The 72,089-nt window shown below is 44.4% G+C and overlaps 1 protein-coding gene across 2 annotated transcripts; it reads right to left on the bottom strand.

The window, feature by feature from the left end:
• Window positions 1-15,264: 15,264 nt before the first annotated feature.
• Window positions 15,265-66,874, bottom strand: LOC147460960 (chloroplastic import inner membrane translocase subunit HP30-1-like). Of its 2 annotated transcripts, XM_086508625.1 has the most exons (6): window positions 66,488-66,870; window positions 66,151-66,269; window positions 65,941-66,067; window positions 65,708-65,853; window positions 65,334-65,396; window positions 15,265-15,827 (listed from the first exon to the last, which is right to left on the bottom strand). In XM_086508625.1, the coding sequence occupies exons 1-6, from the start codon at window positions 66,770-66,772 to the stop codon at window positions 15,800-15,802; spliced, it is 768 nt and encodes a 255-aa protein (XP_086364751.1). In that variant the 5' UTR covers window positions 66,773-66,870; the 3' UTR covers window positions 15,265-15,799. The 2 variants fall into 2 exon arrangements, with proteins under 2 accessions (XP_086364751.1, XP_086364752.1); XM_086508626.1 differs by lacking the exon at window positions 15,265-15,827 and having other exon boundaries at window positions 65,330-65,396; window positions 66,488-66,874.
• Between the last annotated feature and the right edge of the window lie 5,215 nt (window positions 66,875-72,089).

Genomic DNA, 72,089 nt, shown 5'->3' with positions numbered 1-72,089 from the left:
CGTTGTTGATGTTCGATAGCATGAGGTTTTCATTGAGCTGGGTTATTCTCAAATGTGGAGATACCTTTGGTAATACAGGTAGCTGGAGCATCCCTTACGAGCCCTTGCCATAGGACATGTATAGAGTGGTATAGGTGCTTTTGATGCCGAGTTGTCGGTCTATGGTCAGTTTGACAGTTTATGCACCTCAGTTGGTCTCTATACAGTGTGCTTTTGAGAGGTATTGCCCTCTTTTATGCTTTGTGAGTGACATTTTTGGTCATCTTGTCCCGTATTTTGGTTGACATAGTCCCAAATACAAAGGAGACTCTGCCAAAATTTTCCCTGAATCTTTTGGTTGTCACCATGTCTACTAGCAAAGACCGTGACATTTATGACATAAAGAAGTTTGATGGCACTAATTTTCATCTTTGGAAGAACCATATGCATGATGTGCTTGTCCAGCCAAAAGAAGAAAAAGTTTCTTATTGCCTATGCAGCTAGAACTGAAGTTATACACATGACTTAGTTTCAGTAAGAAGAGCTTGATGAGCTATGCAAGTCTACGATTAGACTGCACCTTGGTGAGTCGGTGTACTTTTCAGTGTTAGAATGTGAGACTGCTCATGCTTTATGGCAAAACATATGTGACACTTACAAAAAGGATACGGCTAGCAATAAGGTTTTCCTAATGCAAAAACTTTCTTTGATCTCTGTATAGAAATTTACTCATAAGTTCCTACTCTCACTCTCTTGCATTTGATCTTGTCAATTATGGTTGGACCTTCTATAAAAGAAGAGTATTATATCAAGAATTTTGATGGCACAAAATTTACAATATGGAAGTAGCATATGCTAGATTTATTGCTCAATAAGGGCCTTGTAGTGCGACCTTGAAAGAGCATAAAGAGGTTATTTACACATTTTGATTAGTGGGAGGAGCTTCATGCTCGTGTGATAGTGACCATTCGCCTGCACCTTGGTATCTTTTTTACCAATATGGATAAGACCACTGCAAAGGAATTGTGGGAGTCATTATGCTCATCTTGGGATGACAAGAGTGCTTTGAATAAATTTTTTCTAATGAAAAAGCTCATGTGTTTGAACATGAAAGAGGACAGCAGCGAATGAGTTTTGTTTTCGTAGCTTACATCTAACGGAATCAATTTTGATATGAAATGAGAACCCTTTTCTTGCTATGTTCTTTGCCTTCGTTGTGGAGCACATTTAACGCTGCCATTAGTAACTCCGTCTCAAAGGGAAAGCTTGGTTTTTGTGATGTTATTAGTACTTTAGTCATGAAAGAGATTAGATGTTAGGTCTCTAGACACTGGTGGGCATGATGATGCATATATGGTTGGTGATGGTTGTCTCAGGCAAAGAGGTCACAATCGTAGTTGTGGTCGATCATAAGATCACAAGAATTCTCATTGTATTTTTTAAAGTGAAAAGAGTAAATCCAGTGTCAAGTCTGACCCTCCAAATAGTAGTGTGGAAATCAAGGAGCTCAATGTCGTTGAGTCTCCACCACTTGAGGTTGTTCTTGATGTACCGCAGCCATCATCAAACGTCTTGATATTCATTTGTTGATTTGAGTCTAAATGCATTAATATTATCTCTTGATGAGTATTATGCACAAAAATGGATCATTGATTGTGATGCTAGTTTCCATGTTACTCCCCATAGGGAATGGTTCTCAAGTTATGATTCTATTATGCATGGTTCAATCAAGCTTGGGGACCCATATCAGCTTGACATTTGTGGCATTTGCGATGTGAAGTTATGCATGAGTAACGACACTAAATTTATGCTTCGAGGTGTGAGCCATGTGCCAAACTTGACTACAAGCTTAGGTTAGCTTGATGATTTGGGATATACTCTAGTTTTTGGTAATGGTTATTGGATGATTCATAAAGGAAATTTTATCAATTTGAAAGGCCAAAAATCTGGCTCATTGTACTCTTTGTATGTCTCTTTTGTAAAAGAGAATTCCATTTATGTTGTTAAAGCTGCTTTCTACTAATTTGTGGCCTAGCCGGCTTGGTCATATAAATCAGAAAGGAATGAAACAACTTCAGCGTTTAGGCTACTTACCTATCTTAAACTATTCTAATCTTAGTTTCTGCAAGAATTGCATTTATGGAAAATAGACTAGGGTTGTGACTTTTTCGTTGAAGTAAGATTTAGGGAATCCTCTAGACTTGGTATGTAGTGATCTATGTGGGCCTATGCCGCATACATCTATAGGGGGCACTATATTTCCTAACATTCATAGTAGATGACTCTACATGGAAGTTGTGGGCCTTGTTGTGTCATGGAGACCATGTCTCTAGGATTTTACTTCATCTTTCACCATAGAGATAGAGTACGTTGCAATTTTTTCTGCTAGCAAGGAAGCTGTATGGTTAGCTCGTCTGGTGGAATACCTTGGCATTTATCAGACTCCAGTGCTGCATTGTGATAGTCAGAGTGTTATTGCATTAGCAAATAATCTCGTGTTTCACTCCAAGTCAAAACACATAGAGGTTAGGTATCATGTGATACGGGACATACATGCTAGCAAGCACATCAAGATGTTCAAGGTTCATACGGAGGACAACCCTAAAAATGCTCTCAAGAAGAGCTTAGCCTCAGAGCGGTTTACACATTGCATTGAGATGATGGGTGTAGGGTGAAGCCACTAGAATTCTTCATGATTGTACAAGTTGTACATACATAGACCACTTGGGCCACAATGGCCTTCAAATGGGAGATTTTGGGGGTAACTCGCCAAATGCCCACTATGTTAATTAATCCATCACTAACCTTATTCTTTATGCCTAATAGAATAAGGAGTGACTGTAGCAACTGACATGCATGCATTATGGACAGCAGGATTATAAGTACACTCTACACTAAAATTCCACTTTATATTCATATCAGCATCAGAATCTCCACTTCACAGAAGACTCTACAATAGCTGCACTTGTATTGGACCATGTAGTTGATCCAACCTCTTTCTTCTTAGCCTCTTTTGCCTTCAATTTTGGACACTACTTGATCAAGTGATCATTAGCTTTACAATAATGGCAACACATCTTATTTTTGTCTTTATCATCACCAAAATTCCCAGCCAAAGTGCTGCCAGCAGATGCATTAGGAACATAAGATTTTTCACTCATAGAAGAATGATGAGAAGTGGCTACATTGTTGTTAACATCTTTTCTTTAAGCTGCAATAAAAGCCTATTCAACTGCACACTGTTTAGCCCTTTTTATTTGGAAAGTGACTCTTGCAACATCAATGTGTATAATGCATCAAACTTGAAAACTTCAAGATTTCCTTGGGTCATAAGTCTCCAAGTACCAGCAAAAGTCTGGTAAGAATATGGCAAAACATCAAGAACAAACTGCACAAGAGAGCTGTCAGAAATGACTTTGTCTACAGAAATAAGTTGCTCATTTATATCCTTGACACCAGCAAGGAAAGTGTCCATTTCATCTTCCTCATGCATAATCTTTGACTTCAGCTCTTTACGCAGTAGCAATGCAATTTTTGCCTCATTACGACTTGCATAAAGACCAGCCAGAATAACCCAAGCATGTTTTACGGAGTTGTTGAATGAATATGAGGAGTAATAGTGTGCCTCACAGAAAATGGATTAGTCATCCATCTTGGAATGATGTTGTAGGGTAAAAGGGATCCTCTACCTACTAAAAAACATTGACTAATGACTAACGCTTTATCTCTTCTACCTCATAGTCAAGGACGACTATGATTCTCAAGAGAGAGGTAATGTCATTAAAAAATCTAATATGGAACCAGCCCAATTGATTTTCTTGTATAAACTGATCATTTAATGTGGGAGAATAAACGAGAACAAGGGTTAGAATATAGACATGTGCTTACAGATCTATCTCAACACGGGGCCAATAGTAAAGTTGCCCAAATGAGAGATGGCATGTCAAAGAGCAAGGCTAACCAAGGGAGCTTACAAGACCTTAGGGTTAGCTTCATTGAAGACCTCCAAAGGTTAGTGTTAAAAAGTCCTTTGACGTTAGGTAAGCTAGGACTGAGGTTGAGGTGGGCACCTGGCTCAAGCTTGAGGTGCTTGTCGTGCTTGATGACTAAGGTGCTTGAGGTGCTTGTCGTGCTTGCTAACTAAGATGCTTGATGTGCTTGTCGTGATTGCCGACTAGGAAGCTTGAGGTGCTTGTGGGAACACTACCCAAGGTTGAGGTGCTTTGTCATGCTTGCTGACTAAGGTGCTTGAGGGTGAGGTGTTCAAAACGTCAAACCCAATCCCTACTCAAGAGGGGGTGATCCCTAAAGCTAGGTGGATGAGAGAGAACACACACACTCACACACAAATAAAGCCCAAGCCTCAAGAGGCAGCAAGGACACATGTCAAGCGCCTACCCATGTTGCCCTCACAGTGTGACTAAGGCCTATTAGTTGTCCTCCCAAGGGGTCCAATGATAAATTAGCTAATTTGATTAATTATTTTTCATTTATCAAGTCATCTCTCTCAAAGGGGAAAGGGGAACACTTGTCCCAAGACTACCCTTGTTGCTTGTTATGCATCCTGCATTTGATTATCCAGGCTTGTAGGGGTCCAATGAGCTTCAAGCATGAGCTACAAGGGGGGATCAACCAAACCAAGCAGGGGGGTTTCTTGGGTGGTATACTCTCCCCCACTCTCTCTCTCTCTCTCTCTCTCTCTCTCTCTCTCTCTCTCTCTCTCTCATTGTGTGAAGTGCAAGGGGTAACAGCTCCATCTCCTTCTCCAAGCTAGTAGAGAAGAGGAGACCCTACACCAACACTCTTGGCTATGGTATTCAAATCCAACCAAAAGCCATGCTTCAATGCTTACGCTTGACATCTTCTCCATCTCCATTACTATGCTATTATGTATGCTATCAAGAAGAGTGATGATAAGTGAGGAACTATTTCTTTCTCCTATGGTTTCTTCTTCCTCTTCCGTACCCTCATTCCCCGCTAGCTCTCTCCACCTTCGGAGATGTGGGACTGAGGCTTGGGATAGCTTTTTTTTTTTTGCAAAGTTTATGTTATGCTCATGATGCATGAAGCTTTCCATCTTCATTGCATCACCTAGGTCACAAGGAACACAAAGATTGTATTGTACCAAGTCTCTCTTGATGGGAGAATCTATATAGATGCCTATTGGAGGGAGGGACCGGCTCCACATAAATCCGGTCCTCAATTGTTGTCGTGTTCTCTAAACTCTCTCTCTTGCCAAAGTATTGTTCATGCCAGGTTAACTAAGTACTATGTTTATGTTGCTACCATCAATTAAGTTCACCCTCTATGGTCACAAAGTAATCTCACAAAAATGCTCTCTCTAATTTTCCTATTTCGCTACTCTCAAAGGTCATAGGCCATTTCCATTACATTGGTACCATAGCATTTGCTTTCTCTTTTATTGCTTAAGAAGAGAGGTCCTTAAGTATCCTATTAATGGTTGATTTTGTTAATTATATTGGGACTAGGATCTATTATCAATTTTGTTGAGCCCACTATGTGGGATATGGTGCACACCTTGGGAGCTTTGGACTTAATAAGGGGTTTTTTTTAGACTCGCCTACGACTTTACCATTATTGAGCCATAAGAAGTCCAAAAGAAGCTAGTCGTTGGCAATTATGCAATATTACACCCACTCCAATATTCTCTATAATTAACCAATTCGAGCCGTGGGTTAGATACTTAAGTGCTGATTTTCAAAGGCTAAGAGGAGTAGAAACTAACGTTTTGAATCGCCAAATAATACGTTCAGCAAACACTCAAATTCGGTTAACATGGCTGACAAATAACCAAGAGAGAAGAATGAACATTGATAACTTTGATTTGCACATGAAGGTGCTAATGATGATGCCCCCATGTTTGTCAATTATCTTGTCACTAGGTTGCAGCAAGCTATGGGCAACCCTGGTTTGCAAGCCGAAGTTACTCAACAACTTCGTACTTATGGGATTTCCCTTCCTCTTCAAGAGGAGAGAGAGCTTATGAGGCCTCTTGAAGAGACCCCCAAAAGAAGAGGAATACAAAGAGCAAGAAAGTAATGAATCTTTAAGTTCCTCTGAAGATGTGGCTCCACGAAGACGACGGTCTAGAAGATCGCCAACTCCTCCCAAGAGGAAACGTTCACTCCACAGTCCTTCTCCTTGTCATTGGGAAGAGAGGAAACAAAGGAAGAAAAGGGCGAGAAAAAGGTCACCCTCTTCTCCTTCTTCTTCACCTTCCTCCTCTTCCAATGAAATCTATGGCTATTCTCCTAGAGAATACAAGATGAGAGGACATCGCAAATCTTACCCTGCATGGCGAAGTCACAAAAGCTCAAGAAGTTCAAAGAGGGAGGAAAGAGTATCTCTTTTCTCACCTATGATGGCACCTTCGGTGCTACCGACAAAGTATTGACCTTCATCCAGCAATTCGATGTGGCCTTTCGGGACAAGCGCTTCACGGAGTCCTTGAAGCTACACCATGTAGCTATGCACTCCAAAAATCGACTCGTCAATGGTGCGCTAGCCTTTGTGGCAATGGAGAATCCCCAAAGACATGGAAAACTCTACGAGTTTCCATCATGAAGCAATTCCTTGCAAGTGATGCAAAGAAAAAAGTGCTTACCGAATGGCGCAGTTTGAAGATTCTCTCTCATGAGTCTATCCACAAATATGTAGACAAGTTTTGGGATTTACATCTCAAGGATATTGTCTTTCAAAAGATAGACTTTGCCGAGCAAAAACAACAATTTTGTGCAGAATTACCTGAAGAGATGGCTGACTACGTCAACTCTCAACGGCCTGGTTCTATCACCAAAGTAATCCACCACACCATGGTTGCTTCGTGCATCAATTTCCAACAAGGGGCTAGACGGAATGTCAAGCCCATGGAAAACAAAGACACGCGTGACGCAAATGGAAAAAGAAATGCCCAAAATTCTTCTCAAGGCAATTCCAACACAACAATCGGTCCAAGGAGAAGGGAGTTTACAAAGGTAAAAACAAACTCTCTCGTTAAGAGCTTGAAGATTTTTGCAAGTACCATAAATGTTTTAAGTGTGGGGAGCAAGGACATGGCTATCGTTCTTACTCCAAGAGAAATGTTGGCAATGAAACTCCTAGAGCTTCCACTATCAAAGCTCCAAAAGAGGATGCTCATTGCAAAGGATCACCTATGTCCTATGCTTGGGGAAAGGTAAGGGAGCATGATGCCTTCATCTTGTTTGACCCCGGCTCTACTCACAACTTCATATCAATGGAGTTGGCCACCAAGTTGGGCATTCAAGCTTTCGAGATGGGAGATATTGTAACGGTTGACACGGCTTTCAAGGGACACCAAGCCTCCGTTATTCCCTTGATTGGGAACTTGAGGCTTCATGTCCAAAGCTATGTTGACAAAGAAGACTTTTGCATCTCTCCTCTCCAACATGAGGATGCTATCCTAGGGACAGCATGGTTCAACCGCATGGCTGCCAACATGAAGTTCCCTGAAAGGAGAATCTACTTCACCTACCGGGAAGAGAGCATGTATATAGATGCTAGTGAGTCTGGTCGTACTATACAACTTGTAAATCCTCCTGCTTTTGATAAATCAATGAAGAGCTCAGTTTCTGCATATATGATTTTTGTCAAAGAGTCCCTAAAAGGTCCTTATGTTTTATCAAATGTAAATGGTAGGAATCAAGAAGAGTTAGATTTGTCTAATTTTCTAAAAGGATTCCAAGATGTGTTCATCGATGATATCCCTATGAACTTACCTCCAAAAGAAGGGGATCATGACCATCGAATTGAGCTCCTACCAGGAAGCTCACCGCCTAACAAGCCTCCTTATTGAGTTTCCGAAGCTCAACAAGAGGAGATCAGGAGGAAAGTATAAGAATTGGTTGACAAAGGGATGGTGAGGCCTCCTCTCCCTTTATTCTCCAGTCCTTTTCATGCAAAGATGGTACATACCATATGTGTGTGGACTATCGAGCACTAAATCATATCACTATCAATAACAAAATTCTCATGCCTCGGGGAGAAGATATGTTTGATAAGTTGCAAGGCTCTACCTACTTTAATAGGATTGACCGGCATGAAGATATCCTAAAGACCACGTTTCGTACAACGTTTGGTCTTTATGAAAGTTATGCCTTTTGGCTTGTCTAATGCACCAGCCACGTTCGATCGTCTTATGGACAAAATCTTTAGACCCTACCACAAATTCATTGGAGTGTTGTTTGATGAATTCATCGTCTACTCCAAGTCCTTGTAGGAACATAAGCAACATCTCCAAGTGATTTTTCAAACATTGAGGGAGAACAAGCTTTTTCTCAACCAAAAGAAAAGCGAATTTTTCCTTCAAGAGATTCAGTACTTAGGTCATATTATCTCTCAAGATGGTATCCGTATGGATCCATCAAAGTTAGAGGTAATAAAAGCATGGCCTAATCCAAGGAATCTACATTAGCTACGAAGCTTTATTGATATGTGTGCATACTATAGACGCTTCATAGTAAAATTTTCTCAAATAGCAGGACCATTACATGACTTAACAAAAAAGAACGTTAAGTATTCATGGACTGCTAAGGAGCAAAATGCTTTTGACAAGCTCAAAGAGAAGCTTACCTCCCAACCAGTCCTCATGCTTCTGGATCTCTCAAAGCCATTCGAGGTCTAATGTGATGCTTGTGGTGATTTCCTTAGCATGCAGTCTTGCTTCAAGAAGGGCATGCCATAGCATATGAGAGCCGAAGGCTCAATACGGATGAACGGGTCTGGCATTTATGAGAAAGAGACTTTAGTTGTTCTACATTCCCTAGACACATGGAAGCACTATTTATTGGGGACTCCTTTCATTTTACAAACAGACCATCAAAGTCTCAAGTACATCATGACACAAACAAGGCTTTTTGACAAACAAATGAGGTGGGCAAATTTTCATTTGCAATTTAATTTTCATATTGCTCACATTGCTGCTAGGCACAATCAAGTGGCCAATGCACTTTCACGACGATCAAAAGTTAAAGCAGTGTCTATAGCAATTCACAATGATCTATCTTCTATGATAGATGAGTATGCTATTGACCTTGACTTTAGAGACATAATGTCAGCCCTTGCTTTGGGAAAGAAAGAGGAACCATTCACCTTGAAGGATGGTTATCTTGTCCACGGCAATAGGCTATGTGTTACCCACTCCCTTCGTGAGAGAAAGTTACGTATGAATCTCATGCTCCTCCCTATGCGGGGCATAGAGGCATTCAACCTACTCTCTGAGGAGTAGAGATGTGTTCTATTGGCCAACCATGAAAGTGGACATACAAGAGTATGTTTCAAAATGTGTGGTATGCCAAGAGACCAAGTATGATAGAGGGAAGTAAGCTGGATTACTCCAGCCATTGAATATCCCAAATTCACCATAGGAGAGTATATCCATGGATTTTACCTTTGGATTACCCAAGTCTATCCATGGGAATATGAGAATATGGACAATAGTCGACAGGTTTAGCAAGCAAGCACACTTTATTCCTCTCAATAAGACTATTAAGGCACACCAAATGGCAACTCTCTTCATATCACAGATTTTCAAACACCATGGATTGCCAACATCAATCGTGTCAGATAGAGATCCTAGAATGACCGGTAATTTTTAGAAAGGTCTCTTTGAAAATCTAGGAACAAGATTGAATTTTTCTCCGGTCTATCACCCACAAATGGATGGCCAAAGTGAGATAGCCAATCTTACGATACTCGATCTACTAAAGACTTATGTTACCGAAGTAGATCAACGCTCACAATGGAAAGAGTACTTACCTCTTGTCGAGTATGCGTACAATAATATTATACATACTTCTAAAAGAAAATCACCTTGTGAAATCATTGAGGGAAGACGTAAAAGTCCCTTGCTACTTAAAGTACATGGAAAGATCTTTGTTCCTGATGAATATAGCCGTGACCTACAAGAATATTTTCAAAAGATTAAGGAGGGTGTATCCATCTCTCAACAAAGGCAAAAATCTGTTGCTGACAAGCACAGAAGGGCCTTAATACTCAAAGAAAATGATTGAGTCTTACTTATGTTTCCTAAAGCTCGATTAAGGCAAACGATGGGAAAAATTCATATGGGCCATCAAAAGTATTATGCTACTAAATTAGTAAAAAGATACTATGGTCATTTCCAAGTGTTGAAGCCAATCAATGAGATGGCTTATCAACTCAAGTTTCCCAACCATTGGCTCATACACAATGCTTTTCATGTGAGCCTACTTAAGCCCTACAAAGGAGATCCACCAAGTGAACCAATTATTGACGACCCTCCCGAAATCGAAGACTAAGAAGAGGTGCTACGACCCGAAGCTATCCTTCCGCATGAAGACAAGGTACTACAACATGGTAAGACTATCCAATGGTGTCTTATTAAGTTCAAAAATTATCCTTTTGAAGATGCTAGATGGATGCAAGGAATACAGCTTAAGGATAGTATGAACCTTGTCAATGCTTACAATGCTACATTAGAGTAAGCAAATGTACAAATTTCTTTTAAATGACCAATTTTTTTGTCTTTTAAGACTAGTTCTCTCTTTTTATTGTGCACAAATTTAAGTAATATGCATACTTAGAATCATGTTTGTGATGACGACGTCTCTCAAACACCAAGTTAGAATTTGTCACTCTACTTGGGAGAATGATATGGACTAAAGAGCAGACATGCTTACAACAGCTATGTCTCCCAAGCACCAAATGGATTAGTCATCCACCTTGGAATGATGTCATAGGGTAAAAAGGGATCCTCTACCCGCTAAGAAACATTGACGAAGGACTAAGGCTTTATCTCCTCTACCTCATAGTCGAGGAGGACTATGATTTCAAGAGAGAGGTAATGTCATTAAAAAATCTAATATCTAACCAACCCAAATGATTTTCTCATATTAAACTGATCATTTAATGTGGGAGAATAAACGGAAACAAGGGTTAGAATATAGACATGTGCTTAGAGATCTATGTCAACACGGGGCCAATAGTAAAGGGGCCCAAATGAGAGATGTTCTGTCAAAGAGCAAGGCCAACCAATGGAGCTTAAAAGACCTTAGGGTTAGCTTCATTGAAGACCTAAAGGCTGATTGTTAAAAAGTCCTTTGACCTTAGGAAAGCTAGGGCTGGAGCTTGAGGTGGGAACCTGGCCCAAGCTTGAGGTGCTTGTCGTGATTGCCGACTAGTGAGCTTGAGGTGCTTGTGGGAACACTACCCAAGGTTAAGGTGCTTTGCCATGCTTTGCTGACTAAGGTGCTTGAGGGTGAGGTGTTCAAAAAGTCAAACCCAATCCCTACTCAAGAGGGGGCAAGCCCTAAAGCTAGGGGGATGAGAGAGAACACACACACTCACACACAAGGAAAGTCCAAGCCTCAAGAGGCAACAAGGACACATGTCAAGCCCCTATCCATGTTGCCCTCATGGTGTGTCTAAAGCCTTTTGGTTGTCCTCTCCCAAGAGGTCCAATCATAAATTAATTAATTTGATTAATTGTTTTTTCATTTATCAAGTCCTCTCTCTCAAAGGGGAAAGGGGGACACTTGTCCCAAGACTACCCTTGCTGCTTGTTATGCATCCTGCATGTGATTGGCCAGGTTTATAAAGGTTGAATGAGCTTCAAGCATGAGTTACAAGGGGGGGTCGACCAAACCAAGTAGGGGGTTGCTTGGGGGGTATACTCTCCCACACACAGTCACACACACTCTCATTGTGTGAAGTGCAAAGTGCAAGAGCTCCATCTTCTTCTCCAAGCTAGTAGAGAAGAGGAGAGCCTACACCAACACTCTCTGCTATGGAATGCAAATCCAACCAAGAGTCATGCTTCAATTCTTAAGCTTGTCATCTTCTCCATCTCCATTACTATGCTATTATGTATGCTAGCAAGAAGAGTGATGATAAGTGAGGAACTATTTCTTTCTCCTATGGAATGTTTCTTCTTCCTCTTCCCTACCCTCATTGCCCGTTAGCTCTCTCCACCTTCGAAGGTGTTTGAGACCTTGGTACTGAGGCTTGGGATAGTTAATGTTTTTTTTTTCAAACTTTATATTATGTTCGTGATGCATGAAGCTTTCCATCTTCATTGTATCACCTAGGTCACAACTAACACAAAGATTGTATTGTCCAAGTCTCTCTTGGATGGGAAAATCCATAATACAAATGCCTATTGGAGGCGAGACCGCCAGCTCCACATAAATCCGGTCCTCAACTGTTGTCATGTTCTCTAAACTCTCTCTCTCTTGCAAAAGTATTGTTCATGCCAAGTTAACTAAGTACTATGTTTATGTTGCTACCATCAATTAAGTTCACCCTCTATGCTCACAAAGTAGCCTCACAAAAATGATTTCTCTAATTTTCCTAATTTTGCTACTCTCAAAGTTCATAGGCCATTTCCATTACAAAAATGATTCTGCTTTTGACTCAATTTTGTACAATATGATCAAAATGAAATAACATTCTACATATCCTATAGATCAAGACTAAACTAGTTAATGAGGATGAAACACGCCTTCATCGCCAAGGTCGGATTGCAACAACGCTCGACCTTTTTAAGCAAAGATAAAGTTCTCACTTGCATCCATATAGGCAAGACAACAGATTCTGTTAAACTTGGCTACGTATGGCAGGTGTCAAAGAGTCTATCAGCTTTTACCTATGTCCTACTTAACAATTATTAGCCTAGCTACCGTCCTAAAAGTGGATAAGTAATTCAAGTGAAAGTGTATAGAGAGAATTTACCAGCATTCCCTCCTTTTTAGAAAAATTTCAAATACTTATTCAAAGAATTTCTTTTTACTTTAAACGTATTGTATTTGTGTTGAGCCTTTTCCACCAGCCCAACTTTAATGAAAATCCGTGTGAGATCCATGTGTTAACTATTCAAAAGTTTCTTTAGCTTTAAAGAACACCTATGGACTAGCCATCTCAAGAAGCTTGGAACTAACAAATGCACTTCACCATAGATTCCAAGGGATTTATATCCAAATTACACCCTAACCTATTGTCTTAAATCCAAATTAGCAACCATCTAACCCCTTTATGTAAAGCATTAGCAATCTAAGTGCTATCAAAGAATCCCCATTGGCGATGCTCTAAATCTTCATGAGTCAAGGTCGAGTTTAAAGAGTCCATTAAAAAATCTAGATAAGAGGTTCTCTTATGCCATCAAAAGATCCAAGACTATAATATTAGGTAGTATAGCAAATTAGTTTAAAATATACTAGCCATGTAAAACAATCAAGGGACTACCCATAAGAATCCACAAGACTTAAAAGGGAACCAAGTTAGTCCATAATATAAAGAGATCAAAAGTCACAGCCGTCTATCTTCGAAAAGACTCTAGAGATCCAAAAAAAAAAAAGCATAAGTCCCAATTTATACAAGAGAAACTAATGGAATTTGGCATTTATTGATTCAAATCGGGATCTAATCTGGGGAATAATTCTCCCAGGTTAAGTCCAACACATGAAGTGAAATCAAATTGCTGCCATCCTTTAGGTCATCAAAAGTATTAGCATTCTCATGATATCAGTAAAGCAATCAAACCATTAATGCTAGCATTGAAATATTAGTGTTAACAAGAAAAAAAAAGTGGAACTCCATCACCTTTTGTCCCTATCCAATCTCCATCTTTTGTTGAGCTTACTATGAAAAGATATTGATGTGGGCATTTGCAACCTATGAATTTTGGGAGCCCATCTGGACATTGAAGACAATGCAAATCAAGGTTCCCTTTACCCAATTTTCCAATTGTGTCCCTCTAGAAAAAGCATAATGCATGATGAATAAAAGTTCTCACTAGTAGAAAGGCAAAATCTAGTAACTAGTTTTTGTTTTTGGTGAGGTGATAAGGTTTGACAATTTTAGAAAAATAATGAAATCAATGAGTGATCGTTTGATTATGGATCCTCTTCGAGCACTCATTACTCTATCTTCAACAACAAATGGCACCCGCTCACACGTATCTCTGAAACTCTCTTTTGCTTGGGCTTTGGTCAATAAGGTCTAAAGTTCTGGATGTTCTTGTAATTTCTCACCAAAGGGTTGGTTCTCACGAGTGAATACTATAGGACTTTTATGTCCTCCACATGAGCTCATCAGTATTCTTCAATTCAAGCCAAAGCTCGCTAAGGAGTATCTTCACAAGCATGCAATGTATACCAAAACGTCTTCAAAGTGATATTGGAGTTGATCACAATTTGTCAACATCAATAAATCAAAAAACGTGTACAAAATTTTTGCATTGAACGCACAATTTGAAAGCATTGTCATAAGAGATGCTTCCACTTGTATCTAAGCTCTCAAAAGTATTCTTGTGACTTCAACTTGACATAAAAATTGGATATAGACCATAACATCTTTTAGCAATCCTAATGGTTGTCACCGGCCACAAGAAACCACCAACGGTGATCAGCTCGTCATATATAGCAACGAGTTAGGGAGGCCCTCATTGAATGAAGCTTAGCCTTGCAAGCTACTTGGTGAAACAAAAAGATGTTAGAAGCATAAATTTAGCAACCAATGCAACCATGACAAATTGACCATTCCATGCAAGAGTCACTGCATACAACATAAACTTGGTCAATACAAGCTGAGTAGCTCCATAAGTTCATGCTATGCTGAGGGCATTCAGCTAAACATAAGCTAGCACTCAAGATGCACCAGTCCATTCCACTCGTTAGTCCAATTAGTAACCAACATTGGAAAAGATTCTACGATAATTTCATAGCTATGGAATACTTTCCAATGTGGTTCAGTATGGACTTGCATATAACCTATATATTTTGAATCTATTATTCCTGTTATGAGAAAAATTGTTCCAAAAATGGCGAGGATAAGGAGAAGGGGAAAGTCAAGGCCTTGAATATGGAGTTACTGCCTTCAACTTCCTCTTCCAAGTAGTCTCAAGTGGAGGTTTCTCTCACGGAGGCTCTCCACGAATGTTGCTCAACTACTGTCTCACATATTATCTAGGGGTTCTATGGGTTCTTCCAAGGGCTCAATCTCCCCACTACTTTGAACCTAGTCATTGTGTGTTATGACCCAAAACTTTCATAACACACATTAATCAAAATGCCGATGTCTAAGACAACTTACCTGTATCTTGAATATTATGATCCCAATATTTCTCATACTCAAAACACGCAGACTGCCCTTTTTCAGGCAAAGGCCAATGCTTCAAATTAGGAAGAATAGCATAGCAAACTGCTTAGCTATGGTAAACAGAAAAAACACTCACTGCGGCTGAGTATATTCTAGACAAAAACAATGCAAAAGTGACAAAACTTCACCGCATCTAACTTAGTGATACTAGCCACATGCTTTTTATCACTAGCCACATGCTTTTATCATGTTATTGAGCATGGTTTACAATAGTTAATTAAGGAAGTTCATATTTAGCTAGACAGATACATAGCTGACTGACTGGGTCTCTCTCTCTCTCTCTCTCTCTCTCTCTCTCTCTCTCTCTCTCTCTCTCTCTGCATGTAGTATACATTTCTTGATCAAGGAAGCTCATAACTGACCTGAGAGATACAACGGCCAGCTCTCTCAACCCAGCAGCCATGCCTATGAGATGCCGAACCACAAGCTCCGAAATCAAATCCTAAAATTTGCTTCATGTTTGTCTCAATGCTAGCAGCATTTCTGCGGGGGGAGACCACTGATGAAGCCCGCCATTGAGCTACTGCTCAACACAATTATCCACAATGGAGAAGATCACGTGTAAGGCAGCCTTATGATCGAAAAACAGAAAGGAAATCAAATCCGAAGAGCTGAAAAATGTTTCCACTGCTGCCCGCTGGTCCAGAAGCTAGCGCTGATTGTTAAAACCTGGATTCCTGCGAAGCACAATTTCTACATGTATTTTTATATTATCCAAGACAAATGACCAAAAACTGAGAAAAACGCGCCACATAAACAAATTTTGTTACTACCATGAGAGCCAGCAACTGCACTGTTTCAGAAATACATATACGATCAATCTATGACCAAGCCTGCATATCCCACAAAATGAGAGAAACTACCTTACATAGGTCGGGCACAGTTCCTAAAACCCATCTGTAGGAGATATTAGGGCACTAGTAGCTTTGCAAACAGGAGCCTTAAACCCACCCATAGGAGATTTTGGGGCAATAGCAGCTTCACCATGTCGAGTTGTCACTGTCCTGCCATGTTTGCCCTGTTATGCCAGGCCTGTATTGCTGGCACAGAGTATCCGGACCTCCATGTGTAACCAGCAAATCATTGACACATGGTAGAAACACTAGAACAACACCAAACTGAACCCGAACAGAAAACTTGAGCTTGACAAAGAAGAGAGTAGACAAGAGACATAGAGCGGTCGAGTTCCACTGCCAGAAGCATTGGCCCCTCGCATCCCTTGCAATATTTCTTCATTTTATAAGACCAAAGTCATAATTTATAATTGTCAAAGAGCCACGCTCTCGCTTTGAGTTATCCACAAAGTTGAACCACAACGGCAGAGACTATAAGGGCTTGTAGCCCAAGACCTCTATTTAAACTCAAGTCTGAGGGGGTCAAAAACTCTCTAGGTTCTTCCTTCTAGAACCTTGTAGTTCTCCTAGAGTCCTCTAGTTCTTCTAAAACGTTCCAAGCTCTTCTAGATGGTTCTTGGACCTTCTAGAACCTTCTTCACAGTTCTAAAACCAAATCCTTCTAGGTGCTCCTAGAACCTTCTCGATCCTTCTAGATGTTTCCAGAACCTTCTAGATTCTAGATGTTTCTAGAACTGGCATACTTCTAGGACCTTCTAGATTCTTCTAGGTGTTTCTAAAATCCATATTCTTTCTTTCTAGAAGCTTCCAAAATGAACTAGATGTTCGCATTCGTGACATTGACTACAGAGCTCACAACAAAATCTCCATCAAAACAAGATTCCTATCACGTGCACATGGCTCTGTGAGACACGTTGGTGCACCCAAAGTGTGTCGACTATAGAAGATGGCACAAGCAGGTATGTGCAGGTCAACAGGTACATGGCAAAGGGTTGGAGCAGCTACAAAGATCATGGGCAGACAAATAGCAACGGATGTGTATGGCTAATGCAGTTTATAGGCCAAGATGGACTCCAAAAAGGGCTAATTTGGGTGGTAGATGAAAGAGGTTCAAGGTCCAGTTTTCTTTCCTCGAAGTGTAGAGCTCGACGTGCTAAGTCCAAACGGCTCATCAACGGAGCTACAGTGTGCAAGATATGATGCTTTGAAGCTGGAGGTGGTTGCAGATCCGAAACAGATGGGGCATATGGTGCCAGGTAGTCAGAGCCAATTTCAGTGGATAGATGCATAGTGCTTGATTTATGAAGCTTGTCGGTCTGTTAAGATCGGCAATCTGATTCCTGGATACCGCACGATGCTACACATCCCTTAGAGGATCTTGCTGGACTCTGAGCTCAGAGAGCAAGTGGTGGCTCTTTGGGTAGAGGGCTTGGACACGCAGGACTCCCCTGCTAACAGAGTGGCCTCTGGACTTTCTCAGCTTAGTCGGTTCTTTCTTCAGGAGTCTACAGCCCGCCTGGCTGCAGCGAGAGAAAGGGAGCAACGTCTCCGACGAGGCGTTGCTTCCTTGCAGAGGATGCAGGAGCAGCACCCAAACAGTCCCTGGTTGAAGGAGCAATTGCAGCAGGCTCGCCAGGAGCTTGCCAACACAGAGGAGAGGCGTCATGAGTTTGCTTTCCATCGACAGGCATCTCAGTGGACGCAAGTGGGTGACAGAGGGACGGGGGCGTTCTTTGAGATAGTGGGACCCCGGCATGCGCATGCCAGTGTCAGCCAGTTGAGGAGGCTTGATTGGTCAATTGCTTCAGAGCCAGAGGCATGCGTGCAGTTGCTACTAACGTTTACCGTGACCTGTTGTCAACAGAGCCTCAGTCAGAGCGTCAGGATGCATGCAGAGAGCAGGTTTGAGCACATATGCCTTGTCTTGTGACCGAGGAGATGCGCCAGAAGCTTGAGCTACCTCTTCAGCTAGAGGAGCTCCACGCGGCCCGCAAAGCACTTCCCCGTGGTAGTTGTCCAAGTGAGGATGGTTTGACTCCCAATTTTTTCTTACAGTACTGGGACCTGCTTGGCTCAGAGTCTGCATCGCTCTTCAGTACATCTTACACACAGGAGAGATGCCTGCAGCATGAGTGGGGGCCTGATTTACCTCATTTTCAAGGAGGGTGGCTCCTTGGAAGAGATTCGGAAGTGACTGTCCATCACCATCCTTAACTCAACCTACAAAATTCTTGCCAAGGCTTTGAGTTTGACGATTCAGCCACTTCTAGAGAGCATTATACACAGGACCCAGACAAGTTTTGTCAAGGAGCGTAGTATCCTTGACAACATCTTTAATTTTTGGGAGGCATCTGCCCTTGCGCGCCTCCATGGTGAGGATCTGGTGATACTTTTTCTCGATTTTGAGAAGGCTCTTAGACGTCTTGTTGTGCATCAGGTGCACTGATCGACTGAAGGAAGACAATGGCTTTCTCGGTTGGCAGTGCTCCTACGCCTGGTTGGCTGCCAAGTGAGGGCTTTAGATGGATCCTCCCAAGGACTGCAGTTCGATACTTGGGCTGTTAGGTTGGCTTGGACTTGTCTCCTCAGCAGGAGATTGTTCCCCTCCTCCTGTCCATTAGGAGGAAGCTGTTACATTGGAGCTCGGCACGACTTTCTTTGGCAGGGAAAGTTGTAGTGGCCAACCAAGTGTTGTTGGCTACTATGTGGCACATCACTTCTTGTTGGATCTTTTTGAGCTCCTGCATCAGCCAGGTAGAGATGCTGATCAGGAACTTCCTTTGGTCATGGCGCGACACCCCGATAGTCCGGGCCAAAATGGCTTGGCAGGTAATCACTCTACCTTGTTCTCGGGGGGGTTGGAGACCATAGACCCAACATAGTAGAGCAGAGCCCTTCTTGGGAAGTTTGTTGTCAGAGGACTGCTTCTAGGGGAGGAGCCCTGAAAGGAGTTTTTGCTTCAGCAGCTCAGAGCTAGAGTGCCTCAGGCAGGAGGCCCTTGGAGTCCTTCCACCAGATGGATTTTCACAGAGATGCGTAGAGTTGGTTTGAGCAGGAGACTAGAGGATCGTTTTGCTGTGAGCGTACTTCGCTCCTGGGAGCAGCTGCGAAGAGACCTGGAGCAGCACCAGCCTACTTGCACGGAGGAGCGCCTGAGACAGCCCCTTGTTTGGAACCCCATGGTCAGCACTCAGAGAGGCCACTTGGTTGATAGTAGGCCTCACGTTTCTTGAGTCCCATGGCTGAGGGTGCAGCACGCACTCTAGGTGACTAGCTACAGTTCTCAGGTTTGTTAGAGGAGCTTTAGAGCATCGAGCTACATGGCATGAGAGGGTTGCAGAGCATGTGTCAAGACATCACAGAGGCAGTACCAGTTGAGAACTTGAGTGGCTTACACCTCTCGAGTCAGCAGCGCCCAGATGGATGGGGGCCTTCACGCAAGTGGAGGTCCTCATCGCAGTTCGAGCTTGCTCAGAGACTATACCCTCCATGTTTTTCGAGCTATAGGGCGAGGGCCGATTACACAATCTCAGTAGAGGCCCCACAAGTTGCAGAGTGTTGTTTTCAGAGGATCCGAGTTGTGGGCATCAGTGGGAGGACTTGTGTCATAAATCCTGACCCGGCAGCTCTTGATCCAGTGGCTGGTTGCACATTGTAAGGTGCAACGGAAGTGAAAGGTGATATTGCTCAAGGTGAGTGCTCCGAATTGTGCTGAAGGGTTCCTTTTACATACGAAAGGGAGAGCCTTCCATTCCTTCAGAGAGAATGCAATGATCACAAACAAAGTGAATACTATTGTGAGTGGAAGTGTTGAGATTGAGAGGAGAGAGAGAAGAATACGACATCAGGCGGTCCTCAAACCCTCCTCCAAGGGCCCCTCTCTTGATGGAGAGAGAGGTCTATGCTTTTGATTGCACAAATCTGGTACAACGGTGTTGATGCAATGGACTTGATGCTATGATGCAAGGGGAGGCTAAGCCGATGATGACGGCGACGACGGCGATGACGACTAATGGCTGAAAACTGGCTGAGTTTTGAGGCTGAAAAACGCTGAGGGAGATTGGCTGAAAACGCTGTTGAGGCCTGCTGAAAAACCTTGAGATGGCTGCTGGAAAACGCTGAGGCTGTAACAAACTGCTGACGTGTCGACCTACTGAAGAACGGAGCTACCGGCCGAGGGGCCTAAACCCTAAGAAGAACAAGTAACAGAAGAAGTGATGCCATGGTTGCCCTCACCCTTATATTCAGCTTGTACACCCCACGTGATAGGCTATTTTGGCATCCGCTGGGGATTATATTGTGCTCAGTAATATACAGCCTTGATTTTTCCAACCAAAAAAAAAAAAAAGTGATGCCGTGGTTGCCCGAGAGTAGAAACCCTAACCCTAATTTCTGCCAAAAACCCTAACTACTGAAACCCTAATTCTGGAAACCCTAACCCTAAAACCTGCAAACCCTAATTCTAGAAACCCTAAGATAAACAAGTAACTGAAGAAGAAGTCCTACCAACTTATGGGGACCCCGTTCGATGGGGCCCCAAGTGACATAAAGGCATTAAAAATAAAGCAGAACACGCTCAAAAGACTTTGCACATCAAAATATGATGATGTGGCACCTGTACGGACATTCCGGAATTCGCGGCGGATTTTTAGAAAAATCCCGAAATTTTAGGAAAGTCATTTTTTGGGGTCAGCTTTTCATAATTGATGCTTTTAGGCTTTGGGGCCTTTAAATATGAGCCTTGGGGGCCCTCTCTGGCACTTTTTAGCGCGCAGATTGCAGAGCAGGTGCTCCCCGGCTATTGTACTTTGCAAATCAGCAGTAATATAAAGAAATACCGAAAGCGGCGCCAAGGTTTGGGGCCAATACTCTCTGGGGTGGAATTTTGCCACTCCGTGTCGCGTGTCGTCTCTCTCTCTCTCTCTCTCTCTCTCTCTCTCTCTCTCTCTCTCTCTCTCTCTCTCTCTCTCTCTCTCAGTTCAATTGTTATTGAAGTGCTAAAAGTTTGTTCAGTTTGTTCTTTTCTATTGGCATGTGGTGCCCGTCTTGTGACAGTGGTATCAGAGCATCAGTCGTGTGCTTTTCTGAAAGCATACCGGTCCTACAAAAGAGCAGACAGAGCTATTGGAATTTTATTCGAGGTATCTTCGCCCTCCAACCCGGGCTTATCAACGACTCCCACCCTTACTTCATCGCGCATCGGGCGCGCTCCCGTCTTCACCGCAGTGTCTTATAGGGCATAAGCCAATTAAGATCATTTGCACGAGAAGGATCCAGATTTGTTTCAAGTCACTGTTTTTTTTTCTCAGAAGCAGTGCCATGCAGATGTTGATGTCTACAACTACCAAGCAGCATACTCCAAGTACCTGGCAAGCTTTCAAGAAAATTTTTGCCCGAAGTTATATGGTTTCTGACATCTTCCTTCGGAGTGCAACTTCTGGCAGAGTGGGGTATCCTGAATGCTTGCCATGGAAACCCTAGCAGATTATATCTTGAAATTTCTCGACATCTCTCAGTAGATGTCTCTTCACAAGCAGATGACCTTGATGGTGTAGTGCGATTGCTATCTTGGGACTACCATCGCCGCCAAAGCAACACTGTTTGTCCAAGAGCTGGCGGACCATGCTGTGCTCGCCTACGAACTCATGGAAGTAACCTAACCCTAATTTTTGGTACAGGTTTCAGGATGGAAAGTCAATCGACTTTTTGAGCTCGATTGATGTCAAGATTGCTTTTTAAGTTTGAGTTCTGTTTGATCTTGTTTGGTGATCCTGTTTGGAATTTGTTTGAAATGGATGGTAACTGTTTTGAACCTGTTTTGGTGCCGATTTGAATTGTTTGACTCTGGTTTGATATTGGTTTCAATAATTGGTGATTTTACTCCCGGGTGGAGAAGTGAGAAATACTTTTTTGGTATAGTTTGAACCTCGGAACGACGCATGTCAATGCCTGGGGAGCGTTTCGTTGTTTGTTTGAAAACCTCCGAACGACGCAAGCCGATCCCTGGGGAGCGTTTGGTTGTATGCTTGTAAAATAATTGTTGTTATGACTCCCGGCCCGGACCTGGATGGTTATGCGGGAGAAGTATTAAGAAGTCTGAGCGATGGTTACTCTCAACACCTCCAAACGACGCACGCTACCGTCTGGGGGGCATTTGGTTGTAAAAGGCCTCTATATCTCCCGGCCCATACCTTTTTAGGTTATGCGGGAGGAGTGATGAGGGAGTCGTTGAATAGCTCCTAGCCCGGACCTTGTTAGGTTATGCGGGAGGAGTGTTCATCGGCGGCTTTATGTTTCTATGTCTTGTAACATGCATATGTAAGCATTTGTGTTGCATTGTGATGTGCCAACTACTATTCCTAATTGGATGAGTTTGCCTGGATATGTAACTATAGTGCATCAAGACACCCGTGGAAGATCAGTACGGTCTGGGTGTGATGGCTAATTTTACTACGCCGAAATATCAAGAGTTCCGATCTGGACGAAAGGAGAAGCTAACTCCTTGATCAAAAGAGCAAACTGATTGTCCCTCAGAATGTCCCTTGGAATGTCCCTCGGAAATTTTTGAGCTAACTTGAGTTGTTTTGCAAATATGCTCTAATCGAGGACGATTACTCTCTTTCAAGAAAGGGAGATGTAACAAACTGCTGACGTGTCGACCTATTGAAGAACGGAGCTACCGGCCGAGGGGCCTAAACCCTAAGAAGAACAAGTAACAGAAGAAGTGTCACAAAGTGATGACGTGGTTGCTCGAGAGCAAAAACCCTAACTGCTAAAACCCTAGTTTTGGAAACCCTAACCCTAAAACCTGCAAACCCTAATTCTAGAAACCCTAAGAAGAACAAGTAACAGAAGAAGTCCTACCAACTTATGGGGACCCCGTTCGATGGGGCCCCAAGTGACATAAAGGCATTAAAAATAAAGCAGAACACGCTCAAAAGACTTTGCACATCAAAATATGATGATGTGGCACCTATACGGACGTTCCGAAATTCGCGCCGGATTTTTAGAAAAATCCCGAAATTTTAGGAAAGTCATTTTTTGGGGTCAGCTTTTCATAATTGATGCTTTTAGGCTTTGGGCCTTTAAATATGAGACTTGGGGGCCCTCTGTGGCACTTTTTAGAGTGCAGATTGCAGAGCAGGTGCTCCCCGGCTGTTGTACTTTGCAAATCAGCAGTAATATAAAGAAATACCGAAAGGGGCGCCAAGGTTTGGGGCCAATACTCTCTGGGGTGGAATTCCGCCACTCCGTGTAGCGTGTCGTCTCTCTCTCTCTCTCTCTCTCTCTCTCTCTCTCTCTCTCTCTCTCTCTCTCTCTCTCTCTCTCTCTCTCTCTCTCTCTCAGTTCAGTTGTTATTGAAGTGCTAAAAGTTTGTTCAGTCTGTTCTTTTCTATTGGCACGTGGTGCCCGTCTTGTGACAGAGGCACTTGGCTGAAAAACGTTGTCTCTGTCTGGCTGAAACGCTGATGTTGTCAGGCTGGAAACGCTGGCGCTGAATGGCTGAAAATGCTGATACCGGATGGCTGATGAGGCTTGCTGAAAACGCTGGGGGCACTTGCTGAGGAAGTCTTGCTGAGGAGGAAACGTTTGAGGGTTTGCTGCAAGAGATTGCCTGTGCTCTCCTTGTTTCTCCTGCTTCTACTGAGTGACTGTCAGGTTTCTTTTATATTTCCTTAGCAATTTGCCTACTTACTTTTCCAACAAAAGTCACTTATTAATAAGTGAAAATGTGTATTTTGGGAAAAAGGGTTCTATGCTCTATAAAATGCACATGATGGGTACCGAATGACATGCTAATGATTATGATGAGTGCAATCAAAGGATATGCAACTAATCTAAGTGCCTGGACATGCACGGCCTACGCACAAGTTGCCAGAACACTTCCTAGGCTAACCTGAACCCTAGACCTCACATAGCTTGTCCACATGCACATAGGGTTAGATGTGCACGTGACATCCCCTCCTTTTCAAAGTGAGGTACGGGTACCGAGCTGTATGGCGCCGAGGGAGTGCGCCGACAACTCCTGGAATCTTGCGAAGAACTTTTCGCCATCCCACTTTGATGCGTGGGTCGTGCGATACTTGAACTTCATGAAGGTCTGCAATGCTTGCTTCTTTGGACCGCGCCAAAAGCGACACAAAGTGATCTGTTGCGGCTTCAATGCTCTAACTTCGGCTATGCTCGTGGGTCCACCTTCTTCAAGACTCTCCGAGGAGGAATATTCCTGAAACCATGTCCAACACAAAATCATAATCATACCCATTCCAGGTAGAATGACTGGAAAAATACTATCCTTCCTAAATGATTGTGCATGCAATGTAGATGAACAAAGTGACGGAGTGCCAAACCGTTCACCAAACACACACAAAAAGTCGGATCGAAACTTGACTTTTCGACCTAAACCTATCAACTGTGGCAAATCACAACGGAATTGTCGATGCTTGATGGACAATCTTTCTCGTGCTCTTTCTGAGACTGTTTCATGCCAAGGAAGAGACGTGTAAAAGTGAGTGACAAAATGGACAATCGGGAAACAATGTGAATTCCTTGAATGCCGACTTTGTGCCGTTTCGAGAGTGATCCGTGCTCATCCGTGAGTGAATCATGTGCAGCGCACCATACGGCATGCCTGTGGAAAGGGAACACATAAAGACGGTGACGAAAATACAAAAAACCGTCATGTATGAGAAACTCGAACAATGCGTGCTGTCTAATCATGCGAACACACAATACTTCCTGAGTGAGTTCTTTGGACCTCGGCTCGAGAGCCAAGATCGTATCTCTAATGAGGTTAGCTTCACTACCAAAATCATCATCTAAACCATCATCCTTGCAAACAATCACATCTCTATCGTGCAAAAAATGCATGTCGTGCTTTGGAGAAGAAAGGATTGAGAGAGTCTCCTTCTCAAGTTCCTTTTCAAGCTTGGCCTGCACATTAGAAATAAGAGGTAAAGAATGAAGACCCACCTCACCACGAATGATAATGGGAGAGTCACTTTTGGCATTTAGAGTGAGAGTATTGTTTGCCCAATAAATGAGAGGGTTATACTCACGAAACCATCGAATGCCTAAAATTGTATCACGTCCTGAAAGAGGGGACACGACAAATTTTCTACGGAAGGAAGCTTGCTGACCACTGAAAAAACACATCAAGGCACTCTCGTGTAATGAGAGAGTCCATACCGAGAGCGAAGCACAACACCTCGAGAGTAGTTGTCTGGTAAACCTCCAAGCGGGCTCTCTTTACAAGAGAGTCACCAATCACATCATGCATACTGCTTGAATCAAACAAGATCCCATGCGTTGACGATTCACATGACCGTAACACTTCATGAGAGACTCATTAGCTAGATGATCATTAGAAACTTGGGACACACTAATGTTCTCATCTATGACATTAACAGAGAATGTGGGTTCTGTGGGTTCTTGAGGTTCGTTGGATGCGTTCTTAAGACATGTCTTCTTTATATGACCCTTGAGGTGACATTGATAACATCGATCTTCCTTAGCATAAATGACTTGTTCTTCTGGCGTTATGTACCCTCCTATAATTCCTTGTGCAGCTTTTTCATCTGGGTTTAGCTTAGGTTTAGCAGGTGATTTAGCTTTACCTTTAAATTCATTTTGAGAGTTCTTTTCCGAAGGATAAGAGAAAGATGGGCTAGAAGAGTTACCATTCTTACCGTTCTGTGGGTTTGGAGAAGTCTGAGAGGTACTGTGAGAAGACTTGTTCTCCTTAGGCTTTCCTTTGTTGTCTTCATCTCTTGCACGAGAGCAATCGCTACCGCCTTGTTGAGATCTACGGGGTTGAGGACTTCGACATCGAACCTAATATACTTGTCCAACCCAAAAATAAAAGCCTCTTCACGCTTCGCATCCGATTTGCGTAATTGGGTGCCAAGCTACAAAACACGGTTAGAAAAGGACATGACTCGGGTACCATTTTGCTTGAGATTACGCCAATCTTCCTTTAACCGCGCTAGGTACTCAGGTGGCATGAACTGCGCCTTGAGTTGTCTTGGAAGTCGGCCCAATTGAAAGAAAGGGGCACGCCTTCCTCGGCTTCCTCTAGGTGCGCAGACAATTGTGCCTCTTGCCATGCTTGATACCAATTAATGGCATCACCAGTAAGATACATGGCTTGCCATCAAAACTTTGTTATTCCCTGTTTTCTTAGTTGTCGCAAAGTAAGCATTAAATTGATGCAAACAAGAATGAATAACATTAGCATCCATCTTACCGTCATACTTACTGAACTTCAACTTCTCAGTGACTAGATTGTTGGAATCTGCTTCTCGACTTGTGCTACTTGATGAATCGCCCACGTCCTTGAGTGGTTCGGATTTCAAGGTGAATACCTGTAGGACCAACTCTTGCATGCGTTGGTCTCTCTGCGCCTCACGTCTTATTCCATAGCCGCTCGCTTTTCTTCAAAGTTCCATTGTGATGCATAGAGCTTCGCGTGCTTGCTCAGCCGCCAAGCGCGCTTGCTCACGCTCACGCTCCAAGACTGCCTTTCCTTCTTCGCGGTCGCGATATAAGGCGGCTGGAGCATCATGTCCATCATCGACTTGACCAAAGCCTCCATAGGATTTGGTGCAATCTGTGGCGTAGATGGCAATGGGGGAGAATCGAAAAAACATCTTCTTGGTGGGGGAACTTCTTCGTCACCAACTCCACTCTCATCACCTTCACGCAAAGTATCCATTCCGCTACGGGTGATGACCGTACACTGAGATCTTGGGTACTTAAGTTCTTGAGGAACTTGCGTTCTTGAAAATCTTGGGTTCTTGAGGTTCTTGAGTTCTTTAGCTTGCAGTCGATGTTTGAGAAGGCTTTTCTCTTAGCTCGACTCTTCCCTGCGGGCGTACCCCTTGGCAGCCTTGCGCTCACACCAAAGTTGCTTTTTCCTACTCAGATCAATTGGCCGGCCGCTAAGTGCACGATCCGCTCTCAATGAGTGAAAAAGGAACAAGGGGAGGCTGGACAAACCCTTCTTTCTTGGGTTACTTGTCACTCTTCAAAAACACGATTAGGAATCGACATGCCCAAGTGGACTTGGGTTATGTGCGACTGCAACAAGCAAAAAATTTCTTGTGGTTCTTTCCTTGAGTGATACACAACACTGCCAAAGCTCTGATACCAATGTAAGGTGCAACGGAAGTGAATGTTGATATTGCTCAAGATGAGTGCTCCGAACTGTGCACAAGGGTTCCTTTTACTTACGGAAGGGAGAGCTTTCCATTCCTTTAGAGAGAGAATGCAATGATCACAAACAAAGTGAATGCTACTGTAAGTGGAAGTGTTGAGATTGAGAGAAGAGAGAGAGAAGAATACGACACCAAGTGGTTCTCAAACCCTCCTCTCCAAGGATCCCTCTCTCGATGGTGAGAGAGGTCTATGCTTTTGATTGCACAAATCTGGTACAACAGTGTTGATGCAATGAACTTGATGCTATGATGCAAGGGGAGGCTAAGCCGACGATGACGGCAATGACGAAGGCGACGACGGCGATGACGACTAATGGCTGAAATCTGACTGAGTTCTGAGGCTGAAAAACGCTGATGGAGATTGGCTGAAAACGCTGCTGAGGCCTACTGAAAAACGCTGAGGCACTTGGCTGAAAAAGCTGTCTCTGTCTGGCTGAAAACACTGACTCTTATCTGGCTGAAAACGCTGGTGCTCTCTGGCTGAAAACACTGATGCTGTCAGGCTGAAAACGCTGGGGCTGTCCGGCTGAAAACGCTGAGGCTGAATGGCTGAAAACGCGGATACCGAATGGTTGATGAGGCTTGCTGAAAACGTTGGGGGAACTTGCTGAGGAGGAAACGCTTGAGGGCCTGCAGCAAGAGACTGACTGACTGTCAGGTTTCTTTTACATTTCCTTAGCAATTTGCCCTACTTACTTTTCCAGCAAAAGTCACTTATTAAGAATAAGTAAAAAATGTGTATTTTGGGAAAACGGGTTCTATGCTCTCTAAAATGCTCATGATGAGTACTAAATGTCATGCTAATGATTATGTTGTGTGCAATCAGAGGATATGCAACTAATCTAAGTGCCTGGACATGCACGACCTGTGCACATGCTCACAAAGGTGCCAAAACACTTCCTAGGCTAACCTGAACCCTTGAACCCTGGACCTGAGATAGCTTGTCCACATGCACATAGGGTTAGATGTGCATGTGACACACAGAGCTACAGCAGTTGAGAGCTGGCTTGCACATTGTGGCCTCTCGGCAACATGTGCAGCTTGTGACCATTCTTTGGAGAGTCGGAGTCACTGTCTTTGGGACTGCACTATGGCACAACAGGTGTGGCTTCTGGTCCTTCGACTGATGCCAGCTCTTTCCACAACACGACAATACACTCAGGGGCAGCTGCTTGGTCCACTCTCACGGGCCCTGCACTACAATTTGAGCTATCCTCCACCAGTAGGAATGATAGTGATACAGGAGGGTCGACCTACACTCCAACCTGCTACAGAGCTTACTCCACAGGAGTGGTGCAGCGAGAGAGAGGTGTGTAGGGAGCTCGTCTATGGCTTGATACCTTGGTTCATCAGGCAGGCCCGCTGCTTCCACATCTTTGAGGCTCGCCTTGTGCCACCAGCGGAGATTGTTCGAGACTTTTGGCTGGAGCTGATCCATACTCTCGGATGCCTGATCTCGTGCATCTCGTAGGTAAACTCTCCAAGAGAGCGCAAAGCACTCAAGTCCCACTCCAGTCTGTAGATCCAAGCAATGAACCTGTCAAAGAAGAGATCAAAGATCCTCTCCCTAAATACATGTAGATGCTCCTGTGTAAGCAAATGATCTGACGTGTCAAGGTCAAGTGGTAAGTGTCTGTCCACCCACGACGGTGGTGTCTTCTCTGGGAATGTCGTGATCCCATATGCCATAAGCATGGCCATATCTCGTGTAAACTCCTCTGATGAGTGCATAGGTGTGCCATAGCAAACCATGAGTCACCACCTCCTATGGAGTGCGCAACCGTTGAAGATGGGATCTCCCAAGGATCGTATGCCCGTAGATGATCAAGCCGATGTCAAAGATACCGTGTACTGCAGCAGTCACTTAGATACCGCACGGAGCACCATCGGATGGTGTCCTGGCAGGAGGTAACTTTATCCTCTGTCAAAAACACAAGCCAAGAGGTTGCTGTCCACCCAAAAACACAATTGCGATGTGATGAAACGCTGCTGTCTAGCGATTTTCAGCGTGCTTGTACGCTCCCGACGGGATCAGGAGCGGTGCAAGGGGTCAGGGGAGGGTGGGGAATCAAAGTCATAGCCCCAGGTGGGCTAAAAACAGACAAAACAGCAGTGGTATATGGCTGAAATCTGTAGCAGATGAAGAGGAATCAGGACAACAATGCACCGGATGCAAGGCCGGGTGGGGTAGGCAAGATCTGTAGAGGTATGGCCAAGTGCTCCCCTCTGCTGAAAACGCAGCAGCTGCCAAAAACACAGGTGCTCCCAAAGAAAATGCATGGGCAGAAAAAACCGTTGATGGAGGAAGGGGTTTTCCGGCAAGGAAAGAGCCTGAGAAGGCCAGCGCTGGGTGCCAAATCTGGTGATCGCCATGGGAGAGCAAAAAAAAAATGCAGCAACCTCCAAAAACGCTAGGGTTTTCGGCTGCCCAAAACGCAGATGGGCTGAAAACGTAAGTTCTTCGTGATGAAATGCTATTTGTAGGTTGAGCGCTTTGTCCCAGACCATGGAAAGCAGCTAAGCTAGCTGCTGATGCCATGTGAGAGTGCGTGTGTGTAACAAACTTGGACACTCCAAGTCAAGATTCTACCGAGACACGACAAGAATTCGCTTCAAAACAGTTCACAGTTCACAATTGATTCGACACGGCCCGGCGGAGTTCCGTGCCTAGAGATATTGGCCCCAAAGACTGACGCTCCTTTCGGTATTTCTTTTTTGTATTAATCTGCAACTCAAAGTACAAAGGAGTGGGAGGCTCTCACTCTCAGACTCTGCGTCTAGATGCTCTGAGAAGTGGGAGGCCTACCCACACTTATAAAGGTTTTACAAGGGATACCAAAAGCAGAGCCCCAAAAGCTGTAAATCAAAGCCTTGTAAAAATACAGCAACCTTTCTCTCACAAGGCCTGCTAAAATAAAGCAATAATAATAAAGTCTCTCTCTCTCTCTCTTGCGTAGAGCGTCGCCCAAAAAAAAACTGCACGTTGCTTTTGCGTAGGCTTTTCCGTACAATTGCGGTAGAATGCGCGCATCCGTACACTAAGCCACGTCAGCAAGTTCAGCACCGTACAGGCCATTTCCACGTCAGAAGTTCAATGTCCTACAAGCCATTTCCGGGAGATGGCCAAATCGGGGAGGGGGGGTGTGTGTATCCAATGGGCATGCCACGTCACCTCTTTGTGACATATCCCCTCTTGAAAGCATTGTAATCGCCGTCAATTACGCCTACAAAAACACATAGGCCATAAACTGTCTTCGCAGACACTGACTGTTAGTACCGACGCACTAGGAAAAACACATCTAGCACATGTACCAATCGACAGTCACATCACACGACATCAAAGGACATGACAAATCACATTTACAAATTCATTTCAATCTCAAACCATGATTTATCGGCAACGCAATTAGCAATCGCATCTAGATCCACTCAGGACCTCATAGATGCCCGATTGACTAATCCCTATTGCAACCATGTCTATCGAGATCATTCAGACCAAAATGTTGCAGTCATTTCTTCTATCAGTGCCTGCACTTAAACAAGTCAAGAACAAATCAGTATCATATGTAAGGTGTAGCAGAAGTGAATGTTGAACTTTGCTCAAGATGAGTGCTCCGAATTGTGCTGAAGGTTCCTTTTACTTACGAAAGGGAGAGCCTTCTTTTCCTTTAGTGAGAGAGTGCAATGGACACAAACAAAGTGGATGAACACTGTGAATGAAGGTACATGAGACTGAGAGGTAGAGAGAGAAGAATACGACACCAAAATGTTGTCAAACCCTCCTCCGAAGGCCTCACTCTCTATGGCGAGAGCGGTCTACTTATGATTGCACAAATCTCTACAATGCTTGGACTTGCCGACGATGAGGACGACGACGAGACGGGCTGAAATCTGAAAATGCTAATGGCTGAAATCTGCAACTCTTTATCTGCTGAATTTTGACTCTATGTCGGTGACGATGTCGATGACGACAATGCGACGACGACGCGCTGAAAACGCAGATGCTGAAATCTGCATTTTCCGGGCTGAATCTACAAACTTCGCGGGATCTGACCGTGCGGCACGGAACTGCTACGGGGAGGTGAGATCTGCGAGGTTCGGGGGTTCTACTGCGGGATCTGACTGCTGAAAACTGAAAACGCTGAGTCTAGGGCTGATTCCGTCGCGAAGATCTGCAAAAATGCTGAGGTGTCTTGCAGATGCAAAAACGCTAGGGCTGAAAATGATCTTGCTACGGTGGAAATCTGCTAACTGCTGTGGAATCTGCTAACGCTAGGGGATCTACTGTCTTTTATTGTCGCCGGGAATCTGCAAATGCAAAATCGTCAAGGCTGGTCTGTCTAGCTGAAAACGCTAGGTTGTTGTTGAAGAAAAACGCAAGGTCTTCCTGCTTCAAAATCGCTAGGTTGCTGTGGGGGGTTCTGCTGAGAAGGTGCCTGTTGAGCAAGTGCTCCTGCTGCCTCTTCAACCAGAAAGTGCTAGCGCTAGGTTTCTATTTATACATGCTTAGTGGATTTGCCCTACCCAGTTTCCAACAAAAGTCGCTTAAAAATAATAAGTGAAAAATGTCAAAAATAGGGAAAATAGGTCTATGCACTGTAAAAATGCTCCTAATGGGTTCTGATGGAAATTTGATGATCATGCTGTGTGCAACCAGAGGATATGTATCTAATCTAAGTGTCTAGACATGCACAATCTGCGAACAGACTCACAAAAGTACCAGATCACTTCCTTATCTAATTGAACTAAACCCATGTCATGAAGTAGCTTGTCCACATACACATAGGCTTGGATGTGTCATGTGACATCCCCTCCTTTTCAAAGTGAGGTACTGATACCGAACCGTATGGCGTCGAGGGAGATCGCCAACAGGGTCTCGAATCCTAGAAAGGACTCTTCGCCGGCCCACTTTGATGCGTGGGGTCGTGCGATACTTGAACTTCATAAAGGTCTGCAATGCCTTCTTTCTTTGGACCGCACCGAAAGCGACACAAGTCATCTTCAATGCTTCCACTTCGTCTATAGTCATGCGTCTACCTTCTTCAAGAATCTCCGAGACTGAAAATTCCTGAGACCATTTCCAACACAAAAACATGAACATATCCATTCCATGTAAAGTGACTGGAAAAATTCTACTCTTCCTAAACGACTATGCATGCAATGTAAATGAACATATAGACGGAGTGCCAAACCGTTCATCACACATAGGCAAACAATGAGATCGAATCTTGTTTTTCTGATCTAAATCAATCAACTATGGCAATTCACAACGGAAATGCCCATGCTTGGTGCTCACACTTTCTTGTGCTCTTTCTACAAATGTGTCAGGCCAAGGAAGAGACATGGGACGTACATTTCTTGAATGCAAACATTTCATCTTTTCATGAATCATCCGCATACATCCGTGCTCATTCATGAGTGTGTTGCTAATTGGACTATTTTCTTATTTTTAATCATTAATTTCTTTTTTAGGATATTTTATTATGTGCACTAAGAACTGTTAAAAGATTGTAGCTACAGGAATTGCCATCAGGAACGGACAACTCTGATGTGTCATTTGATGGGTGACGGTAAACATCGCGAAGGAGTTTCCGTACGTTCGGTGGAAAGGGCCGGGTTACGAGTGCCCCTGATGCGTCACATGATGGGTGATGGGTGCATCAGTAAGGGGGCATCCCGTAGGCTAAGGAGGAAATCCGAACTGAGTAAGAAAATACGCGTAAGAACGCAAGCACAAGAATAAAGATGGGTTCAATGAAGCTTTTTACGAAAAGCAGGAACAATCGCGGTAAGGCAGACGCTTTCCCACGAGGAATCTATGTTTGCATTGCATTCGTGCATGTGGTTGCATCCAGGGACGCCTGGGAAGTATTGTGAAATGCATTGGTTTTAACTTAAAAGGTTTTATTGAGTTTTTGGGCAGGTTCATACAAATTTTAAAATATGCCGGCCGCCCACTTAATAAGTGGGCAGCCACTTAGAAGATAAAGCAACAAAACCAGCCAGCGAATTCTCTCTCCCTATTTCGGGTAGAACAGCGCACCAAAAAAAAAAAAACCGGCCGCGATCTCTACGCAAGCAGCTATTCGTGTTGTGGCCAGGGAGCTATAAAAGCACCACATGCCCTCACTCAAAGGGGGTACCAACGTCAGCAAGAGAAGACTTTGCCGCAAGAGATCACGAGACTACGAAGCACGGAAGTCGCTTTTTCCCGAGCAAGAGCGACAGGTATCTATTGTGGATTCACCGTACGAATTGTTGTCGCGTGTTTGTGTGGTTTGTTTTGCAGGAATCTCCCGTCTTACGGGAAGGCCCTTAACGGGAAGTACGGCTTCACGTCTAAGTCCCTTACGAGAAAGTACGGCTTCACGCCTAAGTCCCTTACGAGAAAGTACGCTTTGCGCCTAAGTCCCTTACGGGAAGGAACGGCCTTGTGCCCAAGCCCTTTACGGGAAAGCACGACCTTCGGGTCTAAGATTACAGAACGGAGGGGTTTCCTCGGGTTCTCGTGAAACCGGCCTGTTCAATCCAAAAAGGGCGGTAGACTTTACTTCAAACCTTGATTTAGCTTTCACCCATTATTAGTCGTCTATTTTACATGTACTTTCAAGACACAACAAAGGGGAGAGGGATACAGGCTGCTAGATTGCACCTGTATGAGTAGACGGACACCAGATTGGCCCCTAACTTAGGCGCCCCTTTCGGTATTTCTTTATTGTTCAAAAGAGGGAATAAACGCTGTGGTTCCCTACAAGCTGCCCCGCACAAACTCGGCTGAATTTCCACTGTTCCAGCCCGATTTCGGCAGCATAATTGTACTAGAACCCTTCACAGTCAGTATTCCCACGCATTGACTGACTTTCCCGACGCATACGGGCACTTTGCAAAACCTGGCGAGAATCTGCAGCACGCTGAATTCTCTGTTTTCAGCCCTGAAAATGCGCCAGATCACCTGTACAGCGGTCCCCTTGCGTCCCCGAACCTCCTGGGGGTATTAGGGTCCGTTTAGGGCCAAAACCCTAAACCTGCAAAAATACACAGCAGGCTGTAATTTACTGTTTCGGGCTCCGTTTCGCGTGCCGGTCGCATCCGTAGCAAGTCCTCGAGCTCCCGCACCTGTAGGGCTACTTGCCCTTTGAATCGGACGAGATTTCTGGCGTGAAACCTCTCCGAATTCACCTGTACCTGCGGGGGGATTAGCCGCTAGCTAATCCAATACCTGTACAAGAGGCTCTTGCCTCGGCAATTGCGCATGAACCCACACAACTGTACATTGGTCAAATGAAGAGCCCACTAGAGGGGCATAACATACTGCCAAAGGGGAGAGAGAGGACAGTGCGTAGCGTGCAGGGCATCACTCTTGGCACCGCACTGTGCATAAGAGGGAAAGCAAGCACTCCATAGCTCTTAACCTGTGACAAAACTGAAAATGAGGCTCTCCCAGCTTAAAATTCAGCGCCACTTCTTGTTGCATGAGGCAAGTGCACCAGAATGTGCCACTTGGCACATTTATAAGCATTTTCCCGTTTCGGGGTTGCCGCCTAAAAATCTCCCAACCGGTCGCCCAGTTGACTTCACGGCAAAGTAAGAAAATGTTCCCCTTGTCATTCCGGAGGTAATGACGTCAACACATTTTCAGGTCCCAAAATAGCAGTTCCCTAAATTTTAGGAGATGCTGCCATTGTATCTTTCTAGGTCATCCGACCCTCTTTGTACACTGCAGCCACATCCAGAACTGAAATGTAGCCTCTGTAGCAAAGGATTCCACTTTGGCTAGTCAATGACCCCACTTGGCTAACCGTAGTCCTTGTCCAACCTTAGTGCTCTCTTGCCCTCAGGCCTGGACTCCCTCTGAACAGTTCCACACTAGCTATGCAATGCAGGGCAGTTAGATTTCCCAAGGGGTGTTTCCAAAAAGTGAAAGTAAATAGATAATAAGAAAGAAATCAACAAAAAGGATAGATAGTAGTCACACGCTGGTGACATACCCCCCTCTTGAAATCTCAAACGTCCTCGTTTGCATCTATGTCGTACATGCTTACTGTCAACACTGATGTATTCAACACCTGTCGACACATATACGACACATACATGCTCATTGTCAACCCTGGTGTATTCAACACCTCGTCGACTCATGTATTGCCTGCGTGTGAACCCTGTCCCAATGACATAGTGGTAGCTGCGCACTGTGCCATTGCTTTGAGTCACTAACTTTCCAATGACAAAATGATAGCTGCACATTTTGCCACTGTCTTATAGTACATGTTGGATCCCGTAACACTTTTGAGCATACCCAAACCGACAGTTTAAGAATGCAGTTACACATGTACTCTTCAATAGAAGCAATCACTGTATCCTTGACAAACTGACAAGAAATACTCACTTCTATAGCACTAACCAAACTTTTGGACATTCCATAAGAGCAATTGCCAAACTGACAATCTGTACAGCTCTAACATTCATGTAACAGGTATTTCATTTGAGCTCACTTTAAATACCTTGTACATCATTTGTTTCAGAAGCTATTGTCACACTGACAATCCATGTAGCTTTGAAACTCAAGGGGTCAAGGTAGGTTGCAAATCGAAGGCTTCCAGGTAAAGTGATAACATAGTTGATGACTCTGCAAGTTCACCTTCTTCCATCCACTTCGCATCCATTGGTGGATAGTTTCTGAACTTTACCAAGTAACGCCTAGCAACCTTGCCTTTCACTTTCCTTTCTTTGTGTGCCAAAATCTGTTCAGGGACCAAGATCTCGTCAAGTTCCTCGACTTCCGGCTGATCTTCAGCTGGCATATCTTCTGGCACATCACCCACATAGGGTCTGAGAAGACTCACATGAAACGCATTGTGAATCTTCCAACTGTCAGGCAATTTCAACCTATATGCAACATCACTGATTATGTCGCATACTTGAAAAGGCCCATAGTAACGCATGCTGAGCTTTGGAAACAGTCTTTCCTTGCCCTTCATCTTCTTTAACCTTGCCTTTTCAAAGCGTAAAAGCACCCAATCACCAAGTGAATATACCACTTCACGACGGTGACGATCAGCTGCTTTCTTTTGCTTTGCCTGAGTCTTTTCTAAGGCCACTTTGACCTTCTTGTACATTTCATCCATGTCCTGAACATACTTATCTGCTTCAAATATCTTGTCCTTTGTATGCAGTATGGGAGGAACTTTCTTGCCACCTTCAACTATCTCAAAGGGTGCCTTGCCAGTTGATGAATGCACTGTATTATTGTATGCATACTCCACCAATGGCAAATACTGCTCCCACTTTCCTTTATGCTCTGACACATAGCACTTCAGCAAATCTAGAACAGTAGAATTTGCCTCTTCTGACTGCCCATCTGTTTGAGGATGAAATGACGAAGAGAATTTGAGCGTGGTGCCCATATTCTCAAACAAGCCTCTCCAGAACAAACTTGTCATGCGTGGATCACGGTCGCTAACAATCGACTGTGGCATGCCATGATACTTGAAAATATTGCTCATAAACAAGCGTGCCATCTGATCTGGCTTTATCTTCTTCCTGACAGGAATAAAATGAGCCTGTTTGCTGAATCTGCAAATAATGGTCCAAATACCATCGTTTCCTGTCTGCGTTCTCGGAAGATCAAAGATAAAATCCATAGCAATACTTTTCCATGGTTTATCTGGAATAGGTAGTGGTTGCAATAACCCTGGTGCCTTTTGCCTGTTAAACTTGACCTTTTGGCATATTAGGCATTCTCGCACAAAGGCATCCACATCCCTTCTCAATGTAGGCCAATAGAAGAATGTCTCAACCGCTTTAACTGTAGCATCAATACCACGATGCCCTGCATACGGTGGGACATGACTCTCTTCCATAACTTTGCGTCGCAATGGCTTTGTGACACACAATCTGCCATGCATCATCATGAACCCGTCTTTAAGAAGATAGTGTTCATGACGTTGTCCATCCATTAGTTGCTCAAAGACCCTTGCAAAATCTTCATCATTTGCATATTGTTCTCTCATATCATCAAGTTCATGATGATAAGGAATCGACACAGCTGAAATTTGTGGCTTCCTTGACAAGGCATCAGCCACAACGTTCTTCTTGCCTTCCACATGCACAATCTGAAAATGGAACATGGACAAGATATTTGCCCATCGCATATGCTTCTCAGATAACTTTGTTTGTGTCAAGAAGTATCGCAAGGTCTGATGATCCGTTTGGACAACGAAATCTGCACCTAGCAGGTAGTGTTTCCAACTTAAGAGCGCATGAATCACAGCCAGTAACTCTTTCTCATAGACCTGCATGGTCATCTCTGGCCCTTGCAAAATTCTGCTCTCATAGGCTACTACCCTGCCATCTTGCATTAGCACTGCACCAATGCTACTACCACAGGCGTCGCACTGGACCACAAATGACTTCCTAAGATCTGGCAACACAATGACTGGATCTGAAGTCATCTTTTCCTTTAAGAGATTAAAAGCTGAAATCTCTTTCTGTGTCCATCTAAAGGTGACTGCCTTCTTTTGAAGAGCATGTAAAGGTGAAGCAATCTCAGCGAAATTTCGGATAAACCTTCTCTAATAGGAGCATATTCCCAAAAAGCTTCGGACATCATGCATCGTCTTCAAATTTGGCCATGACTTGATCGCTTCAACTTTTGCAGGATCCATTCTGACACCATCCTTTGAGACAATGTGTCCCAGAAAGTGAATCTCTTCCAGAAAAAACTCACTTTTCTTTGCATTGATGAGCAACCTATGACTGCGTAGCTCTTTGAACACAATGGCCAAGTGATGCCTATGCTCCTCTTCATTCTTTGAGTAGACTATCATGTCATTAAAGAATGTACCAACAAACTGCTGGTGTGGACGGAAAATTCTGTCCATCATCCTATTGAACGTAGCAGGAGCATTTGTGAGACCAAAGGGCATCACTAAAAATTCGTAAAGGCCAAACGTCGTTCTAAAAGCAGTCTTGTGCACATCCTCTGATCTAATGCGGATCTGATGGTACCCACTCTTTAGATCTATCCTGCTAAACATAGCTGCTCGTTCTAATTTGTCCATAATATCATCAATTCTAGGTATAGGGAACCTATTCTTGATGGTATTCTTGTTCAATGCACGGTAGTCGATGCACATACGCCATGAGCCATCCTTTTTCTGCACCAACAACACTGGAGAACAGAATGGAGATGAACTGGGCTGAATCAGCCCCTTTTCTAACAACTCCTGTACTTGCCCATTATCTCTTTCTGCTGAGCCGCACTAACCCTGTACGGAGGCTTATTTGGTGGGCTACTGCCTGGCACCAAATCTATCGCATGGTCCTCGGGTCTCTCTGGCGGTAATTGAGACGGTAATGAATCGGAAAAACAGTCACTATACTGTTGTAAAAACATTGACCTTTCTTTATCTAGCATAGATAAATCTGATTCATCACAATCTGACACTTCACGTGCAAAAACCAAGTACGCAGAAAGATGCTTTTTCACTACAGAAGTAATAGCAGAAGCTGATACAGTAGGAATAGACTCCCCTTTAAGCTTTACATCCAGAATGTGAGTCTTTCCCCTGCTCTGTACAGTGATCTTTTTGTTGTAGGCATCCATGATTCCCTGTACACGAAACAACCAAGGAATACCTAACAACACATCACATGCGTCCAGTGGCATGATGTAAAATTCTTCTGCATCTACATAGGACTGGATATGTAGACGCAACTTTCCAATGATGGGTGTCACAGCCTCTGTATGGCCAGGACATGCCAGACCTGCCTCTGCTGTATACCCCATCTCTTCAGGTCTGATTCCCAACTTTGAAGCAAATTCTGGGGAAATAAAGTTGGCTTTGGCACCTGGATCAAAGAAGATAAGCACTGTTTGATCCCTGACCTTTCCCCATGCTCTGCAAAGCTCACTTGCATCTGAATTTGGCTTGTCGCCCACCATATCTGGCACTAGACCAGCCATGGGCTTCTTTCCTTTCCTGTCCTCCTTGTCTTCAGAATCAGCTGGCCTTTTCTTTGTAGGACAGTTGTAAGCAATGTGGCCAGGCTGCTCACATATAAAACATTTGTTCTCTGTCCTCAGGACCTTCTTTTGCTCTTCTGACTTGCGAGGAAAACGTCTTTTCCATTTCTTCGCTGGTCCCTTTTCTGATTCAGCCGTAGCTTTATCTTTCCCTGCGTTGGCTGACTCCTGAGTCCCTTTAGGAGCCTCATTGGGAACGTGCTTCTTGGCTGAATTTTTCTTGCATGATCCTGCCTTGACGCCAGTGTTAAATTCACAATCTTCTCCCTTGAGCAAACCATTGCCAGTGTTTGCTACCTCGATGAGCTGCGTCAAAGTAGTGACGTTTGTCTTCGTGCAGTATTTTCTCAATCCTTTGGGTAGGCCACAACAGTATTTTTCAATCTGTTCTGTCAATGGCACAAACCTATAGGAAGTTACTGGAAGTAGAGCTTTCCAAAACTTCCGATTGTAATCATCCAGATTTCTGCAAGTGGCAGCATTTAGCTGGTGCCATTCTGTCATGACATCTGCTTCAAAGTCATCAGATAACCATGCTGCTGCAAAAATCTGCTTGAAGTAAATCCATGTGGACAGAGCTTGCCCTTGAAGCAATAAAGTTGTCCACCATTGTCCCGCATTCCCTGTCAAGAAAGTGGCTGCCTTGCGGACCTTTGAAGCCTCTGTAAAGTTTCCCCCTGCATAGGCCTTGTCAAACTGCTGGAGGAATGAGAGAGCCTTCTTCCTGTCATCAAACCCTGTAAAGGTCGTGAAAGACACACCTTTGCCACCTTCTTTGTACGGAGTTGGCCTCTCCAGCGGCGTTAAATTGTCATATGGAAGTGACTGAAACATGGGAACACTATTAGGGTTCATCTGTGTTCCTTGGCCGCTATTAAATTGACCTGGAAATGCCATATTTGGCTGCTGATTTGTAATTCCAGCCATACCAAAATTTGCTTGTGGCATCCCAAATTGGCCCTGAGTGCTCTGAAACCCTGGTTGCATACCCATGACACTGTACATGGGGTTAGGCATCATCGTTTGAGCACCCCCAAACACTGTTCCAGGCGTGTAAAACTGATTTCCAGGTGCATGACCAGCCATGCTCTGGAATACCGATCCACCTCCAAAATAGCCAGGGTGTACTGAAGGTGGTGGGAAGACCTGTTGCATAGCCTGTAGGTTGCTTCCCTGCCCATTAGAACCAGCTATAGGCTGTTGAAAGGTGGCGGGCTGAATTGGTACAGCTTGAAAAACTGGCATCTCAGCCACCTGTTCTTGCACCTTAGGCATAGGTTGTGGAGATTGCATGTTCTCCGTCAAGTGTACAGGTGTTTCCATTGACTGTGCGGTATGAATCACCTGTGCTCGAGCCTTAACACGCTTTTGAATATGATCCAGTGACCCAACTTGCTGAGACGGAACAGGAGGTTGCAGAAAGGCTAAAAACCTCAGGTTCTGCATTACTTGTGTGAACATAGCGACAGCAGTAGCCAACTGGGTCCTGAATATATCATCATCTGTCTGTGGTGGTCTTGAGGACTCACCCACTTCATGTGTCTGTTGACCCTGTGAAGAGGAAACCTCTTCAGTCACATCATCTGGTCTGTCAGCCATAATTGCAATTCCCTGTGTCTGGTCTATGATCCCCTGTGTCTTCAAGCCCAAAACTGACCAAGGCTCACTTCTATGGGAAAAAGTGATTTAATTCCGTCGATGGAACCATGAAACCGGCCTGTTCAATCCAAAAAGGGCGGTAGACTTTAGTTCAAACCTTGATTTAGCTTTCACCCATTATTAGTCGTCTATTTTACATGTACTTTCAAGACACAACAAAGGGGAGAGGGATACAGGCTGCTAGATTGCACCTGTATGAGTAGACGGACACCAGATTGGCCCCTAACTTAGGCGCCCCTTTCGGTATTTCTTTATTGTTCAAAAGAGGGAATAAACGCTGTGGTTCCCTACAAGCTGCCCCGCACAAACTCGGCTGAATTTCCACTGTTCCAGCCCGATTTCGGCAGCATAATTGTACTAGAACCCTTCACAGTCAGTATTCCCACGCATTGACTGACTTTCCCGACGCATACGGGCACTTTGCAAAACCTGGCGAGAATCTGCAGCACGCTGAATTCTCTGTTTTCAGCCCTGAAAATGCGCCAGATCACCTGTACAGCGGTCCCCTTGCGTCCCCGAACCTCCTGGGGGTATTAGGGTCCGTTTAGGGCCAAAACCCTAAACCTGCAAAAATACACAGCAGGCTGTAATTTACTGTTTCGGGCTCCGTTTCGCGTGCCGGTCGCATCCGTAGCAAGTCCTCGAGCTCCCGCACCTGTAGGGCTACTTGCCCTTTGAATCGGACGAGATTTCTGGCATGAAACCTCTCCGAATTCACCTGTACCTGCGGGGGGATTAGCCGCTAGCTAATCCAATACCTGTACAAGAGGCTCTTGCCTCGGCAATCGCGCATGAACCCACACAACTGTACATTGGTCAAATGAAGAGCCCACTAGAGGGGCATAACATACTACCAAAGGGGAGAGAGAGGGCAATGCGTAGCGTGCAGGGCATCACTCCTGGCACCGCACTGTGCATAAGAGGGAAAGCAAGCACTCCATAACTCTTAACCTGTGACAAAACTGAAAATGAGGCTCTCCCAGCTTAAAATTCAGCGCCACTTCTTGTTGCATGAGGCAAGTGCACCAGAATGTGCCACTTGGCACATTTATAAGCATTTTCCCGTTTCGGGGTTGCCGCCTAAAAATCTCCCAACCGGTCGCCCAGTTGACTTCACGGCAAAGTAAGAAAATGTTCCCCTTGTCATTCCGGAGGTAATGACGTCAACACATTTTCAGGTCCCAAAATAGCAGTTCCCTAAATTTTAGGAGATGCTGCCATTGTATCTTTCTAGGTCATCCGACCCTCTTTGTACACTGCAGCCACATCCAGAACTGAAATGTAGCCTCTGTAGCAAAGGATTCCACTTTGGCTAGTCAATGACCCCACTTGGCTAACCGTAGTCCTTGTCCAACCTTAGTGCTCTCTTGCCCTCAGGCCTGGACTCCCTCTGAACAGTTCCACACTAGCTATGCAATGCAGGGCAGTTAGATTTCCCAAGGGGTGTTTCCAAAAAGTGAAAGTAAATAGATAATAAGAAAGAAATCAACAAAAAGGATAGATAGTAGTCACACGCTGGTGACATCTCGTGCTTGTATAAGAATTCTCCCTGAATAAAAGAATACTCTTAACAGGGGGGGACCAGCCCATCTTCTGGTCCCCAATACTGTGTCGATCTTCTCCCTTCTCTCTCATCTCGTCAGAAGGAGGAAGCCGCTACTACTACTACTCTTCATCAACCTAAAGATAAGCCTCGATTCAAGAAGCATGGTCGCAAGTCTCAACATCACATGAGAGTCTTCAAATCGGGCGACAAGGACATCAAGTTTGAAACCTACAATGGATGGAGAGACATCTCCAAAGCACTGTCCTTCATCAGACAGTTTGAAGTCGCCTTTACCAATGGGCACTTCACAGAAAGATCCAAATTACGCCATGTGGGGATGCACCTCAAGGAAACGGCAAGTAATTGGTGGCTAGCCAAGATTCTGGAAGGTTCTCAAGCCAGAACTTGGGAGAGCTTCAAATCTGAATTTTATGAACAATTTCTTCCACCTGACTTCGAGCAGGACATACGGAAGGAATGGGACTAGCTTGCCCAGAAGGAACATGAAAGAGTAACGACTTATGTGGACAAGTATTGGTCGGTTCTTCTGAAGGTCACTCCCTTCATGAAGATTGCCGACGAGGAAAAGAAAAGAAAATTCGAAGCGGGTCTCCAACCGCAGCTTCGAAAGAGTATGAAGGTGTATCCGCATGATACTCTTCAAAGGATGATGGAGTCAGCAATCATTGCTGAGGATTTGCACTCAACTGGGACGCCCAGAAAGATGGAGCATAGCACTTACCGTGCAAGACAAAGAGGGGTCTACAATGACCAAGGAGGCCAAGGAAGAAAAACGTCCTCCATCTAGAGACGATGATCATTCTAAGACGCCAGAGGGCACTAGCAAGCGAACTAAGTATCTTTCTCCTACTCAACTCCAAACTTTCAGAGAGGAAGGAAGATGCTTCTACTGTGGCGAGAAAGGACATATGAAACCGGACTGCCCGCTTAAGCAGCAACGGTAAGAACAAGCCTCTACGAGGCAAGAGAAAGCAAGGAAGGAACCCGCACCACCAAGCTCGAACTCAATTCCAGATGTTCAAGGAAACACTCTTGATGAACTCCCTCCGGTACGCCCGGAAGATCACCGCATAGATCTCATACCGAGTAGCTCGCCCCCCAATCAAACCCCTTATCGGGTGAGTCTTGCTCAGCAAGAGGAAATTTTGAAGCAAGTCAACGAGCTTCTAGAGAAAGGGTTAGTACAGCCAAGTGCTTCACCCTACTTCTCTCCAGTTCTTCTGGTGCAGAAGAAAGATGGCACGTTTCGAATGTGCATAGACTATAGGTCTTTAAACAAGATCACAATCAAGAACAGCTTTCCGATCCCTCGGATTGATGATATACTTGATAAGTTGCAGGGTGCAAGTGTCTTTAGTCGCATAGACTTAAAGAGTGGGTATCATCAGATACGGATCGCCCCTGAGGATGTCCATAAGACTGCTTTCCGCACAACCGTTGGACTATATGAATTTTTGGTAATGCCTTTCGGCTTGACCAATGTTCCTGCGACATTCAATCGCATGATGGACCGCATTTTCAGCCCGTATCGAGCTTTTACGGGAGTATTCTTTGACAACATACTCATCTTCTCTAAGTCAGAAGAGGAACATCGGAAGCACTTAGACTTAGTGTTTCAAGAATTGCGAAAGCATGAGTTGCATGTGAATGCAAAGAAGAGCGAGTTCTTTCTCTCAGAGATACACTATCTCGGCCATATAGTCTCTCACAATCAAGTGAGTATGGATCCTGCCAAGATCCGAGTGGTAGAAGATTGGCCTATTCCCACTACGGTACATGATGTACGTAGCTTTCTGGGATTATGTTCATATTATCGAAGGTTTGTCCGAGGATTTGCTCATGTAGCAGGACCACTTCATGATTTGACAAAGAAGAAGATTCCTTTCAGATGGGGATCGAGACAACAAGGAGCTTTTGATCAGCTCAAGTACTTGCTAAGCCATGGACCTATTTTGATAGTGCCTGACTTAAGGAAACCATTTGAGGTTCACTACGATGCTTCGGGCGATTGCATCGGAGCAGTGTTAAACCAAGAAGGCCATGCAGTGGCATACGAAAGCAGACGGCTTAAGGATGCAGAGTTGCATGCATCAATCTACGAAAAGGAACTCTCGGCTGTGATTCACGCCTTATCCAACTGGAAGCACTATCTTCTAGGAGCGGATTTTGTGATCAAGACTGATCACCAGAGTTTGCGGTATTTTCTTACGCAAAGGAAACTATCTGAGAAGTAGATGAGGTGGGCAAACTTTTTGTCTATGTTTCACTTCCAGATCCTTCACACGGTTGGGAGTAAGAATGTGGTCGCAGACGCATTGTCTAGGCGGTCAAGGGTGAACGCTATCACTTCGGTGTATCACCAAGAATTAGAAGCACTACCAGATTTGTATCCGAATGATCCAGACTTCTCCACCATTTGGGAAAAGCTACATCGTGGAGAGAATGAGTTTCCCTATTCCATTCGGGACAGTTATCTCTACCACCATCAGGCCATATGTGTGGCGGAACCATTAAGAAAGAAGATCATGGATGAAGCACACGCTTCGCCTTATGCGGGTCATCAGGGTATTCTCTCTACGACCTTAGCAATGGAAAGATATTTCTTTTGGCCTAGCCTTAAAGCAAAAATTGATAAGTATGTCAGGGAATGCTTGGTTTGCCAAAAAGTGAAGTATGATCGGCATAAGACGCCTGGGTTGCTACAACCTTTGCCTGTGCCTAATGAACCTTGGGAAAGTATTGCCATGGACTTCATCATGGACCTCCCTAGAACTCAGACTAGAAATGATGCGATCTGGACCATTGTGGACAAGTTTAGCAAGCAAGCACACTTTATACCAATCAAGAAAACGATCAAAGCAGATCATATGGCTAGGCCCTAGGGTCTTCCTGGCACAGATCTTTAAACATCATGGAATGCCTAAGTCAATTGTGAGTGATCGAGATCCTCGCATGACAGGAAATTTTGGGCGTGCCTTGATGGATAATCTTGGTACAAAGCTGAATTTTTCATCTGCCTACCATCCTCAAACGGACAGGCAAAGTGAGATAGCCAATTCCACAATATTGGATATGTTAAAAGCTTATGTGTCAGACCAGCAATCTGACTGGGAGACTTAGGCTCGAGAGCCAAGATCGGTTCTTCCTGAGGGGGTTCTTTGGACCTCGACTCGAGAGCCAAGATCGGTTCTTCGTGATTGATCAAATCTGCAATGAGGTTAGCTTCAGTAGAGAAAGTATCTACTAACACATCATCCTTGTGAACAATTACATCATCTTCTTGCAAATCATCATGCTTGTGAGAAATCACATCTTGATCATCATGCAAATCATCATACTTGTCCTTATCGAGCAATTCATCATGCTTATCGTCATGCAAATCCTGTGTGTCTTGCTTTGGAGAAGAAGAGACTGAGAGAGTCTCCTTTTCCCGAATCTCTTGCACTTGAGAAAAGAGTCGCAACATCTCCTTCATGTGTCGGCCGTTCATTGCTTGTCTTGCTTTGTTCTCGCGATCAAATGCTGCTTGTTTTTCTTTGTTCTCGCGATCAAATTCTGCTTCTCTTTCTTTGTTCTCACGATCCAACTTTGCTTCTCGTGCTTTGGCTTCTAAGTGTGCTTGCTCGCGCTCACGCTCTTATGGCTGTCATTCTTTCTTCGTATTCACGATCTATGGCTACCCTTCTTTCTGCGGATTCACGATCTATGGCTGCCATTCTTTCTACTTTTCCTGCTTTGCGTTCTAACTCCTTGTCCATCATCATCTTGTCGAAAGCCTCCATAGGAGTTAGTGCAATCCTTGGCGTAGATGGGGAAGGGGGAGGGACAGAAAAACCTCCTGGTGGGGAAACTCTTCTTCGCCACTCCCATGCTCACCACCTTCAAGCGAAGTATCCATTCCGCTTCGAGTGATGACCATCCACTGAAGTCTTGGGTTCTTAAGTTCACAAGGAACTCGGGTTCTTGTGGATCTTGGTTCTTGGGGGTCTTGAGCTTCTTGGGGGTCTTGAGATTCTTGGGTTCTTGAGGTTCTTGAGTGTCTTGAAGGTCTTGAGGTTCTTCTTTCGCTTGCAATCTATGTTAGAGAAGGATCTTCTCTTCACCTGAGTTCTGCTCTTTTCCGCGGGCGCACCCCTTGGCGGCCTTGCGCTCACACCAAGGTTGCTTTTTCCCACCTTACGTCAATTGGCCGGCTGCTAAGTGCAAGGTCCGCTCTAGATGAGTGAAAAGAGGCACAAGGGGAGGCTGGACAAGCCCTTCTTTCTTGGGTTTCCTGTCACTCTTCAAAAACACGATTAAGAATCGACACGCCCAAGAGAACTTGGGTTACGTGCGACCGCAACAAGCAAAAAAAAAATTGTGGTTCTTGTGGTTCTTTCCTTGAGTGATACAGAACACTGCCAAAGCTCTGATACCAATGTAAGGTGCAACGGAAGCGAATGTTGAACTTTGCTCAAGATAAGTGCTCCGAATTGTGCTCAAGGTTCCTTTTACTTACGGAAGGGAGAGCCTTCCGTTCCTTTAGTGAGAGAGTGCAATGGACACAAACAAAGTGGATGAACACTGTGAATGAAGGTACATGAGACTGAGAGATAGAGGAGAAGAATACGACACCAGAATGTTGTCAAACCCTCCTCCGAAGGCCTCACTCTCTATGGCGAGAGCGGTCTACTTATGATTGCACAAATTTCTACAATGCTTGGACTTGCCGACGATGAGGACGACGACGAGACGGGCTGAAATCTGAAAATGCTAATGGCTGAAATCTGCAAATCTTTATCTGCTGAATTATGACTCTATGTCGGTGACGATGTCGATGACGACGATGCGACGACGCGCTGAAAACGCAGATGCTGAAATCTGCGTTTTCCGGGCTGAATCTACAAACTTCGCAGGATCTGACCGTGCGGCAAGGAACTACTACGGGGAGGAGAAATCTTCGAGGTTCGGGGGTTCTATTGCAGGATCTGACTGCTGAAAACTGAAAACATTGAGTCTAGGGCTGATTCCATCGCGAAGACCTGCAAAAACGCTGAGGTGTCTTGCAAATGCAAAAACGCTAGGGCTGAAAATGATCTTGCTACGGTGGAAATCTGCTAACTGCTGTGGAATCTGCAAATGCAAAATCGCCAAGGCTGGTCTGCCTTACTGAAAACGCTAGGTTGTTGTTGAAGAAAAACGCCATGTCTTCCTGCTCCAAAAACGCTAGGTTGCTGTGGGGGGTTCTGCTGAGAAGGTGCCTGTTGAGCAAGTGCTCCTGCTGCCTCTTCTGCCAGAAAGTGCTAGCGCTAGGTTTCTATTTATACATGCTTAGTGAATTTGCCCTACCTAGTTTCCAACAAAAGTCACTTAAAAATAATAAGTGAAAAATGTCAAAACTAGGGAAAATAGGTCTATGCACTGTAAAAATGCTTTTGATCGATTCTGATGGAAATCTTATGATCATGCTTTGTGCAACCAGAGGATATGTATCTAATCTAAGTGTCTGGACATGCACGGTCTGCGAACAGACTCACTAAAGTGCCAGATCACTTCCTATTCTAACTGAACTGAACCCATGTCATGAAGTAGCTTGTCCAGTACACATAGGGTTAGATGTGTCACATGACATCATATTATCGGGAATTCCAATTCATAAAGTCATACAGCAGAATACTGTCAGCTCACAATATCCCTGAAACTCAAAGAGGCATCGGTGACTTTAGTATCAAAAATCGAGACAATCTGTTGACAAAGGAGCGGAGCAACTCCCCTCTTGTGCATACCCGCTGCACCAGATTCCGCCCAAGCTGAGTTTGGGGTTCCATTTGGAATAGACTATGCTAAACCAAAAGCTTCAAGGTAAAGATTCACAATCTGAGGAGTATCTGCTAGGTCCTCCTTCTCCATCCACTTCGCATCCAATGCAAGATAGTTCTTGAATTTAATCAAGAACAGCCTTATCACTTTACCCTTAATCTTTCTGTCTTTATGTGCCAATATCTGTTCGGGAACAAGGATCTCCGTTTCTTCCACTTCGGATTGCTCATCAGGCTCCCCATCTTCGGGCACATCACCTTTAAAAGGCTTCAAGAGACTCACATGAAAAGCATTGTGAATCCTCAAGTGTCGGGCAGCTTCAGTCTAAAGGAGACATCATTTATCTTTTCGAAGATCTGGAAAGGTCCGTAGTATTGTATCTAAGATCTGGAAAAAGCCTCTCCTTTCCCTTTTTCTTTCTCAAGCGTGCCTTCTCAAAACGTAAGAGCACCCAATCATTCTCCTTCAATTTCAAATCGCAACGATGGCGATGTGCTGCCTTCTTTTGTCTTTCTTGAAATTTATGCAAAGCCTCGCGGACCTTGGCAAAAGCCGTGTCCAAGTCACGCGTGTACTCATCGGCTTCAAAAATCTTATCTTTCGTGCTTCAAAAGGGTGGAATCTTCGTAGCACCTTCAATAATCTCAAATGGCGCCTTTCCAGTCGAAGAGTGTATCGTGTTATTGTAGACAAATTCCACCAAAGTTAAATACTTTTCCCATTGAGTCTTCTGATCCGAGATATAAGACTTCAATAAATCTAGTATCACTGAATTGGCAATCTCAGATTGCCCGTCAGTCTGCGGGTGGAAAGATGACGAGAACTGCAACCTCGTGCCAATGTTCTTCCAAATAGCCTTCCAAAACAAACTCGTGAATCTGTAGTCCTATCGGAGACAATCGTCTCGAGTATGCCATGTAATCAAAAAATCTGGGCCACAAACAGTCTCACTAAGTAATCCAGCTTGATGTTTTCTTCACTGGAATGAAATGAGCTTGCTTGCTAAATGTGTCAATAACAGTCCAGATACCATTGTCGCCACTGAGTAAGAGCATGGATAACCGCCAAAAGCTCTTTCTCATAAATCTGTGTTGTCAATTCCCGCCTTGAGAACAGTCGGCTCTCGTAGGCAATGACATGGCCTTCTTGCATTAAGACCGCACCCAGACTACGACCACAAGCATCACAATATACTTTGAATGACTTCTGCAAATCCAGCAAAGTCAAAACTGATCCTGTAGTCAATTTCTCTTTCAATGTCTGAAAGGCAGTCACCTTTGTGGGTCCCCACGAGAAAGGGACTCCTTTCTGTGTCAAGATATGCAAAGGGGAAGCAACCTCTGCAAACTTTCTAATGAACCGCCTATAGTACGAACACAAGCCCAAGAAGCTTCTAACTTCATGGACATTCTTCAAATCGGGCCAATCACGGATAGTCTCTATCTTGGCTGGGTCCATCTGTACTCCTGCTTGCTGAGACAATGTGTCCCAAAAAGTGTATCTAGGGTAGGAAAAATTCACTTTTCTTCGCATTAATCACCAACTTGTGATCTCGTAATGACTAAAAGACCTGTAGCAAATGTTCTCTATGTTTTGCCTCATCCTTGGAGAAAACAATGATGTCGTCAAAGAAACTGGCAACAAATAGTCTATACCATCTGGTTAAATGTCGCAGGAGCATTGGTTAGGCCAAAAGGCATCACCAAAAACTCAAATAACCCAAAAGTTGTCTGAAAAACTGTCTTGTAGACATCTCCCGACGCGATCCAGATCTCATGATATCTGTAAAACAAACTTGGACACTCCAAGTCAAGAATCAACCGCGACAGCACCAAATAACCACTTCAAAACAATTCACAGATCACAATAGATTTGCATTGGCCCGGCGGAGTTCCGTGCCTAGAGATATTGGCCCCAAAGACTGGCGTCCCTTTCAGTATTTCTTTTTGTATTAATCAATCATCAAAGTACAAGAGAGCGGTTAGGGTTTCACTCTCAGACTCTGCGTCCAGATGCCCTGAGAAGTGAGGCCCTCACCACTAATTTAAAGGTTACAAGGGATGCCCAAAAGCAGAGCCCCAAAAGCTTCAAATCAAAAACAATTGCTCTCTCTCTCTCACAGAGAGTCAAAACTTGAAAGCAAAAGCATTCTCTCTCTCTTTCTCATTAGGTAGAGAAAAAGCAAAATTTGCGTCGCTCATCTTTCTATATAAAAAAAAAATTTAAGCCTCCGCGATTTCCGAAAATTAGGGTTTCTTGCAAAAATTAGGGTTTGCAGGAATTTTAGGGTTTTTGACAGAAATTAGGGTTTCTGTTGTCCGCCACATCATCACTTTGTGACATACCCCCCTCTTGAAAGCATTGTAATCGACCGCGATTACGCCTGCAAAACCGACAAAAGCCATAAACCGTCTTAGCAGACACTGACTGTTAGTACCTACGTACTAGGAACACACATCTAGCACATGTACAAAATCGACAGTCACATCACAGGACATCACCAGACATCACAGGACATCACAGGACATTCAACATTCATTCGGATCTTAGACCATGATTTATCGGCAATGTAGCTAACAATCACATCTAGGTCCAATCGGGACCTCATCGATGTCCGATTGTCTAACCCCTATTGCAACCATGTCTATTCGAGATCAATCAGACCAAAATGCTGCAGTCATTTCAGCTATCAGTTCCTGCACTAGAAGTGAAGGGGAGAAACAAATCAGTATCATTATCAAGAATTCCGTTTCATAAAGTCATCCAGCAGAATACTGTCAACTCTCAGTATCCCTGAGCTCAAAGAGACATCAGTGACTTTAGTTATCAAAATCAAGGCATATGTTGACAAAGGAGCGGAGTCACTCCCCTCTTGTGCATCCCACTGCACCAAATCTTCGGCCAAGCTGAGTTTCTGGGTTCCGTAGACTATGCTAAACGAAAACATCGAGGTAAAGTTTCACAATCCGAGGAGTATCTGCTAGGTCCTCCTCCTCCATCCACTTCACATCAAATGCAGGAAAGTTCTTGAACTAAACCAAGAACCGCCTTCAGACTTTACCTTTCTTCGTATCGTTATGTGCCAAAATCTGTTCAGGAACAAGGATCTCCTCGTTTTCTTCCACTTCGGGTTGCTCATCAGGCTCCCCATCATCAGGCACACCACCCTTAACAGGGTTCAAGAGACTCGCATGCAATGCATTATGAATCCTCCAAGTATCTGGCAGTTTCAATCGGAAGGAGACATCATTTATCTTGTCAGTGATGTGGAAAGGTCCGTAGTATCACATACTAAGCTTTGGAAAAAGCCTCTCCTTTCCCTTTTTCTTTCCTAGGCGTGCCTTCTCAAAAGTGAGAGCACCCAATCATCCTCCTTCAATTTCAAGTCGCGACGATGGCGATCCGCTGCCTTTTTTCTGTCGTTCTTGAGACTCCTGCAAAGTCTCTCGAACCTTGGCAAAAGCCGTATCCAAATCTCGCGAATATTCATCCGCTTCAAATATCTAATCTTTCGTGTTCAGGAAGGATGGAACCTTCGCAGCACTTTCAACAATCTCACATGGCGTCTTCCCCGTCGAAGAGTGTATCGTATTATTGTAGGCAAATTCCACCAAAGGTAAGTTCTTTTCCCATTGAGTCTTCTGATCCGAGATACAAGACTTCAATAAATCTAAAATCACTGAATTGGCAATCTCAAATTGCCCGTCAGTCTGCAAGTGGAACGATGACGAGAACTGCAACTGCGTGCCAATGTTCTCCCAAATTGCCTTCCAAAACAAACTCATAAATCTGGGGTCTCTGTCGGAGACAATTGTCTCAGACGTGCCATGTAATTGGAAAATCATCGTGAACATTCTGTGTTCTTGGGAGATCAAAAATGAAATCCATTGCAATACTTTCCCAGATGTGGGTGGGTATGGGTAAAGGCTGTAACAATCCCTGTGCCTTATGCCTGTCAAACTTAACCTTCTGGCATACCAAGCAACTGCGCACAAACTCTTCCACATCCTTTTTGAGTCTCGGCCCAAAGAAGTATCTCTCTACCCCCTTCATGGTGGTAGCAATGCCGCGGTGACCCATAAAAGGTGGACAGTGGCATTCAGTCATAACCTTATCCCTCAACGGTTGTGTAACGCACAACATAGTCTTTTTCATCAAGTAGCCTTCCCGAAGGGAGTATCCAACTACTGTCTCCCCATCCCGTATCCATGTGAAAATATCTGCAAAATTTGTATCTGTGACATACTGATCGACCATATCCTCGAAGCTCCTATGATGTATCACGGAAACAGCCAGAACCAACGGTTTCCGAGACAAAGCATCTGCCACCACATTCTTTTGTCCCTGACATGGACAATCTGGAAGTGGAACTCTGACAAGATGTTCGCCCACCACATCTGCTTTTCCGAAAGCTGCTTCTGTGACAAGAAGTAGCGCAAACTCTGATGGTCTGTAAAGACAGTAAAATCCGCTCGTAGTAGGTAATGCCGCCATTGAGTAAGAGCATGGATAACCGCCAAAAGCTCTTTCTCATAGATCTGTGCTGTCATCTCCGGCCTAGAGAACAAACGGCTCTCTTAAGCTATGACATGGCCTTCTTGCATCAAGACCGCACCCAGACTACGACCACAAGCATCACAATATACTTCAAATGACTTCTGCAAGTCCGACAAAGTCAAAATAGGTCCCGTAGTCAATTTCTCTTTCAATGTCCGAAAGGCAGTCACCTCTGTGGGTCCCCACGAAAAAGGTACTCCTTTCTATGTCAAGGTATGCAAAGGGGAAGCAACCTCTGCAAACTTTCGTATGAACCGCCTGTAGTACGAACACAATCCCAAGAAGCTTCTAACTTCATGGACATTCCTCAAATCGGGCCAATCACGGATAGTCTCTATCTTGGCCGGGTCCATTTGCACTCCTGCTGCTGACACAATGTGTCCCAAAAAGTGTATCTCTGGTAGAAAAAATTCACTTTTCTTTGCATTAATCACTAACGTGTGATCTCGTTATGCCTGAAAGACTTGAAGCAGATGATCTCTGTGTTCTGCCTCATTCTTGGAGAAAACAATGATGTCATCAAAGAAAGTGCCAACAAATAGCCTGCCTGTACTCTCGAAAAATCATGTCCATCATCCGGTTAAATGTCGCAGGAGCATTGGTTAAGCCAAAAGGCATCACCAAAAACTCAAATAACCCAAAAGTCGTCCAAAAAGTTGTCTTGTAGACATCTCCTGGCGCTATCTTGATCTGATGATATCTACTCTTCAAGTCAATCCTGCTAAAGCACGAGGATCCCTGTAACCTATCGAGTATATCATCGATCCTAGGAATCGGAAATCTGTTCTTGATGGTGATTTGTTGAGAGCTCTATAATCGATGCACATTCTCCAAGATCCGTCTTTCTTCAAAACCAACAACACTGGAGAGCAATACGGTGAAGTACTAGGCTGGACAAGACCCTTTTCCAAGAGGTCTTTCATTGGGTTCATAATCTTTTCATTCTGTACTCGGCTCACACGATAAGGTGGCCGATTCGGTGGCGTGCTTCCAGGTATCAGATCAATGGTTTGATCTTCAGGCCCTCTGAAAAGCAATCGGCATGAGAGTGGAGAAAAATCTTGGCGTTCTTTTGATCAGGTCAAAACATATTCAACCTCTATCCAGCGTTCAGTTCTCTCCCAAAAGAATGAGTAAGAAACTGAAGTTCATCAAGTACAATCTCTAAGCCCTTCATTTATCAAAGTCACTTTCTCGGCCCGATAGTCAACCACGGCGTAGTTCTTGTGGTACCAAGGGATCCTGAGTAGAACGTCACTCGCGTGCCCTGAACACCCCTGTCATTGCAAACAAAGTTTGCCAATGCTCGGTGTAATGGAAACATCCCATCCGAGTGCCAATCGAACTACCTCTGCCTGTGGCGTCAGTCTGTCGGGCGTAATTCCAAATCGAGCCGCCAATTCCAAGTGAAAAGAAGTTGGCCTTGGCTCCTTCAAACGAGCTTCCTAATCCTTCACTTTGCCCCAAAAGCGGCAAAGTTTGTACTTTCATTCATTAGATTCGATGCAGGTCCCACGCCATGTGGTACCAGTTCTGCTTTTCTATCTGCCTTTCCTGCCACATTCCTCAGCTGCTCTCGAACTCTCAGACCTGTCGTCATCTTAATCATTCTGTTCTTTCTGTGCCTTATTAGGGCACTTCGCGGAGATATGTCCGTGTTCCCCGCATCCAAAGCACTTCCCCTCTCTGATGAAGCGAGCTCTCTCCTCGGGAGTAAGCTTGGGTCGTGCATCATTTTTCTCTGGGTTGCTCTTTTTCTTTCTACTTTCATTCCCAGAAGTCTGTTCGGCTCGTTGTGTCATGGCCTCATCTGTGGGGTAGGTCAAACTGCCAGAGTGAATGGCAAAGCCCCGCTTCGCATGACTCATCAACTCCTGAATAGAAGCTGACTTCTGTTCCAAGCAATGATCTCGGATCTCTGTAGGTAGACCCAAGGTAAACCGCTCAATCTGTTCTCTGAACGAGATCTTCTTGAATGAAGAAAAGAGCTCCAGAATCTTTCACATAAGCATTGCTTGTATCTTTCTTGGTCATCCAAAGATGGTTCCAAGCAGCTCGTATATCTCGTTCATATTCTTGCGTCAACCAAGAAGAAATAAAAAGCTTCTTAAATTTCAGCCATTTAATTGGCACAGTCTTGTTTAAAAGAAGTGTGGACCACCAAGTACGAACATTCCTCTTAAAGTAAGAGGCAGCTCTCCGAATCTTGGAGTGCTCTAAATAACGTCCTCCCGCGAAAGCGATGTCAAACTGCTGTATAAAAGACAAAGCCTTCGAAGCATCTGAGTATCCTGAAAAAGTATCAAACTTGATCGAGTGGCCACCTTCCTTAAACTCTCTGACTTTCTTGCTTTTATCTTCGAGAAAGTCATACTGGTTGGCTTTGTAAAAATTCTTCTTGTTCGCATAGAAGTTTCCATCATCAGAATCTGAGCTGTCTGTAGACGAGTCCTCAGTAGAACTGTCAGTCTCTGGGCGAGATTTAGCCTTCTTTGCCTTTTTCTTGCCCTTCCGAAGCTTTGTTTCTTGCTTCTCTTTTTACCTTTTCTGTCTTCTTCACTCGAATCCGAGGAGCTAGAAGAACTATCAGAAGAAGAAGAAGAAGAACTGGGTACTCCTTCAAATCGAACACGCTTCTTCTGTTTCTTTGCCTTGTCAAAAGTCGACTAGCGACCCAAATAACCTGGAAAGTCGGTGCTTTTCTTCTGCTTTTTGCCGTGCTTTTTGGCTTTCTTTTGCGCGTCAAAAAGCTGAGCAATCCGTGCATCAACCACGTTCTCCAGTTCCTTCTCCATATATTTTCTTGGAGGCAGAAGGTTTCTTGAGAGCGGGTTTTGGGAGTGGTGTTGTGGTTCTCTGCCACTCCATCTGTACCTCTTCCAAAGAGGTCTAGTTCATATATTTTGCCATCTTCGGGTCCTTGGCAAAATTGAGCATCATCTTTGTTGCATCGTCGATCAACTGGCGACGCTCCATCTCTCGCCGCTCCGCCTGAGTAGGCCAAGGCGGGCCATACCCTCTGCCGGAATCTTCGTTGTGATCCCAGCCCGCATCTCCAGATGCAGAGGGAGTCGACTGATCATTGCCTGAAGCCATAGGTGCCGCCGGAAAAAAAATTCGGGGATTGGATTTCCCGTAGAAGAGAAATCGGCCGTGCTCTGATACCATTGTAGCAGACTTGGAAATCAACCGCGACAGCACCAAATAACCACTTCAAAACAATTCACAGATCACGATAGATTTGCACTGGCCCGGTGGAGTTCCGTGCCTAGAGATATTGGCCCCAAAGACTGGCGCCCATTTTGGTATTTCTTTTTGTATTAATCAATCATCAAAGTACAAGAGAGCGGTTAGGGTTTCACTCTCAGACTCTGCGTCCAGATGCCCTGAGAAGTGAGGCCCTCACCACTAATTTAAAGGTTACAAGGGATGCCCAAAAGCAGAGCCCCAAAAGCTTCAAATCAAAAACAATTGCTCTCTCTCTCTCACAGAGAGTCAAAACTTGAAAGCAAAAGCATTCTCTCTCTCTTTCTCATTAGGGAATTTTAGGGTTTTTGACAGAAATTATGGTTTCTGCTGTCCGCCACATCATCACTTTGTGACAATATCCGCTCTTCAAATTTGATCCTGCTAAAACACGAGGATCCCTGTAGTAGTCGGTGAAGAATATCATCGATCCTAGGAATCAGAAATCTGTTCTTGATGGTGATTTTGTTGAGAGCTATATAATCGATGCACATTCTCCAAGATCTGTCTTTCTTCAAAACTAACAACACTGAAGAGCAGTACGGTGAAGTACTAGGCTGGACAAAACCCTTTTCCAAGAGGTCTTTCACTTGGTTCATAATTTCTTCGTTCTGGGCTCGGCTCACACAGTAAGGTGGCCGGTTTGGTGGTGTGCTTCCAGGTATTAGATCAATAGTATGATCCTCAGGACGAGCGGGTGGTAACTCGTCTGGCAACCGACATGAGTGTGGAGAAAATTCTAGCGTTCTTTATCAAGTTCAGACATATTCTGCAAATCTTTATCTGCTGAATTCTGACCCTATGTCCGTGACGATGTCAATGGCGACGATGCGACGATGGGACGCGCTGAAAACTCAGATGCTGAAATCTGCGTTTTCCGGGCTGAAACTGTAAACCTGCAGAAACTGACCGTGCGGCGAGGAACTGCTGCGATAAGGTGAGATCTACGAGGTTCGAGGGTTCTACTGCGAGTGCTAAGGGTTGAAAACTGAAAACGCTGGTGTTTCTTGAGGTTCCATCGCGGAGAATATGCAAAAACGTTGGGGTATGATGCACATGCAAAAACGCTAGGGCTGAAAATCTGTTGCTGTCACCGGTTGTTCTACAAAAGCAAAACGCTAGGCTGATTTGTTGTGTCTTGACGACACCGGGGCTGATCTGTTGTGCACAAATCGCCAAGGCTGGTCTTGTAGATGAAAAACAATAGAGTTGTCCTACTGATGCAGAAAACGCTAGGCCTCTTGGGTTCTTGCCTGTTGAGCGAGTGCTCTTGCTGCCTCTTCTACCAGAAAGTGCTAGCGCTAGGTTTCTACTTATACAAACTTACTCAATTTGCCCTACCTACTTTCCAACAAAGTCACTTAAAAAAAATAAGTGAAAAATGTCAAAAATAGGTAAAATAGGCTAAATGCACTGGAAAATTCCCCTGAAGGATTCTGATGGATTCTGATGGGCATGCTTATGATCATGTTGTATGCAACCAAAGGATATGCATCTAATCTAAGTGTCTCGACATGCACGGTCTGCGAATAGACTCACAAAAGTGCCAGATCACTTCTAAATCTAGACTAACAGGACTGACTAAACCCTTGTCGCGTTGTAGCTTGTCCACGGACACATAGGGTTGGATGTGTCGCGTGACATCTCCTCCTTTTCAAAGTGAGGTACTGGTACCGAACTATATAGATTCGAGGGAGATCGCCAATAGTATCCGGAATCCTGGAAGGTACTCTTCGCCGGCCCACTCTGATGTGTGGGTCGTGCGGTACTTGAACTTCATAAAGGTCTGCAACACTTGCTTCTTTGGGCCGCGCTGAAAGCGACAAAGTCTTTTGTGGCTCCTTCAATGCTTCAACTTCGTCTAGAGTCATGCTTCTTTCTTCTTCAAGAATCTCCATGGCTGAAAATTCCTGAAACCATTTCCAACACAAAACCATGAATATAACTATTCCATGTAAAGTGAGTGGAAAAAATCTTGTCTTCCTCAAAGACTGTGCATGTAATGTAGATGAACAAAGAGACGGAGTGCCAAACCATTCACCACACACACGCAAACAATGAGATTGAAACTTTCTCTTAGGATCTAGAGCAATCAGCTGTGGCAATTCACAACGGAAATGCCCATGCTTCGTGTTCATACTTTCATGTGCTCTTTCTACGATTGTGTCGTGCCAAGGAAGAGACATGGAATGTGACTTCCTTACATACATACTTTTCAGCTTTTCATGAACAATCCGCATACATTCGTGCTCATTCATGAGTGAAACGTACTCTAACGTACAATATGTCATGCCTAGGAAAAGGAAGACGATGACTAAAATACAAGAAACGATCACGGATGAAACACTCGATTAATGCGTGCGTACTAATCATGCGAACACATAATACTTCCTGTGAGGGTTCGTTGGACCGAGACTCGAGAGCCAAGATCAAATCTTCCTGAAGGTGTTCTTTGGACCTTGACTCGAGAGCCAAGATCGATCCTTCATGATTGATCGAATCTGCAACAAGGTTAGCTACGCTAGAAAAAGCATCAACTAACTCATCATCCTGGTGAACAATCACATTATCTTCATGCAAATCATCATGCTTGTGAGAAATCACATCTTGATCATGCAAATCATCATGCTCATCATTATCATCCAAATCATCATGCTTGCCACTCAAATCATCATGCGTATCATCATGCAAATCATGCTTGGGAGAAGAAGAGACTGAGAGAGTCTCCTTTTCCCGAATCTCTTGCATCTGTGCCTGAACTTGAGAAAAGAGTCGCAAGAATTCTTTCAAGTGTTGATCGCTCTTCTCTTGTCGTGCTTTGGTCTCGCGATCATATTCTGCTTGTCTTGCTTTGTTCTCGCGATGTATGGCTACCACTCTGTGTATTGACGCTCTATGGCTGCCATCTTTTCTTCGTGTTCACGCTCTATTTCTGCTTTTTGGTCTAAGTTCTTGTCCATAAACAACTGCGGCAACTCCTTCATAGGAGTTAGTGCAATCCTTGACGTGGATGGGGAAGGGGGAGGGTCGAAAAATCCTCCTGGTGGGGAAAATTCTTCTTCGTCTCTCTCATGCTCATCACCTCCAAGCAAAGTATCCATTCCGCTTCAAGTGATGACCATCCACTGAAGTCGTGGGTTCTTGTGGGTTCTTGTGGTCTTGGGTTCTTAAGTTCACGAGGAACTTGGGTTCTTGGGGGTCTTGGTTCTTGAGGTTCTTCTTTCGCTTGCAATCTGTGTTCGAGAAGGATCTTCCCTTCACCCGAGTTCTGCTCTTTTCCGCAGGCGCACCCCTTGGCGGCCTTGCGCTCACACCAAGGTTGCTTTTTCCCACCTCATGTCGATTGGCCAGTCGCTAAGTGCACGATCCGCTCTCAATGAGTGAAAAGAGGCACAAGGGGAGGCTGGACAAGCCCTTCTTTCTTGGGATTCCTGTCACTCTTCAAAAACACGATTAGGAATCGACACCCAAGCGAACTTGGGTTCGTGCGACCGCAACAACCAAAAAAATTCTTGTGGTTCTTTCCTTGAGTGATACAGAACACTGCCAAAGCTCTGATACCAATGTAAGGTGCAGCGGAATGAATGAATGAACTTTGCTCAAGATGAGTGCTCCATAATATGCTCAAGGTTCCTTTTACTTACCAAAGGTAGAGCCTTCCGTTCCTTTAGTGAGAGAGTGCAATGGACTCAAACAAAGTGAATGGACACAGTGAATGGAAGTGCATGAGACTGAGAGACTGAGAAGAGGATACAACACCAGAGACGACGTAAAACCCTCCTCCGAAGGCCCCACTCTCTATGGCGAGAGCGGTCTACTATTGATTGCACAAATCTCTAAAATGCTTTGGACTTGCCAACGATGTTGACGACGATGAGGACGACGACAAGTCGGGCTGAGATCTGAAAACGCTAATGGCTGAAATCTGCAAATCTTTATCTGCTGAATTCTGACTCTATGTCGGTGACGTTGTCGATGGCGACAATGGGACGACGACGCACTGAAAACGCAGATGCTGAAATCTGTGTTTTCCGGGCTGAAACTGTAAACCTTGCGGAAACTGACCGTGGGGCGAGGAACTGCTACGGGAAGGTGAGATCTGCAAGGTTCGAGGGTTCTTCTGCGAGTGCTAAGGGCTGAAAACTGAACACGCTGGTGTTTCTTGAGGTTCCGTCGCGGAGAATATGCAAAAACGCTGGGTTATGATGCAAATGCAAAAACGCTAAGGCTGAAAATCTGCTGTTGTCGCCGGTTGTTCTGCAAAAGCAAAAGGCTAGGCTGATCTGCTGTGTCTTGACGACGCCCGGGCTGATCTGCTGTGCACAAATCGCCAAGGCTGGTCTTGTGAAAAACGCTAGAGTTGTCCTGCTGATGCAGAAAACGCTACGCCTCTTGGGTTTTGCTGAGAAGTTGCCTGTTGAGCGAGTGCTCCTGCTGCCTCTTCTGCCAGAAAGTGCTAGCGCTAGGTTTCTACTTATACAAACTTACTCAATTTGCCCTACCTACTTTCCAACAAAAGTCACTTAAAGATAATAAGTGAAAAATGTCAAAAATAGGTAAAATAGGCTAAATGCATTGGAAAATTCTCCTAAAGCATTCTGATGGATTCTGATGGGAATGCTTATCATCATGATGTGTGCAACCAGAGGATATGCATCTAATCTAAGTGTCTGGACATGCACGGTCTGCGAACAGGCACACAAAAGTGCCAGATCACTTCTAAATCTAGACTGACGGGACTGACTGAACCCTTGTCTTGTTGTCCACGGACACATATGGTTGGATGTGTCACGTGACAGTCTTTCACTTGGTTCGTAATTTCTTCCTTTTGGGCTCGGCTCACACAGCAAGGCGGCCGGTTTGGTGGTGTGCTTCCAAGTATCAGATCAATAGTATGATCCTCAGGACGAGCGGGTGGTAACTCGCCTGGCAACCAGCATGAGTGTGGAGAAAATCCTGGCGTTCTTTATCAAGTTCAGACATATTTGTCCTATCCTCATCATTCAACTCTTTCAAAAAGATCGAGTAAACAAACAGACTATATTTCATTAACTTTGAAACGGTCGAAGCGGATATAATAGGGACAGACTTGCCCCTAAGTTTTACATCAAGAATGGTTCGGCCCTTCTCTATAGTCAAAGTTGCTTTTCTCGCCCGATAATCGACCACGGCGTTGTTCTTATGGTACCAAGGAATTCCCAAGAGGACACCACGACCTTCCAAGGGCATTATGTAGAAGTCCTCATGTCCCAAATACCCCTGACAATGCAACCGAAGTTTGCCAATGACAGGTGTAATGGCTATGTCCCTGCCGGGTGCCGCTAGAACTGCCTCTGCTAGTGGTCCCATCGATCGGGTGTGCTCTTGAGCTGCGCCGCCAATTCAGGTGAAATGAAGTTGGCCTTGGCTCCTCCATCAAAGAAAATCAGGGCTTCTTGGTCTTTCACTTTGCCCCATGATCAGCAAAGTTTTGTACTCTCGTTGATCGTGCTTGGGGCAGTACCCATGCAATCTGGAACCAGTCCTGCTTTCATCTTGCCTTTTCGTCCACGTTCCTCCGCTGCTTTCGAACCCTCAGGCCTGTCTTCATCCTTGTTGTTCTATTCTTTCGGTGCCCTTTAGGGCACTTTGCGGAGATGTGCCCCATTTCCCCACATCCATAGCACTTCCCCTCTTTGATGTAAAGAGCTCTCTCTCGAAGAGTGAGCTTGGGTCTTGCATCCTTTTCTTTCTTTCTGGGTTACTCTTTGTCACAAGGCGGGCACCACGTGCCAATAGAAAAGAACTAACTGAACAACTTTAAGCACTTCAATAACAACTGAACTGAGAGAGAGAGAGAGAGAGAGAGAGAGACAACACGCGACACGAAGTGGTGGAATTCCACCCCAGAGAGTATTGGCCCCAAACCTGCGCCCCTTTCGGTATTTCTCTATATTGCATCAACACAGTACAAGCCGGTACTCCAGACTCTGCACCTTCTTCAGAAAGCGTGCCAGAGAATGAGCCCTAGCCTCATATTTAAAGGCCCTTGGCTTGAAAAGGGGTTACAGTAAAAAGCCTTTAAAACTCAAAAGCTTCTGGTTCAAAAGCAAAGCCAAAAGCTGTCAATGTAAATCACGGAAATCCGTACAACTTGCAACGTCATCAACCAGTGCAAAATGCGAAAATCTGCCCTTAGGGTTAGGGTTAGGGTTTTTGCAGTTTTTGGATTTTTGGCAACAAAATTAGGGTTTGCAGGTTTTAGGGTTAGGGTTTCCAAAATTAGGGTTTCAACAATTAGGGTTTTTGGCTGAAATTAGGGTTAGGGTTTTCTGCTCTCAGGCAACCACATCATCACTTTGTGATACTTCTTTTGTTACTTGTTCTTCTTAGGGTTTAGGTCCCTCGGTCGGCATCTATAAGTTGGCTCCATTCTTTAGGCTTTGACACGTTAGCAGTTTGTTACACTCCTCTTTCTACTTTCATTGTTCGAAGTCTGTTCGGTCCTTTGCGTCATGATTTCATTTGTGGGGTAGGTCAAACTGCCTGAAAAAATGGCAAAACCCCGTTTCGCATGATTCATCAGTTCCTGTATGGAATCTGACTTTTGCTCTAAGCAGTGATCTCGGATCTCTGTAGGAAGTCCCAAGGTAAACCGCTCAATCTGTTCTTTGAACGAGATCTTAAATGAAGAGGTTGGTCGAAAAGAGCTCCAGAATCTCTCACAATATGCGTCCAATGTATCCTTCTTGGTCATCCGAAAATGGTTCCAAGCAGTTTGTATGTCGCGTTCGTACTCCCGAGTCAACCAAGAAGAAATAAAAAGCCTTTTAAATTTCAGCCATTTAATTGGCGCTGTCTAGTTCAATAGAAGCGTGGACCACCAAGTTCGAGCATTTCCCTTGAAGTAAGAGGTAGCCCATCTTATCTTGGAGTGCTCTAAGTAACGCCCTCCAGAGAAAGCTATGTCAAACTGCTATATGACGGCCAAAGCCTTCGAAGCATCTCGATATCCAGAAAATGAGTCAAATTTAATTGATTGTCCACCTTCTTTAAACTCCCGGACTTTCTTGCTTTTATATTCTAGAAAGTCATACTGGTTGGCTTTATAAAAATTCTTCTTCTTTGCATAGAATATGTGATCATCGGAGTCTGAACTCTCTGAAGACGAGTCCTCTGTAGAACTGTCAGAAACTGGGTGAAATCGAGGCTTCTTTGCCTTTTTCTTGCCCTTTCCAAGGCTTTGTTTTTTGCTTCGCTTTTTCCCTTTTCCGTCTTCTTCGCTCGAGTCGGAGGAGCTAGAAGAACTGTCAGAAGAAGAAGAAGAAGAAGAATTGGGTACTCCTTCAAATCGCACATGCTTCTTTTGCTTTCTTGCCGAGGCAAATGTAGACTGACGACCCAAATAACCCAGAAAGTCGATGCCTTTCTTCTGCTTTTTGGCATGCTTTTTGGCTTTGTTCTGCACGTCAAAAAGCTGAGAAATCCGTGAATCAACCACCTCTTCTAATTCTTGCTCGGTAAACATCCTTGGAGTAGGAGGTTTCTTGAGTGCCGGTTTGAGGGGTGGTTCTGTGGTTTGCTGCCACTGTGCATACGCCTCGTCGAGGGAGGTCTGGGTCATAAATTTTGCAAATTTCGGGTCCTTCGCAAAATTTAACATCATCTTTCCTGGATCGTCGATCAATCGTTGACGCTCCATCTCTTCAAGCTCCGCCTGAGTAGGCCGAGGCGAGCCGTACTCGCGTGAATCTTCTTCGTGATCTCTTCCCGCATCTCAAGGTGCAGGGGAAGTCGACTGATCTCTGTCTGAATCCATAAGTGCCGCGTAAAAAGGATTGGATTACCCGGTAGAAGAGAAATCGACCGCGCTCTGATACCACTGTAACAGACTTGGACACTCCAAGTCAAGATTCTACCGCGACACGACAAGAATTTACTTCAAAACTGTTCACAGTTCACAATTGATTCGACACGGCCCGGCGGAGTTCCGTGCCTAGAGATATTGACCCCCAAAGACTAGCGCCCCTTTCGGTATTTCTTTTTGTATTAATCTGCAACTCAAAGTACAAAGGAGTGGGAGGCTCTCACTCTCAAACTCTACGTCCAATGCTTCAAAAGCTCTCTCTCTTTCTCATGCTTTTGCCTAAAATAAAGCAACTCCAAATTCTGCCGCTGCTGCCATAAACAGCGCCGCAAAAAGTGGAAATTCCGTACACTGCCGTGAATCGCGCCGCGTTTTGCGGGGGCTGCCGTACAGCCATGCCATGTCAGCATTTTACCAAACCTGCCACGTCAGCATTTTCCCGGGATTGTCCATCAAAGGGAAGGTGTGTGTACTGGGAAGCCATGTCACCAGTTTGTGACACTTGAGCAGTTCCTAAGTTCTTGCTTTAAGCGCAAACTGGAGCTGCTTGTTTTTCTCTTGTTCGGTTTTCAAAGTACTAAAGTTGTTCAAGTCCTGCAGATTTTGGTAGTTCGCTATCTTTCCATCCAATCACTCGCCAGAAGAGGTTATATATTGGCAGTACATGGCAACCTCTTGAGTTCCATACGGTTCCATAGCCATAGATCCATCATAGCACCAAATCCATCACGCTCCAGCAAAGGAATGGCAGCCTCCAACAATCTTTAGGACATCTCTCAGGGTGGCCTAGTGATGAGAACATGTCTCATCTCCTCAATCTCCCTAAGTTCCTACCTGGCCCGACAAAGCTTGGCCATGTTAATGGGCTTTTCAAGATTCACTATAGAAGTTGGGAGGGAAGAGATGCCTCGATCTCTCCCGCTTTCTACAGCTGTCAAAAGAAACTATCAAACCTCATGAAAGAAATAGCTCAACTCCACCCGACTAGCAACCGTACAGAAAAGCTGCCTCGCCCTCGGTAAGCTAGCAAGCCTCCTTTACCCTGTCTACAAGGCTATCCAGGGACATCCTCTCTAGAAAACAAAGCATCTAGGACCCTATAGAATACAAAAAGCATATGAAGTAGAGAATCTGGACAATGCAAAGATGCCATAGTCAAGTTTAATCTTTCAATTTTTTCCATGAGATAAACCTTATAAGCATCTAGTCCTGTAGATGATTCAGCATTTGACAAAAGAATTGGGTGTTCCTCATAGCTGGAAGCTGGAAGCCTGCTATTTAGACTTCATGTATGGCCAGTATATAATGCATGGGCATTTATAATGTGAATTTCCTTATTACAAAACAGCAGAGGTATTGTTGTTTAAAAAACTGGTAGCGTCAAGCACCACATATCTGACAGAAATAAGTTCCTCACCTTTTGACAAAGTCCAGAATAAGAAGCCTTGGTCCAGGGGGTATATTTACCTCTCGCAGCGCACTGAAAAACAATCAAACCCATTGCTGAAATGATTTGATAAGGAGGGGATATTTTTCCCATATTGAAGTGCAAAAATAAGAGTTCGCATCAAACAAGCACAAATAGTAACTATAAAGCAACCAGACATGATGTTTTCAGCATACTTACCATGCTTTCAGAAACAAAATTAAATAGGTAAAAGTAACAGGTTGGCTGATGCGAGTAATGTTTCAACAATGAGGGAATCTGTTGTTGATCTGTGTGGTGTTTATATAATTGGGGATCCATTGATAATCTCCATGAAGTAAAATAACTCAAAACAATAAACACACCTATCATTCAACAGTGACAATGTGGTATCAGCAAGCAATCCCCGCTTGAAATTCCGGAGGTATCGCTCAAGGGCGAGCTGTTGTAACATGCTCCTACCATTCATGTAATAAATGTCATCTGGTGGTGGCTTGGAAACCTTGCTAAGCTGTGATAAGAGCAGAAAGTAAGAAACGTGAACTTTTCCTGTAATATTATAAAATCCTAAAAAATTGCACGGCAAGTAGAAACCAACCTTAAACAAGCCACCTTGTAAGGCAGCAAAGAAAACACCTGTCATGACAGCACTAGGAAGCACATTTTGACCCCCAGCTCCACTGACCAATGAGAACATAGCACCAGACCCAAAAGCGGCAACCATGCTGTCAAACGGCAGGAAAAATTAAACACTACCCATAGATGCGCATTCTTTAAAAGTCGCCAACTGATTGATGCCAGTACATACTTGGTTTGAATGTCCTCAACCCCTCCTCTGGCTCTTTTCATTGCACTAGAGATTCCAGCATTTACACCAGTCATTACTGCAAAATTGCGAGCTTGCACCCATGGACCACCTGCTAAAGCCTGTAAAAAGTATGTCAGTACATCATTTGTGTTCCGACAGGGGGACTTTAGAACACACGCATGCTGTGCAAAATTTGGGAAATTCGCAGTCAATTTCATTCATTCAGAGGTCCCAGAAGAGCTCGTTATAGTCTGTCAGATGCAATTTCACATTGTATGTATGTATGTACGTACGTACGCCTGGTGTGCCAACATGTTCAACGCACAAAGAGACAAACCTGGGCTTGCCCCAGAGCGGAGGCCGCTTGTAGGTTCACACTGCCAGGCTGAGAAGGAAAAGCCTTTTGAACATCACCGGTCAGGACGCCCATGAGGCCGCCAAGTCCCGCGCCTTGCACTGCACTCATAAGGGTAGTGATGGCCACCTCCACAGGCGCTGCTTGCTGACGGAGCCAAGCGTTCAGCGCATCTCCTTGAAGTAGAGCTTTTGTATTCCCTTGCAGCTCCTTGTAGCGCTCCTGTAGCGATGGCTTCACAGCAGCAATTGCTTCTCTCTCCTGCATCCTTGCTCACCAGCTTAAACCCACAACTGTTAAATGTCCTAATTACTAGAAAAATGTGACACCGCCGGGGAGGGGGAAACAACAGGAAGGAACACCCCTCACGAGGTGGGATCAATGGCCCACATTAGGCATTGCGAGGCGGGTGCAATCCAGGCCGTCCCATCATTCTTTGAACTAGGTGTGAACTTAGAGTGAACTCGGGAGGTATGTGCATCACACCAAATTTGGTGTGAACTTGAGGTGAACTAAGTGTGAGTTTGGTGTGAACTTGGGAGGATATGCACATCACACCAAATTTGGTGTGAACCCAATGTGAACTAGGTGTAGACTTATTCGCCACGACGTAATGTATAAACTTAACACACACGCACCTTTCAACAAGCGCGCGATAGCTTAGCAGTTAGAGTCGATTCCAAGGGGGAGAGCGGAAACGAGTTCAAGCCTCGGATCCGAAAACGTGGGAATCTTTTACATTCCCTAGGCAATCCAACGGTTATGATCAATTAGCAAACATGAGCCGTTGATCCCACCTCCCAAAAGGAGGTGTCAATTAGTGATCGGGGGGGTTCACCACTATTTGACATGGTATCTTAAATGAAGTGCAGGCAATGGGATAGACGGTGTTAAAGTGAAGCATGTTTCCCGCAATGCTTGAACATCGTACGACTTATCGACGGTGTTAAAGTGAAGCATGTTTCCCGCAATGCTTGAACGTCATACGATTTATCCATGTTTATTTTTTTTCTTGTGCGAATTCACCTTATCATGGAGTGGAATGGCTTTAGGAACAAGCAATCCCACGCACGTGGTTAGAGTGTTGGGCTGCCAAGCGTGAGGTCACGGGTTTGAGTCTTCGACCAGGGCGACACAGATCAACATGTTGATTTTTTTTCAATCGCCCGTCGGGGGGGGGTAAGACTATATGACACAAGATAGTAAAAGAAGCTAAAGTGATGGGATCAACGACAGAGAAGCTCGGGCACAAAACCAGAGGCACGCATAGACATCGGATTTTGAAAAGTATACAAAGACACAAACAATAAACAAGGACTAGGGGGAATAAACATGAATTAACTTATAACAATGCGAACTCACCATGGTTCCAACTAACTACACGTGCCTACATGGTTAGCTCATTGGGCTTCCATCCGTGAGACAATGGGTTCAAATCATCGACCTGTCGTTCACTTTTTTTTAGGCCGTTCCCCTGCCTCGAGATTTGCACGCTTCAACCCCCACCGTCGATCGTATCGCCATGGGGTCATTAAGACCACGTGGCACGTAGTGTAGAGAGAGAGAGAGAGAGAGAGAGAGAGAGAGAGAGAGAGAGATTTAAGTGATCCATTCGATTTTGTTTCGCTATATTTTTCTTAGGGCGGCTTACTTTATTACCACACAAAGTGGCTATGGGAGTAACAAATTGTATACGTCCACGTGGTTAGAGCATCGAACTGGTCAATGTCGTCTACTTTTTGTCACACGTGATTTTTCTTGAGATTCTCGATAACCTTCAATCCCACCCTTGGAGTTCATTAAAGACCCCATGGTATATTTTGTGTGTGTGTTAGGTTTTTTTTTTTTTTTTTTGGGGGGGGGGGGGGGGGGGGGGAGGCTACCATGTGGCAAGCGAGATTTTTCGAGCGACTTAAAATGCAAGCAAATGAATTAAGATGGAGGTTAATGCATGCATTAATATTAACCTTTTTAACAAGTTACTCATATCATATTCGTTCATTTAGATCCAAGTTTAAACAGGATACTTCTAATTCAATATACACAAATAACTTTAGTGCCATTGTGTGAGTGGATTACTCAAATTTCTCACATATCGCTTGCTAAATTCTCAGCTAGCCAAAACACAAATAAATACTTTTCGCTAAAGATTAGCATCCCTTTTGCAAAATGTCCAAAGCCTTGTTAGAAAAGCTACATATGTGTTTCAAGGCAAGCATTTCAAAGACAAGCACTCAGCAAACAAAGATTTTTGGCATGACACCATAGAGCCCATAATTATGAGGAATCACACTCATCGTCAACGAAAACACTGCGTCTTCGATGCTCCTTTTGAATGCCATAATTGTATCTTGTGTCAGTAGTCATATTTTTCTATTGTCTCCTTCGCATACATCAGCAAAACAATTTCATAAAAAAGAGAACATATTGTTAATATTAGTCCTCTACAAAGGTCAGCCACAAACTATTATACAATGCAAACCACATCTTAATAATTAACCACAATCCATAGTAATAAAAACAAAAACAATAGCAAGGACACCGTTGCATGAATGCACAATAAAAAGGGGCCATGCGATACTAACTCTAGTCAAATAAAAGAGCTCACTACTCATCAAATGGGTTGACACTAGATGGACAACACATTCTGTTAAATAAGGCATAATCTATAGTAATATCAACAAATATAATAGCGAGGATACTAGTTAAAAAAAGGAACCATGCAATGCTAACTCTAGTCAAATAAAAGTGCTCACTAGTCATCAAATGGGTAGACACTAGATGGAATGTCAACGTCCTCCAAATTAATGGTGGTAGATATCTCCTCTCTACTCCGCTTTTTAGAGCAGAGTAAGGTTGCACATATCCAATTATAATGGAATCATCACTATCCATTGAAGCACAAACATGACTTGTAGCCAAACAAGCTGCTAAAACGAGAGCAGTGCCACAACCAAGCTCTATACAAAAACCTCCAAGCCGACATAAAAGCTCAGCGAAGCAAGCAATGAATGCATGACTCCATTGCATGGAGCCATGCCAAGTCTCCCTTGATGAAGATCTGGCATGCGATGTCTCAAGGAGGTAGAGCAACATGTAGGAGTCAAGGGGCTACAATCCTAAACAATGGAATAGTAGAGTACTCTCTGCAACATAGCTAGGGGGTCTGGAATTAGCTCGATGAATCATGAGCAATATTGAGCAATGACACAGCAACAAGAAAGATTTAAAAAAAACATAATCATGACAAGGACAATTGAAAATTCGTTTTTTCAAAGAACTAATAGCTAAGAAATACCTCAGAGCGACCTCCAACACTTTCAACGAAGTTGTAAGTAGAGTGATGGTGTACTATGATGCGGCGATCCACTATCATCTGTGAAGCCTGATCCACTCTCTCAAGCCATCCAATACTACCTCCTAAAAAAAGTTAAACACTCTAAGAACTTGTAGCGTTAGAGATAAATATCACCATGCAAAGCATTGAATATACTCACCAACTGCAGATGTCATAACAAGCAACCGACCAGAGTTGTCCATAATAGAATGTGCAAGGTGAACGCATGGTTGAACATGCTCCTCATTGCAAATATCCCAAGCTGGCATAGCGCTTGATGTGATGTGTGATCTGTCAGGACAAGGGTCCTACGGGGCAAGGCCCAACCTAGGGGGTCAGGGACTTAGGCCAAGGGCCTGGACTGGACCAGTGTGGACTGGGGATCCGCTTAGGGCAAGAGGTAGGAGCTAGGCCTATATAAAGGGCGGTAGGGAGGAGGATCCTATGCCTCAGTTCCCTAAGTCTTACATTGGTATCAGAGCAAGGTGGAGAGGAAGGAAGAAAGTGCAGCCATGGCGAAGAGCGTGGATCTCTCTCTTTCTCCTTCTCTTTTGAAAACTCTCTCTCTCTCTCTCTCTCTCTCTCTCTCTCTCTCTGTGTGTGTGTGTGTGTGTGTGTGTGTGTGTGTGTGTGTGTGTGTGTGTGTGTGTGTGTGTGTGTGTGGTGGGCAAGCCCTCTTGCAAAGGAGGAGCTGTGGGGCCATGGGCAAGCGCCCTAAGCAGGAGATGGAGAAGACCTTGACTGTCGTGGGCATGGCTCCTTAAGAGGCAAGGAGGCCGAAACCGAAAACCAGCCTATGTGTGCATAGCTCCTTGCAACGAGGCGGGAAGAAGACGATGGTTGGCCGCGCCGTGTGCAAGGCAGGCCTCTTGAGGCGGGAGGAGATGGCTCGTCGCGACAGGCTCCAAATCGCTCGTGGTCAGCCTGGATGGGAGCGCGAGGCGGAGCCGGAGAAAACCCGACTCAGTGGAGGGCGCATCCGAGCAACGCGCGGCGCTCGACCTCCCTTTCTCTCTCGCGGCGGCTCTGTGGAGAATTCCATCGCCCAGCTTCACGCTAGTTTCACATCAAGATGCCATAAGGCCTTTGGCATTGGGCAATTAAATTTGACTAAGGGAGGCTGCCCACAGGCCAACCCCCCCTCGTAGCATGGGCATATCGACATGACCATGGCATCTCGACAGGTTCGGATCTGCTCAGGATTTCAAGCATGACAGCAAACCTGTCGTACTGTAGAGATTAAGGACGCAGCTACTACAGACGAAAACGTCGCGAGCCCTGCAATATAGCAAAAACCATATACTACAAGCCATGAAACGAACAAATCTGCATACCTCGAATCACACAGTGCATAATCCAAGCTGTACACGAACACGGAGAGACAAAGAGCAAGACAGCGCACGTGCAGGTGCACCTCCTAAAGCGGAGTGCTACGCCGACACGATGAGACACAAGAGAGGAGAGATGAGAAGAGCAACGCAAACACTGGGTGCAATCTCCCCCCGTGCAAGAGTGACCATTTCCCTCTTGCACGTATTTCATTTATAGATTTCTTCAATGGTCAATGTGAGTACAAATTGGCCGGCCGATCATAAATGGCCAAAGCTCATAAAGAGCACTTGAATAATAAAATGTACAATATATATTTCCAGTCGCGTAGGCCTAGCTCGGTGTAGTCTTTTCCACCTGTCAATTGCAATAAATCATAAAATATCATTTCTATAACATACCTCTCCGTTGGAAAGCAACTGTCCTCAGTTGCGAAGAGAAAAATCTGCAAACAATACCTTTCAAAAACAATGAGTAGAAATTTGTATCAAATAGTAAAAGAAAAAAATCCATAAAATTAAACACATTGGTTATGCCTGCCGTCATCCACATACTACCTATTCTAGTGTCCCATACCACTAGAATAAGCAGTATATGTCATACCCTGATGAATCAGGATATCATTGGTCACACTCATCATCAGTCTCATAATATCAAGTCTCATCACATAAACACTGCCGTGATAAAATAATCATCAGATACCAAATCCCAATCCAATTCCAAGTCCACAATATAAGTCCAAATCCAAATCATTGTCATTATGTACCCGGGTAACAAAATCATACCAGTTGCAGTGGTGGCCAGTCACTGCAGCATGATTTTGTGATCGGTGTTGCCTAAATCGGCGAATCTACACCTGACGTGCTACCTAAATCGGCGAATCTGCATTTGATATAAGTTCAAATGCGTGAATCTGTA

Source organism: Adiantum capillus-veneris, chromosome 3 (genome assembly GCF_014529385.1).
Source record: "Adiantum capillus-veneris isolate H3 chromosome 3, ASM1452938v2, whole genome shotgun sequence".
Lineage (NCBI taxonomy): Eukaryota > Viridiplantae > Streptophyta > Polypodiopsida > Polypodiales > Pteridaceae > Adiantum > Adiantum capillus-veneris.
The sequence above is the reverse complement of the archived record's forward strand: the minus strand, read 5'-3'. Positions and strand labels throughout refer to the sequence as shown.

What these genes read in the sequence shown, in the direction of transcription:
- LOC147460960 (XM_086508625.1), bottom strand. Translation starts at nt 66,772, where the DNA reads ATGCAGGAGAGAGAAGCAATTGCTGCTGTGAAGCCATCGCTACAGGAG. An exon ending in GTTGAGGACATTCAAACCAA is followed by an intron (nt 66,068 to 66,150) that starts GTATGTACTGGC and finishes GCCGTTTGACAG; the next exon opens with CATGGTTGCCGCTTTTGGGT. An exon ending in TACAAGGTGGCTTGTTTAAG is followed by an intron (nt 65,854 to 65,940) that starts GTTGGTTTCTAC and finishes CTCTTATCACAG; the next exon opens with CTTAGCAAGGTTTCCAAGCC.